At 46.8% G+C, this 63518-nt stretch overlaps 1 protein-coding gene, 1 non-coding gene and 1 pseudogene across 2 annotated transcripts; all 3 read left to right on the forward strand.

The window, feature by feature from the left end:
- Positions 1-8819: 8819 nt before the first annotated feature.
- Positions 8820-8926, forward strand: LOC126026793 (U6 spliceosomal RNA). The gene has a single exon (XR_007502012.1). It is a non-coding gene; the product is annotated as a U6 spliceosomal RNA (small nuclear RNA).
- LOC126025899 (centrosomal protein of 95 kDa-like) lies at positions 8892-13169 on the forward strand (annotated as a pseudogene).
- Positions 13170-16455: 3286 nt separating this feature from the next.
- On the forward strand, positions 16456-53769 carry MX2 (MX dynamin like GTPase 2). The gene is made up of 13 exons (XM_049785621.1): positions 16456-16533; positions 20643-20835; positions 21983-22120; positions 31974-32128; positions 32268-32406; positions 34663-34861; positions 37802-37880; positions 39420-39542; positions 39664-39805; positions 41343-41501; positions 44481-44557; positions 48150-48401; positions 53536-53769. The coding sequence occupies exons 1-13, from the start codon at positions 16456-16458 to the stop codon at positions 53767-53769; spliced, it is 1968 nt and encodes a 655-aa protein (XP_049641578.1).
- The last annotated feature ends 9749 nt before the right edge of the window (positions 53770-63518 follow it).

The raw sequence follows: 63518 nt of genomic DNA on the forward strand, positions 1-63518 counted from the left end.
ACTGCTTTAATTAATTGGTCTAACTCCTCAGTGTCAGGAAGATTCTCTGTCTTTATTATATTAAAGTAACCAGCCTATATTTAAGTCCTCATAAGATAGATAGTAACTGATATCCTAGTCTTCGTACTATTTCAACCAATTTAGCTGACATAAGTTTTAATTACAGCTTCTGTATCCCACATTGCTAGAATCAGATTACTAATTATTAGTTTTTTGGTGCTGTTATTTCTCCACTTTCTATTTAGACAACAAGGAAATTATTTAATAATAACAATAGAGAAGCCTGAGAGATAGTACAGCGACCAATATAGGACAGACCCTGGTTCAAATCCGGCATCCCATATGGTCCCCTGAGCCTGCCTGAAGTGACTTCTGAACCAGAGCCAGGAGTAACCCCTGAGCACCGCCTGGTGTGGCCCATTTTTAAAAAGGGGGGGGGGGTGTAATGCCACGGCATACATAAACTTTGGGGAACTCAGGAGACATAGCAGATGTATCCCCAGATTTTTCTGGTGTGGAGAACTGAAATAAACCCCCACAGGGTTCCTCAAAAAGCCCGCTATGGAAGCCTTTTTCCCTGCGTAGATAGTTGAGGAATTCCCAAAGAGATAAATTCATGCTTGGTATTACATTTTCTGTCATTATTTGGTTATCTCTCATTTGTAAAATCTCAGGCAAAATTGTTGTCTCTATCAAATAATTTGGCTCAGAAATTCCAGCACCAAAGATTAGTAAGAGAACCCCTTTTCTGGATAATATTTAGCACTTAAAAGCAAAGACAATTTTTTTTCTCTTTTTCATATATGTCCATGCAGCTTCAGTTTCTGGTAATCAAGCGTAGTCAGAATACAGATCCTGGTTCATTCCCGTCTCCTCCCTTCCCTTCTTTCCTCTCTTCTTTCCATCTCCTTCTCTCCCCCTTCTTCCCTCTGGTCCCAACCTCCTCTCTCTCATTTTCTCTCTTCCCTTCCCCTTCTCTCTCCCCTCCATATCCTTCCCCTTATCCCTTTTTCTTTTTCTTTCTCATTTCCTCTCTTCCTTTTCTCCCCTCCCCTCCTCATGCCCTCCCATTCCCCTCTTTCTCATTCTCCTTTCCCTTTTTCTCTCCACTCCCTCTCTGTCAATCTAAAAAAAAAAAAAAAAAAAAAAAAAGAATACAGATCCTGGGCTATTGACACTTCTCAGAAAAAGGGAACCAGACCTTAGGGGATTTGGCTCCGCCCAGCTCTGCGAAGACCACGTTCCTAGATATTTTCTACTTCCTAATACTCCCTGATTTTGCATTTGAAGTAAGCTTGCCAAGAGCTGCCTTGAGTTATAACCTTCTCTTTTGTAACTCAGAATCCTTATGGCTCACACCCATAGCTAGCTAAGTATTGCTTACTGTTACACTTTGCTTTGTGATTGTAAACTGCCTATGACTGGCTTTGCCCCATATAAAGCCCCCTGCTTAAAGATAAAATTTGCCCCACTCCTGCCAGAAGATGTGTTGACCCCACATACTCTGTGTGTGGTTTCATTATTTCATATTTGGCCACTCGTGTTACCCATTTTCCTCTTGTGAAGAATTTATTCCCCACAAGAAATGCTGAGACGCAAGACAAGATGCTGCAGCAGTCTCCTGCTACATCTCCCATGTTAACAAATCCTGAGACCTAGGAAGGCACCAAGTTTAAAAAGGCCCTAACTGCCTAAGGGAGTTTTTTTTTTTTTAAGTTGTCTGCTATTACAGGAACTTTTCCAAAGCAGTCTATACTCACAGATAGGACGTTTGAAAAGAAGTAGCCCCTGTAAGACAAGATGCTTGGAAAAATAACCTGGACTCACAGGCGTTAGGGCCCTGAAAAAACCTTGGTTGCCTGTCCAGGAGGCATTCAGGAAATAAAGAGATGTAGGATAAATATTACTTGAGACATAATTTAGCTGATATTTTAAAAATATTATTTGAGACATAATTTAGCTGGCATTTTCAAAATTACTAAGACAAACAAACACCCCCTATGAGGAACACTTGCTTAGACTTAAGTATTTTTATTTAATCTTACAGAATAATTACTCACCCTCAAATCTAACTTTGCTCTTAGCCTACATGCATCATAGTAAGGGTAAACATTTCAGGCCCCAGTTCAGTGTACATACAACCAAAATAATTCGTAACTGACCTTGCAACTGAGAAACTTCTGATAGCAAAAAGTGGCTTCAAAAGTGAAACTGTCCTATGCCAGAAATATTCCTTGAACAATTTGCCCCTGTGCCTGTTTTGGTACGATTTGTCAAGAAATTGAGTATATGTATTCCACCATTTGATTTGAATAGATGGAACAGAGCTTGAACTCAACTATTTGACTCCTTGGCCTCTGTCTCCCATTCACTGACCCCAAGCACACACCTTTTAAGAAAACCCCAAAGATCCCATAGTGTTCTGGGACAGTCTCACCACCACCACCGATGTGCTCCCCAACATCAAATTCCTGCTCCCTCTCCCTGCCCAGAGAAAAATCAGTGGGGCTTCATCTGTGTTCTATCAAAAGGGATCCAGGAGGTGGCACTGCCAGACTCAAGCTGGCACTCTCAGCTCATCTGAACCTGGATGGGCTGGAGCCCAAGAACTACCAAACAGCTCCAAACGTATTTACCTCATCCTAATAGAATGGCACAAGAACCAACTGGATCAGGACTTCACACAGGGGTGGGGCTCTCAGTAAAGGCCATAACTGAGCATCTTCACATAGAGAGGCCGGATGTTTATAATATTCTAAGTGGGCTTCTAGAAATGGTTCAGTAGCAAAGTCTCCCTGCATTTGTGAGGTCCCAAGTTGGATCCCTGACACCACCCCACCTACACCCAGCACGAACGCAGTAGTTCTGCTTCTCTGGTGTTCCCCACTGCATGGGTAGAGTCATGAGCAGTGCAATAAGCACAGCAGTGGCAAAGGGAAAGGATAACAATTCAATTTGGGTTTCTCTTTTTTTCAGAACCACACCTGGCAGTGTTCTGGGCTTACTCCTGGCAGTGCTCAAGCAACCACATTGGATGCCAGGGATCCAGCCTAGATTGGCTGCACGCAGTGCAAATGTCCTTCTTGGTGTACTATCATGCTCAGGCTTCAGGAATTAGAATTTTGTCTTGTTTTGTTTTGTTGTGGGGAGGGCCACTGTTGAATGGTAGGTTGTGCATTTCACAATTCCCAGAGGGGAAGAAAGAATACCAAGCCCCTATCTGGGTAGGACAAGAGACACAGGTCTGGCAGCAAGTCTGAAGCAGGAAATGACCTACACAGTTGGAAAGGAATAGCAGGCCGGAAACTCACACTGCAAACTGTTCACCCACAAGCCAGTCACTCCACCACGTGGAACCACAAGCCTAGATGGCAGTTCCCAGCTAAGGCCTCCTGACCAGCCTTTCTTGAGATCAAAACAAAGTCCCACCCCCAAGGGGAAGGGGGAAAAGCCAGATGAGAAGGCAATGGGGAAACAAAACCAAAGGAAACCAATTCAGACACAAATGAGGACTAATTCAAAGGCCTCTATCTACAGGCACCCTGGCAGTGATCAGAGTTATTACTTTCTGGTTTTGCACTCAGGAATCACGCCTAGCAGGCTCTAAGGATCATACGTGATGCTGTATCAGAGGTTTCCTGCCTTCCGGACTACATTTTGTGGCCCTGCCCTAGAGGAATCTTTTTTTGTTTTGTTTTGTTTTAGTTGTTTGGGTCACACCCCCCAATGTTCAGGGCTTACTACTGACTTTGCACTCAAGGATCACCCCGACTTTGCCTCCTGCGGCCCCCAGGTAAATTGAGTTTGAGAGCCCTGCCTGGGTCAGACATATGCAAGGCAAATGCCCCATCTACTGGGCTCTGGGGAATTTTTTTTTTTTTTTAAATAATGCTGTGCTCAGAGACAATGTAGTATTCAAGGACCACGCACTTAGCAACCAGGAGGGTCTCTGGGGAACATGAAATGCTGGACTGGAACTGCGGTTCCTGAATAAACAATAGATACTCAACCCTTTGAGTCACCTCCCTGGCCCCATGTTACAGGATTATTTTATTTTATCATTTAATCAGATTTTTACTTTTTTTTTTTTTTTTTTTTTTTTGGTTTTTGGGCCACACCCGGCGTTGCTCAGGGGTTACTCCTGGCTGTCTGCTCAGAAATAGCTCCTGATAGCACAGTGGCGTTTGCCTTGCAAGCAGCGATCCAGGACCAAAGGTGGTTGGTTCAAATCCCGGTGTCCCATAGGGTCCCCCGTGCCTGCCAGGAGCTATTTCTGAGCAGACAGCCAGAAGTAACCCCTGAGCAATGCCAGGTGTGGCCCAAAAACAAAAACAAAAAAAGAAAGAAAAAAAGAAATAGCTCCTGGCAGGCATGGGGGACCCTATGGGACACTGGGATTCAAACCAACCACCTTTGGTCCTGGATCGGCTGCTTGCAAGGCAAATGCCGCTGTGCTCTCTCTCCGGGCCCAGATTTTTACTTTTTTATTTTTTTTGTTGTTGTTGGTGGTGGTGGTGGTGGTGGTTTTTCATTTTGAGCCACACCCCCTGGTGCTCAGGGCTGTCTCCTGGCTCTGAGCTCCTGGATCACTCCCGGTAGAGATGCCGGGAATGGAACCTTGGCCAGACATGTGCAAGGCCAACTCCATCCCCACTGTCTTTTCTCTCCAATCCAATAGCAAAAATTGTAGAAGATATTTGAAATGATTCCTATGTATCTGAAAGTTCTGTGAGTTTGTGTGTGTGTGTGTGTCTGTGTGTGTGTGTGTGTGTGTGTGTGTCTGTGTGTGTGTTTGTGTCTTTCTCTTATAACTGGTGAAGGTGAATGGACATATTTTCTCTGACTACATTTTTCCTTTCAACTTTGATTTTTCTGAGCTTTTCCACTAAGAAATATTGTCTCCTCCTCAAATAATGGTTTCCTCGTCTCATGCTTCTCGGTGCCCAGCCTTTTCTTTATGTTGCTCGTGCCTTACTGATGTTTAAGCCCTTTTATTTCTCATGTACAACTAGGTGGTACATTCCCAAGACTCGAGAATCAAAGTGCTACATGATGAAAAGCTCCTTCCTCGAAGCTCTTCACTGCCTACACTTTCAGTCTGTCCCTGGGACCCTGTGGTCACAGGGATGCGGATGTCTGACTGATCTCTGGCTTTGATTTCTTTAACAATGTTATTAATAATGGTTTCGTGCATACTTCATCAACAGCACACCTGGCCAGCATACCTGCCTCCCTCCAAAGTCTCCCCAAAGAGAGTCACCAACTCCCCCAGTCACCAACTTCCCAAGTCAGCTCCGCCCTGAATTAGAACTCCCCAGTTCTGATGCCTTTTGACCATCTGTGGCTTCCTTTCCTATGCCTCTTCGTTTTAGTTTCCAGAGATTTTGTTTCCATGGTCTTTTTGAATTCTGAAGATCCTTTCTCATTAATTTTTTTGGGTCTCATTTCTAAATGTTTGAGTTCTTTTTTATTTCCCTTCTTTTCGGTTGTAATTAATTTCCATTTTCAAAGTTTCAGGGTCTAAGAGGAAACTTGATACTGACTTCTATCTTCCTTTTGTTGTTGTTGTTGTTGTTATTGTTGTTGTTTGGGGTCACACCCAGCAGTACTCAGGTGTTACTCCTGACTCTGCACTCAGAAATCGCTCCTGGCAGGCTCAGGGGACCATATGAGATGCCCGGGGATTGAACTCAGGTCCATCCTTGTTCGACTGTGTGCAAGGCAAATGCCTTACTGCTGTACTCTTGCTCTGGACCCTGATTTCTATCTTTCTGATTAACATCAGGAGCTCAGTGCTGGAACCCAGAGTTTGCTGTATTGTGCAGAATGCCCTCTGTGCACTAGAGAAGAATATGTACCCAGCTTTGAGGGTGAAGGGCTGCCCATATGTCTCTGTGTCCATCTCTTCCATTTTTACTTCAAGGTCAGTGCATCCTTGTTGTATGTTTGCTTTGTCAATTTGTCCAGCAGAGACAGAGAACATTGCTGTTCAGAAAGTTCCAAAATATTTCCCAACAGTCACTAGTTGATGATGAAGTTGAAGGTGGCTGTTTCCAGTTTTAGATGATGGATGTAAAGACATGATGTGACAGTGGGAAACCCCTTCCTCTTAGAGGAATAGTGTCTCTATCGGGTCATTGTTCACTCCTGGAATCCAGCCATCATACAGGGAACTGCCATCCTTCCTTACTGCAAGTTGGGCTGATTTCTGAGCAGCTTCTCCCCAGGAGGGGAACATCTGGCACCACTTGCGGTTTCCAAAACATAACAAAACAGGGGGCTGGAGCAGTGGTACAAGTGGTAAGGCGTCTGCCTTGTGTGTGCTAGCCTAGGACAGATCACGGTTCTATCTCCCTGCACCCCATATGGTCCCCCCAAGGCAGGAGCGATATCTGAGAGCAGAACCAGGAGTAAGGCCTGAGCATCACTGGGTGTGCCCCGCCCCCCCCCCAAAAAAACCCAAAACACACAAATCAAAACAAAACAAAAAAAGGCACCACACAACTGGGTGCCAAAGTGGTAACAGCAGGAAGGATGTTTGCCTTGCACATTGTCTACTGGGTTTGATCCATAGCATCCCATAGGATCCCCTGTATCTGTCAGGAGTGATTCTTTTTTTTTTTTTTTTTTTTTTGGTTTTTGGGCCACACCCGTTTGACGCTCAGGGGTTACTCCTGGCTATGTGCTCAGAAATCGCCCCTGGCTTGGGGGGACCATATGGGACGCCAGGGGATCGAACCGCGGTCCTTCCTTGGCTAGCGCTTGCAAGGCAGACACCTTACCTCCAGCGCCACCTACCCGGCCCCAGGAGTGATTCTTGAGTGTAGAGTCAGGAGTAACCCCAGGGCACCACTGGATGTGGCCCTAAAACAAACAAACAAATGAAAACAAAAACAAAAAACTGAAACAGAGCAGGTAGCGAGCAGGCTTTGCATGCAATCAACCCCAGTTCCATCCTCCCAGCATCGAACATGGTCCCCAAGTGATGCCAAGAGTGATTCCTGAGCAGGTGTGGCCCCAAAACAAAACTGAACTAAAACAGGAAGAGGTAGTCCCTGGGGACCTGAACCAGCTGGGTTCTGAGCTGGTACTTCTTTGACTCATCAGGGGGTGCCAACTCCCCACTTGGGTCACAGCAGCCGCACTCACCACCCCTGGTCCCTTGGGCACCAGGCCTGCTATTCATGCTTTCTTCCTTGGCATGTGGCCTGAGGTGCAGACATGGCTTGGGGCTCATCTGTGGAGAGGTCAGTGTAACCTGTCTCCCTCACCCCCACACACCAAGTTCTGCAGGTAATTTGAGGAAGGTGCCAGCCTTGATATTTTCCCAGCCTCCTCGAAAGTTTCAGAGGACAAAAAGGCTGATTCGATTCACCAGAGCAAATCAAAGCCCAGCCCACATGGAAAGTTGGCCTGCCACCTCTTTCAGCAGATTGATACCAATTATTGGAGAGTAGCCACATTTGAGGGCAGTCCCCAAAGAGCTCAGTACACAGACCCCAAGAGAGTGACGTCCAGTTCAGGCCTACAAGAGCCTTAGTGGTTCTGTTTCCCCTCTCTGGGGCCAAGCCAGGACCCACCTGAGAATGAGGATGAGGATAAAGATGAGGTCTTGCACTCCCCTTCGAGAGCCCTGGCTCTGGCAAGGGGCTGCCACCTCCTCCATGGGTTCTGGGAGCTTTCCTGGCTGTTTTCATGCTGTGGCTTAAACATTGCCAGCCTCTGGCAGCTCAGTGATATATTTGATTTGTCATTCTTTGCAAAATGATTGAAAAGTTGTACTGGTATAGGCAGGGCCATTGTCCATTTTTATGGATTGGAGATGGGGAACACCCATAACAGAAAAAGATTATAGAATGAAAGTTTAAATAGCTTTATCTCCTCAGAAGTCATTAGAACTCCCCATGTGAAATGTCAACATATATCTACCACTACATGGTACTGGAGTGATAGCACAGCGGTAGGATATTTGTCTTGCATGCAACTGACCCAGGACAGACTCAGGTTCGATTCCCAGAATCCCATATGGTCCCCTAATCCTGCCAGGAGCAATTTCTGAGTGCAGAGCCAAGAGTAACCCCTGAATGCTGCTGGATGTGACCCCAAAACAACAATAAAAAATATGTTTCCAACCAATGAGTAACAAAACGTATACTGAGGGAGTAACCCAACACAGGGATACATAGATGATGGGTAAATAAATGGATAGACAGATATAGAGATACATAGATTATAGATAGATGATAACCAGACTCAGAAAAATCCCCTATCCACCAAGAAGATGTGGGTGTGGTGCTCCCAGTAGCCCTGTGCAGGACCCAGGAGGAGCACAGAGCATGTATCACAGGAATTGGTGATTTGGGACAACTGCTGGGGTTGGGGTGGTCCAAGCCAGGAAACACACCATGCGTGCAAGTGGCTCCCCATGCAGCCAAGGAGAACTGAGCAGCCAGAACCTACCTTTCTACAATCGGGGGATGCTCAGATGTCCTGTAGGGCTGTGGTCCACCATGTTCTGACCTGAGAGGGCTGGCCCACACACCATCCTCCGCAGCAATTATAGCCTTTCACAACATGAGCTGCCAGGCCAAGGCCTACAGAGAGCTCTGCTGGAGCACCAGGAAGAACTGAAACCTGTCAGCACAGGATAAGGGCTTGGCAAAAGAGAAAACCTCAATTTCCCCTTGCCAGCTGCTGTGAGCAGTCCCACATGTGCCTGGCCTCACCCCACCCCCATTTTTAAATACCCTGTAATCTCCCAAAACCATAGAATTCTGGGGCTCAAGCTCACCAGGAGAGTAAGAAAGCAGTTAAATCCTGCACTCGCTTCGGCAGCACATATATTAAAATTGGAACGATACAGAGAACATTAGCATGGCCTCTGAGCAAGGATGACACGCAAATTCCTGAAGTGTCCATATTTTGTTAAGAATCTTCTAAAAATCTTTGATGGATTGCTGAAATATCTTACAGAACGTATCAGTGAAACATCTCATGAGAAAAGTGAAACTGAAGAGTATTTTAAACAATCTCAAGAAGGAGAATTTTTGTAAGCAGAAGAGTGTATTAGAAATTCCAAATCATGGGGAAAAGTTTCTTTTGGGAGGTGTTCCACAATTTCTGAGGCCTTGGGACCTTGGGAAGGAGATGAAGCAGATTCTGCTGGTGAACTCATTAGGCTGAAGGCTACTGCACATACCTTTTCTCTAAGAAGCAATGGTGTTTGAGATGCTGATGAAATGCATTCTAAAACCTCAACTGGACCACATTTTAAATTACGTAAGGAAGTCTTGGAAACTCCCTCATCCCCAATTTTGTCAAAGTCTAGTCTAGTCTTTCTGTTGAAGACACAGAAATTCCTGTGGATCTGATGCTGAGTGCTCGGAAGCTAGGGGAACCGGTCCAATCTGCTATTCCTTTACAGCCCCCTTACCAGCCCTTGGAGCAGCGAGCACCTTACCCTACAGGAAGAGACTATCTGCGTTCAAGCTGGAGAGGCCACCCCAGAAGCAGATAATAAGCAGTTTCTTAACCTCCAAGTTGCCTGAGGATAACAAACAGGAAATACATTCAATCTAAATTCAAAGCCCTATGACGAGAAACTGCCCAAAGGAACAAGACATGAAAAAAAAAAAAGCTGCAGCCTCGAACTGGGATGAACTGGGATTCATCTTTCTCTCAGAGACTAAGAAAGAGGTTGGCAGAGCATGGATTACAGTTAGTGTCAGAGAAACTCTCCCAGCAGTTCACTGAACTAGATTCGATGTTAAAAAGTGCTCTGGGTGATCGAGTTATGAAGTCTGACTCTTACGAAGAGAAAGTTCAAATGGAACACTCTATCTCAGCACAGTGACAGAATCATGGAATGTGAGCTGAAGAGGCGAAGGCCAGAACCTGCTGTGCATAGAAAGCCACACTATAGATCTCTCTCCATAGATTCACTCTCTCCATCACCAGTAAATAAAAACAAACAGTTCCTTATGGAGAGTAAGAGTCAGAAGCCTAGAGAAACTGATCATCGGAGATTCCAGGCAAAGGTAATGACTGAAGCATTTGAAAAAGAATTAAGAAGACATAAAATTCAAGAGAATACTGGGGCCAAAAAGATAGCATGGAGGTAGGGCTTTTGCCTTGCATGCAGAAAGTCAGTGGTTCGAATCCCGGTATCCCATATGGTCCCCCGAGCCTGCCAGGAGCGATTTCTGAGCGTAGAGCCAGGAGTAACCTCTGAGAGCTGCCGGGTGTGACCCAAAAACCAAAAAAAAAAAAAAAATTTTTTTTCAAGAGAATATTGTACCTCCAGGAATAAGTGACGAGGAGGAAACAGTGGAGGAAAATATACAGAGAATTTGTTCATAAAGGAACTCCAAAATGCAGTCAGCCCTGGAAGATGTATTCTAGAAGAACCACAACTCATAGCCCAAGAGATGGCTTGCCAAAGCCAAGCAAAGCAGTTCCAATTAAAATAAATGATCAGAATCTCCTGCCTTTGATGCTGGTGCAATTTCCATTTCTCTATGTTTATGGCCAAACACTGAACAAAATGTGGAAAAGCAAATCGCACAGATTGAACAACTCAAAAAAGATGTGTATAGAGAAAATCAATCAAAGAAGAAACTCCAGGACGAAATAGAAGAGGCCTTAAGGAAGCATGAACTCCTCACTGCACTTGTCAAGAAAGATTATGAACATCACAAGAAACTGACTTCAAGGACCACATTCACAGGCAGAAGTATACCCAATCAAAGATAAAAGAAAATCGACAGCAGATTGTTCTTGCCCGAAAATATTATGATGAATATAGAGTTCACGTACATTCAAAAATAATGAGAATGAGGACCCAGAAAGAAATGATATTTAAGAAACTATTTGAAGAAGGTTTACAAATTCAGAAGCAAAGATTATGAGACCTGAACTCTAGCCAGCATGGGGTCTGGGGAGACCCCAGTTTGAAGGCCTTGTCCCTAGCTTGGGGGTGCTGGGAGCCTTGGTAGGCCCACAGCCGTCCCCTCTCCTGCCCCCCCCCCCCCCCCGCCTCCAGGCCTTTCCTGGGACCCAGCCCAGGAGGCCAGAAAAAATGGGTGTTGGGTGGTCCCTCCTGGAGGGGATTCCAAGCTTTCCCCGTCCTTCTCCCAGTGAGGGGGGGAGGGCACAGGGAGGAGGGCGAGTAGATCCTGGCTTCCGGTTCTTTACCAAATCCTTTCTTGATCTAGAGGCCAGCTCTAGCCGGCATGGGGTCTGGGGAGACTCCAGTTCGAAGGCCTTGTCCCTTGCTTGGGGGTGCTGGGAGCCTTGGTAGGCCCCCAGCCATCCCCTCTCCTTCCCCCTGGCATCCAGGTCTTCCCTGGGACCCAGCACAGGCAGCCAAAAATGGTGGGTCCAAATTGGAGGGTGCTGAGAGCTGCTCATTTTTATTAAGGCAGTTCTTGGCCATTTCTTACCAGTCTACATGTTCAAAACCACGCGGGGGCTATTGCCCCCACGCACACAGTAAATATTAATAGTATATCCTATCCTTTGGTTATGTTTTGTGTATGTAGAGTATCCATCTTGTATTCTGCCCATATGCACACCCCTGTAAAGCTCATTTTCACTCCTTAACTCTATCAGCCCCAAGCATCAGTACCCCCCATTTACCCTTTTTAACTTCAGTACTTCACAGTCCCAATCACACACCAAAATGGTGCACTGGATTTAACAACCCCTACTATTTCAAAAGACTTAAGATGGACACGTATGGCTTTTGAATATTTTATGTCTATTTTCTTTGACAGCTATAACTCTTACTAAATATTCTCTTATACAGTGAAGATTTTCCCCACTTTTTATCTTTTCTTCTGTGAGCTGTTCAATTAGGAATTTTTGATGAAAGAGTCCCTCAGATTAATGCTTATGTTTAACCATGTCATGGGGATTTTTGGACTTGTTCTTGCAGCCCCATATGGGCCTATAACGCCATGTGGCATTGTTCCTTGTTTGTATAGGCACCTTAAAATGGGAAAATACTATACATACAAATAAGTTCCTATCTAATAGAGGTAGGAACACAGAAATCTTGTAGAGTAATGGGTCCTTACACCCTGAACATTGACATAATGACCTGGCACAGGCCTCAGAAGAATAGGCATTCTCCATTCACCCCTGAACCACAGAAGCTAACTACGAAACATCCAAGGTCATTTATAACATCATCTGGAAGCAATTCTCTATCAGGGAAGACCCTGCCACTGCTCTGACATTGACCTTCTCAAAAGAGACTTCCCTCAACACTAAGAAGACTCGACAACAATGACCTGCTTACAGGACAGGGCTCTCTGCATTGCCCTTTTATTGTGAGGTGAAACTAGAGGATGCTCTACACCATCCTGACTTCAATTTAAGATATGCAGATTTCAGTATCTTTAATACAGAAACATGATACCATCAACAGAGACTGTAAAAAATAAAAGTGTATTGGCACTACAGACAATGACTTGATTGGACAAACTAGTTTGCCTGGAGCCTAGAGTTGGTCTTCTGCCAGGAAACTTCAGGGGTAGTGTCTCCTCGTAATTAGGCCAAGGCTTTTCCTTTCCATGTCCCTCATATTTTGGTGGGCCTATGCAAACAATAGCTGCAACTCTAACACCGTTTATATGGTGCTCCTTTGACTCTAATCCTTAAAAAAAAAAAAAAAAACACAAACTTTTGTGATTAACTTAAACTAATATGCATGGGCAAGGAAATGTAAGAAAATACTATACCTTCAATGTTTGAGGAGTTACATAAGTTTTATGACCTTAGATTGCTTTGTGTACTGCTTAGAAATGTTATAATGTACTACAATCTGGGGACTTGAGGGACAAAGTAATTGTACATGGGTTCTATTTTATTTTTCTTAATGTTCTTTGGCTGAAAGTTCAAAAATTAAGGTATCAGCAAGGGGTTTTCTTCTAAGAATTCTGTTCATGGGTGATTGTCCTTCCACTGTAACTTTACCTTTTCCTCTTTCTTTGCATCTTTGTTCTCATAATTAAAAATAAATTTATTTAAAAAAAAAGATTATGAGACCTAAGAAACTATGCCAAAGAAAAGCGAGATGAACAAAAGAGACATCACCAGAATGAACTGGACTCAGTGGAGAACTACTATAAAGACCAGTTTGCATTGCTGGCAGAAGCTATATCACAGAAACATCAAGAACTCAAAGCCAGGGAGAAAATCCAGGCACAGACGTTATGTAAGGTGAAGAGAGTTGAGGTCTAAGATGGAGAAGGAAATTAGAAACTGCAGCACATGGTAACAGAGAATGATGACGATGCTTTCTTCTGGGAATTAGAAACCAACCACTTCAGAGCCTAGCTTCAACTGGCTTCTTTCAGTTCAGTAAAAATCCCTTATGACTTCCTAAGTGGGACTTCTGAAGGATTTCCCAGGGCAGAACCAGAATTGAGCCAGTCAACTAAACCAGAAGATGAATTTCTATGTCTAATGTACTCATTCTATAATAGTTTATGAACAATGTTTTAATTAAAATTTTCTTTAATGTTTAAAAAAGAAGATGGGCCCGGAGAGATAGCACAGCGATGTTTGCCTTGCAAGCAGCCAATCAAGGACCTAAGGTGGCTAGTTCGAATCCTGGTGTCCTATATGGTCCCCCATGCCTGCTAGGAGCTATTTCTGAGCAGACAGCCAGGAGGAACCCCTGAGCACTGCCGGGTGTGGCCCCAAAACAAACAAAAACAAAACAAAACAAAACAAACAAACAAAAAAAGGAAATAGTTAAGTCCTAACATAAATGGCCAACCCCAAAGAGTCAGCCCAGCCAGACCTCTTTGTAGGATCCTTTGCCTTCTCGGGAACATTTCTGTCCATTGATTGACACAAGATGCCTAAGAGCCTTTTGAGGCCCTGCACAAAGACCCAGTTTTCCTATAACCCGCACAAACTGAGCCATCTTCAAACTCTGCGATGTTCCTCCACTTGTTTCTCCTCAAATTTCCAAGAAACTTCCTAGAAACTTTTCTGCCTTCTCACTCTGACTGAGCATCTTAATTAATCCGTATTTTTCTATTTCTCTTTCTTCTTTCTTTTCTTTCTTTCTTTCTTTCTTTCTTTCTTTCTTTCTTTCTTTCTTTCTTTCTTTCTTTCTTTCTTTCGACTTTCTGACTTTCTTTCTTTCTCTTTCTTTTTTTCTTTCTTTTTTCTTTTTTCTTTCTTTTTATTTCCTTTCTATCCTTTCGTTCTTTCATTTTCCTTTCACTCTTCCTTCTTTCTGTTTCATTTCCATGTAAGCAATTCAGTTTTGTTTCTCAATAAGGGGAGGAGTGTTGGGTAGGTCCCTGAAGATGCATAAAAGGGAACACTGAGGGGAGCAGAGAGAGGATGTGGGGTGCGTTCCCTTCAGCAAGTGTGCAGGTAAGAGGGAACCAGGGGCGCCGCTAGCACTCAGACCAAGTTTGGACGAGACTGTCACTGCAGTTGCACCAACAGCAGGATTAGAAGTGGGAAGTGTCACCCCGTAGGGGAATGGACCAACCGGCTCCTCAGACAACTCTCCAAGAGTTGCAGAACACGGACAGTCTATCTGCCTGCCTGCCTGCCTGTCTGTCCCTCTCTATCTCTATCTCTCTCTCCCCACCTTCCCAAATCCTGGGGTTGTCTTCAGTCTGGAACCTGGACCCCTGGGAATTGGGGGTGGAAATGAGAATGTTATTGGGGGCTTTGCAGACTTCCCTGGCCCCCACCCCAATCTTCCTAAGGGAGAGCTGCGGGGTGCTTGTGGGGGAGGGATTTTCTCCTTTTGTTGCGCCTTTTGTTATTGAGACGCCCGGCCCCTTGGGAACCCCGAAGCTGCTGTCAGGGCCAGCGGGCAGAGCCAGGATTCAACCCCTCAAAAGTGAAACTTCTCCCCAAGACCTCCCCGTTCCGTTTCAAGATAGGGCCTCAGAGATAGGGAGAGAAGAAATGCTCTAACCCTAACCCCGGGCCTCTCCCTGCAGATCCTCCGGGTGCCTTCCACCCCACCCCAACTCAGGGACGAGGCATCCCTGCCCCACTCTCCTCTCTGGCCTGGGCAGGGGTGGCCACCTTGGTGTGGGGAGGAGCCAGTTCCTTGCAGAAGATGGGAATCCGGGGAGGGGGGGGGGGAGCAAATCCTTTTTATTTCTTTTCTTTCTCTTTCCTTTCGTTCTTTCTCTTTTCTTCCATTCTTCCTTTCTTCCTTCTGTTTCATTTCCCTGTAATAACTCAGTTTCATTTTTCAATAAGGGAAGGAGTGTTGAGTGGGTCCCGGAAGATGCATAAAAGGAAACACTGGGGGAGGGGCAGAGAGATTTGACTTTGCTGAGATTTGCACACACACACACACACACACACACACACACACACACACACACACACACAAAAGGAAGCCTCAAGTCCCCACCTCACCCCAGTGTTCCACCTTTCACAACTCACTGTATAGACTGGGAGCATCTCTAGGGACCTCAGGATGGGGCTGCTGCATCATCAGTAGGATGCGGATTGAAGGTTTTTTTTTTCAGGGGGTGCAGCGAGTGCCCCCTAGGGCCTGTCCTTCCTGAGGAGTTGATGTTGGTGGTCAGATACAAACTGGAGTGCCTGCCTCCCCCGGCTCCAGGCAGAGTCCCCTGGCTCCATTCAGTACACCAACGTATCCCCCCAGAGGAATGCCCCTGGACAGTATGGTGGGAGCCTAACTATGGCCCCCACCGCCCAGGCTGGGTACCCAGCACGCCCCTATCCCCGCCCAGCACCTATCGCTTGCCTGAGTTTCCCCGACTATGAACCCCCAGGAAAGAGGTAAGTCAGAATTCAGTAGAGTGTTCTCTGCCTACCAAGCGGGGAACCTGCAGCAGCAGAAGCTGAATCCAGGGGTGCCTGGGTTCTCATCCCAGGACATGGGGAGGGAGGTCCTGGGATCTTGGGGTGCTGTGTCTGGAGAGGGAGAGTAGGAAGGGGCAGGTCTCTGTCTGACTGTGACTGCCCTACCCTGCACCCCCTAGCCTAAAGTAAAAACTGTTCAGACACTGAATGAACATGGGGTGCAGGGGCTAGAGGCAAGAAGCAGAGCCTACCTGCGGGAGGACCACCTTCTTACTCCCCCCCCCCCACACACACACACACTCTGCAGAGATGCAGCCCCTGGTTACAAAGAGAAGAGCAAGAGCTTCAGCCCTTCTCCTGCGGAAAAGGAGTGGGGAGATGGTGGCCTAACCTACTGCCCGCCCTCTTCTTAGATTCAGGGCTGTCCTCAGGGTGACCTCAGTCACACAGGCTCCCAAAGTACCCAGATCCCAGGGAACCCCACGATGGCAGGGGCTAGGGGACAGCCAAGACACAGGTGTACTCTCACCCTGCAGGAAAATCGGAGACCCCAGGCCTCAGCAATATCTCAGCGTCTCAGTGGCAAGGTTCAACTCCTTCTCCTGACACCCCCAGAAAAGGACGGATACCATGAGTCAGCACCAGCAGTTAAACCCAGGACACCAGCAGTTCAACACAGGGGGGCAAAAGGGTGCCCCAGAGACCAAGGTAAGTAGGACAGAGGCCCAGGCAGGAGAGGTGACTCCCAGCTCTCCCTTCACACCAGTCCACCTCTCGTACCTTCTCTCTGCTCATCAGACACTCCCCCAGCACCCCCAAATCACTGTCAGGGAACAAAGCAAAACCTCAACGTCCCACAGCATAGCAGCCAGTCCTATAATCAGGTTTTGCTGCAACCTGTCCTGCCTCTGGTCCTCGTTTCGCTTCACTGTGTCCCCCACATAACCCTATATTGTACTTCCTCCTGCTGCTGACTTATTTCCCTCGCGTGACTTTTGTTCTGCCCACACGGTAGCAAAGGGCAGGATTTCATCTCTTCCCGGAATACAGCTGTGCACGCCTCCTTTCCGATCAGTGGATCAGCGCTTCTTGTTTTCCTGGGGAGATGCCTGATGGAATCCCTGGGGTCCTGTGGAAGTTTGATGCTGTGTTTGTGTGTGTGTGTGTGTGTGTGTGTGTGTGTGTGTGTGTGTGTGTGTGTGTGTGTGTGGCATCTCCACACCCATTGCCATAGCAGCTGCATCAAGTGACAGATGGTCCCACCGCCTTGTCCTCACACAATGTCCTGCCAACAATGAAGGTACCTGGGCTGGGTGGTTGGTAATATTGTCCTTCAGGTGCAAGAACATTCCCACTCCTGGGAACCGTGATGTCATCATAAATGTAAGTGAACAGGGGAAACAGCAACAGGATGGGCCAGGGTCTTTGGGGACCCCAAAGAATCACAATCTCGGTGATGCCAGGTTCTCTGGCCAAGCCCAACCTTCCCCTGGCCTCATCCATCCACTCAGCCATGCCTATCTCTGGCCATGCCTGTTGCATTAAATAAATGGTGATGGGATGAATGGAGGGGCCCTTCTGCTCCAGCTCGGGCCACGTGGCTTCAGCCCGCTCCAGGCTGCAGGTCTGCAGTACAGGATAGCGGCAAGGAAGGCTCACAGGCAGGTTTCAGGAGATATCATCTTTATTCATGGCCCTAGCCACTAGGCTAATCATTTAAGCATGCTTTCTTCAGCTATCCCTGCATTATACCTTGTCTCCATCCATCTCCCTTGCTGAATCTCTCACCAAATTCCTCCATCTCCAAACTCCTCCTGCAAATCTCCCTCCTGCCTTTCAGGTAATCCTATTCATACTTCCTAAAGACTCCTCCCAGAAATGGGCAGGTCTTTCTTATAGGTAAGGTTACAAAGGACGAATGGGGGATGGGGTTACAATGCCCACCCAACCCTCCTTTGACCCAACTCTCCAGCCACCCCAACTATCTGCCCACGTCTATCATATAGCCACTTCAATTCCTAACCACATCCATTAAACCAGCCTCTCCCACCAGTCACTCCCCCATCTCTGGCCATGCCCAGCTCTGACCACACCCATCCAACTCACCATGCCAATTGGTCACTCCCACCATTTAATCACACCTACATTTTTTTCTCTTTTTTAAAATTTTTTATTTAAACAACTTTATTACATACATGATTGTGTTTGGGTTTCAGTCATGTAAAGAACACCACCCATCACCAGTGCAACATTCCCATCACCAATGTCCCAAATCTCCCTCCTCCCCACCCAACCCCCGCCTGTACTCTAGACAGGCTTTCTATTTCCCTCGCACATTCTCATTATTAGGATAGTTCAAAACGTAGTTATTTCTCTAACTAAACTCATCCCTGTTTGTGGTGAGCTTCATGAGGTGAGCTGTAACTTCCAGCTCTTTTCTCTTTTGTGTCTGAAAGTTATTATTGCAAGAATGTCTTTCATTTTTCTTAAAACCCATAGATGAGTGAGACCATTCTGCATTTTTCTTTCTCTCTCTGACTTATTTCACTCAGCATAATAGATTCCGTGTACATCCATGTATAGGAAAATTTCATGACTTCATCTCTCCTGGCAGCTACATAATATTCCATTGTGTATATGTACCACAGTTTCTTTAGCCATTCATCTGTTGAAGGGTATCTTGGCTGTTTCCAGAGTCTTGCTATGGTAAATAGTGCAGCAATGAATAGAGGTGTAAGGAAGGGATTTTTGTATTGTATTTTTGTGTTCCTCGGGTATATTCCTAGGAGTGGTATAGCTGGGTCGTATGGGAGCTCGATTTCCAGTTTTTGGAGGAATCTCCATAGTGCTTTCCATAAAGGTTGAACTAGATGGCATTCCCACCAGCAGTAGATAAGAGTTCCTTTTTCTCCACATCCCTGCCAACACTGCTTGTTGTGCCAATCTCTTGAGTGTGAGGTGGTACCTCATAGTTGTTTTGATTTGCATCTCCCTGATGATTAGTGATGTGGAGCATTTTTTCATGTGTCTTTTGGCCATTTGTATTTCTTCTTTGTCAAAGTGTCTGTCCATTTCTTCTCCCCATTTTTTGATGGGATTAGATTTTTTTTCTTGTAAATTTCTGTCAGTGCCTTGTATATTTTGGAGATTAGCCCCTTATCTAATGGGTATTGGGTGAATAGTTTCTCCCACTCAGTGGGGGGCTCTTGTATCCTGGGCACTATTTCCTTTGAGGTGCAGAAGCTTCTCAGTTTAATATATTCCCATCTGTTAATCTCTGCTTTCACTTGCTTGGAGAGTGCAGTTTCCTCCTTGAAGATGCCTGTAGTCTCAATGTCCTGGAGTGTTTTGCCTATGTGTTGTTCTATATATCTTATGGTTTTGGGTCTGATATCGAGCTCTTTCATCCATTTGAATTTAACCTTCGTACATGTTGTTAGCTGGGGGTCTAAGTTCAATATTTTGCAAGTGGCTAGCCAGTTGTGCCAACACCACTTGTTGAAGAGGCTTTCTTTGCTCCATTTAGGATTTCTTTTTTTTTTTTTTTTTTTTTTTGGTTTTTGGGCCACACCCGGTAACGCTCAGGGGTCACTCCTGGCTATGCGCTCAGAAGTCGCTCCTGGCTTGGGGGACCATATGGGACGCCGGGGGATCGAACCGCGGTCCGTCTCCTAGGCTAGCGCAGGTAAGGCAGGCACCTTACCTCCAGCGCCACCGCCCGGCCATTTAGGATTTCTTGCTCCTTTATCAAAAATTAGGTGATTGTATGTCTGGGGAACATTCTTTGAGTATTCAAGCCTATTCCACTGATCTGAGGGCCTGTCTTTATTCCAATACCATGCTGTTTTGATAACTATTGCTTTGTAGTACAGTTTAAAGTTGGGGAAAGTAAAAAAAAGTAAAAAAAAAAGGGGGGGCCGGGTGGTGGCGCTAGAGGTAAGGTGCCTGCCTTGCCTGCGCTAGCCTAGGACGGACCACGGTTCGATCCCCTGGCGTCCCATATGGTCCCCCAAGCCAGGAGCAACTTCTGAGCGCATAGCCAGGAGTAACCCCTGAGCGTCACAGGGTGTGGCCCAAAAACCAAAAAAAAAAAAAAAAAAAAAGTTGGGGAAAGTAATTGCTCTTATATTCTTTTTCCCAATGATTGCTTTAGCTATTCTAGGGTGTTTATTGTTCCAAATGAATTTCAAAAGTGCCTGATCCACTTCTTTGAAGAATGTCATGGGTATCTTTAGAGGGAACGCATTAAATCTGTACAATACTTTGGGGAGTATTGCCATTTTAATGATGTTAATCCTGCCAATCCATGAGCAGGGTATGTGCTTCCATTTCCACGTGTCCTCTCATTTCTTGGAGCAGAGTTTTATAGTTTTCTTTGTATAGGTCCTTCACATTTTTAGTTAAGTTGATTCCAAGATATTTGAGTTTGTGTGGCACTATTGTGAATGGGGTTGTTTTCTTAATGTCCATTTCTTTCTTATTACTATTGGTCACACCTACATTTTAGTCATGCTGTCTGACCATGCCCATTTATTTAGTCACATCTCTAACCACGCCCATCATTTAGTCATGCCCAATCTTTGGCCACTCCCACCTCTCTGACACACCCATCCAGTTAGCCACACCCAGCTCTCTGGCCATGCCCAGCTCTCTGGCATGCCCATCCAATTAGGCATATCCATCTCTGGCCACGCCCATCAACCCAGCCCACCCCACCCTTTCCTCCACCCATGTGTCCTTCCAGACCCCACATTCCTGCTCACAGTGGGGCCAGAGGGCAGGGCACTGAGACTAGGGGTCTATGCTGCCTCCTGCAGGATCCCAAGAACACCCTGTTCAGCCAGTATGAGGAGAAGATGCGTCCCTGCATCGACCTCATCGACTCCCTGCGGGCTCTGGGTGTGGAACAGGACCTGGCCCTGCCCTCCATTGCTGTCATCGGGGACCAGAGCTCGGGAAAGAGCTCGGTGCTGGAGGCCCTGTCAGGGGTAGCCTTGCCCAGGGGCAGTGGTAAGTATGGGGACATGCAGACGACTCATGGAAATCAGATAGGACAGCTTAATCCAAATAAAGGGAGCAGGCCCAGTGCACTCCAAGTGTCCCTTAGACCCTGGCCAGCTATGGTCCAAAGCTGAATGCAGCCCCCCTCGGTGGGGGTGTGCCTCTGCCCTCTAACTACTTGATGCCAGACCTGGCCCTGACCATAAGTTCTGAGAATCTCCTGGCTTCTCTCCCATAATCTTTGTGAGCAGGGTGCAAGGTGGTTCTGAAAAAGAGCAATTGCCCAGCTCGTGTGAGGTCCTGGGTGCAGGCCCCAGCACCATCACTGGACACACAGAATAGGGGAGGAGGGATTGTACAGTGGATGATGCACTTCAGGATCAAGTTCAATCCCCAACACCATATATGGTCCACAAGAGTGAACTCAGCATAACTGGGTGTTATGGGCCCAAACACACACACACACACACACACACACACACACACATACAGCAAATTGCTATAATGATGGTGTGAAAGCTCACATTATCCTTAAAAAAATGAATCTCAGGGGCCGGAGAAATAGCATGGAGGCAAAATGTTTGCCTTGCATGCAGAAGGTCATTGGTTCGAATCCCAGCATCTCATATGCTGGTACCCCAAGCCTGCCAGGAGCTATTTCTGAGCATGAAGCCAGGAGTAACCTCTGAGCGCTGCCGGGTGTGACCCAAAAACCAAAATAAATAAATAAATCTCAGATGGAATGAGCAATAGTGCAGAGAGATAGTACAGGAGTTAAAACATATCTTGCACCCAGTTGATCCAGGTTCAATCCCCTGCTCCCCATAGGGTCTGCTGAGCCCTGTCAGAGATATATGGTCCTGTTTCTTGGCACCCATTGCCTCCTCAGGACGCCCAGAACTCCAAGGGTGGGATCTCCTCCAAACCTCATGGGTTCACTTGAGCCTTCCCTGGGAAGAATCTATCCAGTCCCTGGGTAGTCCCATCTGAACCTTGTCTCTTTCATGTACCCCAGAGGGAGGCCATATAAAAGTTTTTATTCCAAGCACTCAATCCTCTGTCCAGGCTATGGGCATGAGGCCCTGGACAGGCCCTGGGGAGGGAAAACCGGTGTGATTCACCAAGAAAGCTTAGGGCTCATGGCTCTGTCACTCAGGAATTGTGACCAGGTGCCCGCTGGTGCTGAAGCTGAAGAAGGTGCCAGCTGGGGGCACATGGAGCGGGCAAGTGAGCTACCGGGACACCCACCTGAAGCTAGACCATCCTTCCCAGGTGGAGAGGGAGATCTGTAGAGGTATGTGTTCCTCCCAGTGCCTTGGGAAACTGACAATGGGAGACAAGCAGAAACAGAAGGAAAGGAAAGGGATAAACAGGCTGATGGTACATTGCAACTTTTGTGGGAGTCCCCCGACCCGCGGGGGTGTGGAAATGAAAGTTGCTAGTTATTAGTGGGTTCACTCAAGCAGAACCGACCTGTAAAGAAGAACTAGAGAAATTAGTAACAGAAGCCTTCAAGACAACGCATGCTGTTCAAAAAGGGAAGTTTATTGTTGGGGGATCAGCTTTTAAGGGCTGAAACACGTCAGGGGTGTTACAAATTTTACACCAATCACAGTTACAAGCATTCATTAGCATAAATTGGGGCAGGTAATAGGGAGGGGCAAAGAGGTAGACCTGAGCACGTTTTACTAAAAGGCATAAGATTCAAACAGAGTTCTTAATAATGTTTGCTAACACAAAGGCAAACTCTATATTTTTCTTTCTGGCTGGATATATTGGGCTGCTCTGAATTACTTTATTTTTGTCTATTTCCTTTGTTCTCAAGGCATGGGCCTTTTGGTCACGTGGGTGACCAGATTAGGAATTACTGAGGTGTCCTATGTCCCAGGTTTCATCAGCTAGGCTCCCCACAGTTCCCCCTTTCCTGTAAATAATAAAAGAAGAAGAGCAAAGTGGGTGGAGTCACCTGTCTTAGGTTATTTGGTGGGCTTCCAGTTCTGGACATGGCAACAAGAGACCAAATTAAAAGTTTTTGCGCGCAAAATATTAGGAATGCCATGTTTGCACCCAGACACTGGCACCAAACTATCCCCGTCATGGGCATCTCCACAGCCAGGAGCAGAGCAAGCAGGGGCGTTTAGCCAGATACTCAAAACTCTTTAAAGCTCAGAGGTATATCCATGGCTTCAAGTCCTTCGGGGTGCATTTAGGAGAGCCACTGATATTGGACCTATACTGAACATTAGGGCAATCTCAGTAACCGGATTTTTAACAAACTTGTGAGGCGACAGAATGCCTTGGGGCCAAAGGAAAAAATAGCAAAAAGCCAATGAAAGGACCGAATTAGGTAGCAGCTTAGACAGCCAGGATGAGGTAGAGGACCAATTTTTATATCAGGACTCATCTAAATCCTTCTGTCAATTTCTATCCTCTAGACTTTCCTCCACAAGTCTAATGCTATCTCTAGCTAAGCCAAGTTTATTTTAAAAAGCAACATTTTTCTCTAAGTATGACACAAATTTCCCCCTCCCTCAAAAAAAGTCAAATTTAAACCACGGCAGTTTTTCTGCTCTAATACTGCTAGGGATTCAACAGTTAAGTAGTGTAAACTTCTTCTAAGTTTGTAAACATTTTTAACAACAGTTATGAGGCATTAACAGATTCTAGAGTATGAACCAATGAATAAATTTTTTGTGCTTACACCAGTAACACCCAGGCCTTCCAATAAGGCTGGGGTGGAGGCAATGTTTGTTTTTATACTGCAGCGGGAGAGAGACAAGGTTATTTTTAAGAGGTAATAAGGCAATTTTTGATTTAACAGTCAATTTAGGCATTAAAACAACCAAAACACAGTAGTTCTAGGACTAAAGAAACAAATGTAAAACAATGGGGGAGATAAACCAGTGAAACAGGCAAAAAACGTTAAATTGGGGGCAATTATGAACTGAAAGGAGAAATCAACGACAAGAATTTGATTACAATTTTTAATAGGGGGAATTATATTGGGTACCAAGGGGCAAAGTTCAAGTCCCACCACTAGTTTTAAAGTTAAGCCACGTTGTTGAAGCTTCATACCGCATCGCAGAAGGTTGGTGTCGTAGGTGAAGTAAGGCAGGTCAAGGCAGCAATTTAGGCCGGTGAGGTGGGTGAATAGCAGGTACCGAAGGCGTCTGGGCGGAGGCGTTGATCATGACAAGGATGAGCTGAGAAGAGGAGGGGGGTCCGGAGGACAGCATGGGCTGGAAGGGTGGGGAAGCAGGCAGAGTTCTGAAGAGCTCGTGGCGTGGGAGAGGTTGAGCTGACATTCACGGATGCCAGAAGATCGCCGGATGCCCAAGGTTCTTTGTAGGATCCAATTTTATGAGACACTGTAATCCGTGTTGGCAGTGGTTGCACAACTCCAAAATTTTCAAACAAAAATACTAGAGCGATTGCCGCACTTGGAATGAAGTGCGGTTACGGTGGTGGCCGGGACAAGCATAAAGGGGATAGTGAAAAAAAAATTCTCTAAAGGTAGGCAGGTCACAGCGGGGGGCGCTGGCTCTCTCGTCAAGGTGGTTGTCGCCAGTGTGTCCTGGGGAATGGGTGAACGGGCCAGGTCGTGGCAAAATTGATTGGGGGTGGCTCACTGTTCCTCAGCACCCATGGTGAGGGCACAAAGGGTTACTTAAGGATGGGTCAGGGGATGGGTGGGAGGGGAGTTGGCTATGTCTCCGGCACCATTGTAGAACTAAAAGTCAAAAGGGGAGGGGAAGGAACCAGGGGTGTTGTCATCGTCTTGCAAGGGAGATTCAAGAGGAGCTCGGAGAGGGAGAGTTTTTGAGGTGCTGCGGCAAGGATTGTCAGCCAGTGGTGTCCTTGGGGAAGTGTCAGGAGCGGCACCTGAAAGGGAAACAGAAGAATTCTCAGGGGCGTTACCCCTGGGAGGGTTATGGAGTTTGACCAGCCTATCAGGAAGCCAGCGCGTTTCAGAGGTGATTGGGTTGTGAACACAGGCGTGACCTTTGCCCCATATGAGAACAGGGTGTTGGCCAAGCCATTGTCCTGTACGAACATCTTTCCAAAGCACTTGCTGAAAATTCTCACGAGTGGAGGGGTGCCAGAGTCGATCAGCCGCTGAACGGCCGCTGGAATCCAAGGAGAGAAAATTGAGCACGAAGAGTGCATGATTCAAAAGCAGGCGGTGTTTGCCTTTGCGAGAGTACAAATTCTCGCTTTCTGAAGTGAGTTTAAAAAGTGTATTTTTCAAAGTTTGATTAGCTCTTTCAACAATGCCTTGGCCTTGAGGGTTTAGGGGAATTCCTGTTTTAAGGGTGATACCAAATTTTGCACAAAAATTCTTGAATTTGGAACTAATATATCCTGGACCGTTATCAGTCTTAATGACCGTAGGGACAGGAACAATAGTAAAGCAATGTAAAAGATGAGCAATGACATCCTTGGTGGCTTCTCCTGTTTGGAGAGAGGCACAAATAAAACCACTATACGTATCTACTGTAACATGAATATACTTTTTTTTTTTTTTTTTTTTTTTTGGTTTTTGGGCCACACCCGGTAACGCTCAGGGGTTACTCCTGGCTATGCGCTCAGAAGTCGCTCCTGGCTTGGGGGACCATATGGGACGCTGGGGGATCGAACCGCGGTCCGTCTCCTAGGCTAGCGCAGGTAAGGCAGGCACCTTACCTCCAGCGCCACCGCCCGGCCCCAACATGAATATACTTAAGATTGCCAAAGGCAGAATAATGAGTAACATCCATTTGCCAGAGTTCTCCAGGTGTAAGGCCACGAGGATTAACTCCGGTGTGAGGTTCAGGCAAGAGGGAAAGGCAAGCTTTACATGACTTAACAATTTCTCGAGCCTGTTCCCAGGTGACAGAATATTTTAACCTAAGCGTTTGCGCATTAAGGTGATGTAGCTTATGGGCTTGTTGCGCCAACTGTAAAGAGTCAGGCTGATTAAAGACAGGTAAAAGACGGGTAGCCTGGTCAACTGAGTCATTGCCCTCAGCCAAAGGGCCAGGGAGGCCAGTGTGAGCTCTAATGTGGGCAACAAAAAATGGATTGGTGCGCAGCAAAAGGAGTTCTTGAATTTTAGAAAAAAGAACAGTTGCAGGGGTGGAAGGTTTTATATAAGGAACTGTTTCTAACAGGGGAAGGGAGGCTGCAATATAGCAGCTATCAGTGTACAAGTTAAAGGGCTCTGGGACAACCTGAAAAACCCTGAGGACAGCAGCAAGTTCTACAAGCTGGGCCGAAGTGTACTGGGTGGGGACCTGGTGAATGATGCCATTGACCTTAAATGCGGCCATGGTGTTAGAACTGCCGTCTGTGAATACTAGTGAGGCATTAGAAATAGGTTGAAATTTAGTAAGTTTAGGAAAAACTACTGGGTGAAGGCGCAAAAATTGAAGCAATTTATTAGGTGGATAGTGATTATCTAGAGTTCCTGAAAAACCTGTCACAAAAATAACCCAATCTTGTTGATTTTCCATAAGCCATTGCAATTCAGATTTCGTATAGGGAATAATCGCCTTGGTGGGTTGGCGGCCAAAAAGTTTCAGAGAGGCTGTGCAGCCTTGCATCAAAAGCCGCACCACTAGGTGGGGGTAGGTGGCTAAAACTTTATCGGGGGAGGAAGGCAAATGGATCCAGTAAAGTGGGGCGAACTGCCACAAAACAGCTGTGGGTGCAATGGCAGTAGGGCAAATAATGAGGAAAAGGGGGTGAGAGGACTCATAATAAGTAATAAACTGGTTTTGAATGGCGGTGTTAACAATGGCAAGGGCTTTGGAAGCCTCAGGGGTTAGTTGGCGTGAGCTGGTGGGATTAGAATTGCCCTGAAGGATGTCAAAAAGTGGCTTCAGGTCACCCGTGGAGACCTGTAGGTAAGGTCTCAGCCATGTGATGTCACCTAAGAGGCGTTGGAAATCATTAAGGGTTTTTAGGTGGTGGGTACGAAGTTGTACTTTCTGGGTGTGAACCTGATTGGGAAGCAGTTCAAATCCAAGAAAAAGTTGAGGGGGGTGAATTTGGACCTTGTCCTCAGAAATTTTAAATCCGCGATGTTGCAGAGCAAAAACGAGTTCTTTTGCAGTGTGTAGGACAAGTGAGTCATCAGCACAAGCTAACAGAATATCATCCATAAAATGAATGATATAAACTGAGGGGTAAAGGATTCGAAATGGGTCTATAATGGATGCTACATATTTTTGACAGAGCATAGGGCTGTTAGTCATCCCTTGGGGGAGGACCTTCCACTGGAATCTAGGGTTGGGGCCCACGCAATTAGTTAAAGGTACCGAAAAGGCAAAACGCTTACAGTCTTCGGGGTGCAGGGGGATGGAAAAAAAACAGTCTTTGAGATCCAAAACAATTTTATAGCTTCCTTTGGGTACAGCTGAGGGGCAAGGAAGTCCAGGCTGAGTAGCCCCCATAGGCACCATGGTTTTATTAATTTCTCTAAGATTATGTAAAAGTCTCCATTTGCCTGATTTTTTTCTAATAACAAAGATAGGGGTGTTCCACGGGGAGGTGGAAGATTCTATGTGGCCAGCATTAAGTTGCTCCTGCACAAGTTGCTGAGCCACAGCCAATTTTTCTTTGGTTAGGGGCCACTGCCCAACCCAGACAGGTTTATCATCAAGCCAAGTTATTTTATCTGCCGGGGGTGCAGGAGAGGCGGTGACCTCTACTGAAAATTTTGAGCAGGGGGCGAAAAACCTAATCCAGCCCTATCTAATTTTTGCGAAAGGGTAATGGGTTGAGTGATACCTTGTAAATTTTTTCCCAGTCCTTTGGAGGGTGTGTAGCCCTGTTGTAACATTTGCTGTAATACAACAGGATTTTTACACTTTATAACATAAACACCCATTTGTCCCATAATGTCCCGACCCCAAAGATTAATGGGTAAGTCGGGAATAATGTAAGGACGGACGAGACCTGTGTCACCATCCTCATCCTGCCAAACTAGTTTGTTGGCACTGACAAGAACTCTTTTGACGGAGCCAGCTATCCCTGAAACATTGTCAAAGATGGAAGCAGTGGGCCACTCAGGAGGCCAGTCTAGGGGAGAAAAGCACGTGGTGTCCACACCGGTATCTAGGAGGCCTGTGAATTGTTTACCCGAGATGGTAAGGGTTAAAGGCGGGCGAATGCGGCACATGGCGCGCACCCAAAAAATGTCAGAGGAGCCAGGGGAGGTAGACCCGAGACCGTGGGAGAGGGCGGGAAACTGCACATTCATAGGGAGAGGTAAGGCCTGAGCAATGCGCTGGCCAGGAACAATTTGAACTGGGTGGTAGGGGGCGACAGCCAATAGCATAATTTCTCCAGTGTAGTCATTGTCCACCAGAGAGGGTTGTACTATGAGGCCTTTCACTGTGGCAGAGGCTCTGCCAATAATCATAAAAAAGGTGTTTGGAGGTGGGGGTCCAAAAATACCTGTTGGAATAATCTGAACACCATCCTCAGGGGTTAATAACTTTGGGGCTGCTGCACTGAGATCGAGGCCGGCACTCCCTGGGGAGGCCCTGACAAGGGAGGTTGCTGGGGGGGCAACATACCGTTTGGCACCAGCGGTTGGACCTCGGAAGCTGAAGTCTGAGAGAGTGCCGCAAACTGGGGCTGCTGTGAGAAGGCTGGCTGCGGTGGATTGTGCCGGCTGATCCCCGTGGCCGGCTGGAATGCAATGTGTTTCAGGGCCCGGGGCTGGCCCCGTGGCCCGTTTCCCTGTACCTGTGGTAGTGGATTCCCTTCTAAATCAATTACTGAGCGGCAAGCTGAAACCCAATGCCTGCCGCGGCAGCAGCGGGGACAAAGAGAAGGGCGGGGATTAGTGTTACCTGCTTGTAACACCGGTGTCTGCCGCTGAGGACAGCGGGAGGCAAAATGGCCCGGAGCACCACATTGAAAGCAGGTTTTTCCTTTGTTCTGGCCTTGAAAGGCAACAAGGGCTTTGGCGATCTTATGAACAAAGGGGTCTGCCTCGCGGCAGAGATTTATCATATCATGCAAGGACTTTCCTTTCAGGTTGTTCCTAAGGATACTCTTACAGGTATCATTAGCATTTTCAAAGGCTAATTGTTTCACCAGAGTACTATCAGCATCTGTGGCGGTGACGCCCAGGACACGCTCCACAGCCTCTGAAAGGCGGGCAATGAAAGAATTGTATGGTTCGTCTGGGCCCTGCACTATCTGAGAGAGCGGGGCAGTAGAGGTACCAGCCCGGGGAAGGGACTTCCAAGCTCGTAGGGCAGCGAGAGCCGTGTTTGCAAGCAAGCTTCTAGGGAGTTTACACTGTTCTTTAAGAATGTGATATGGGGGTATTCCTGCTATGCGGGCATAAAGGTCATCATTTCCTGCAGCAATACCCTGACATCTTAATAGGAAATCAGCTTCCCAAGAAACATAAACATCATTTTTCAAAGCAGTTCTAACAATATCTCGCCACTCGGCTGGCAGAACAGCGCCGCCGCCACCGATGGATTCAAGGCAAGACAAGGTGTATGGAGCATGTAGGCCATAGGAGGTGACTGCAGTAAAAAGTTCTTTGAGGTCTTTTCTGTCGAGGGCCTTGTATTGCCGCAGTGGCCGTCTGATAGGGACTTCAGGAATGTCAGGGGGTTCTGCTTGATCGGGACTATGGTCTAGGGAGCCATTGTCCGGCTGGGCTGGGTGTTGGGGGGCTCTGGCAGCTGGAATTGGAGCTGCTGAAGTGGCAGCAGCAGCAGCAGCTGCGGCTGCTTCTTGCCTGGCCTGCGCCCTCGTGCGGGATCTGCCAAGGGGTAAAGAGGGGAGTTCACCCTCCTCCTCCCAGTCCTCCCCGTCCGGACCATGGACGGGGAACAAAAAATGTGGAGATGATGGATCTGTAGCTTGAAGCTGGGCAATTTGCTGTCTGAGCTGTCGAATCTCTATCAATAAAGGATTATCGGGTTCTGGAAGAGGCATTTTTATGGGTGCGGGCAAATCATACAGGGGGGGCTGTGAGGGAAGAGAGGTTGCATTCCCATGGTAGGGATCAGTTTTATCCTGTAACTCAGTTTCTTCCTCTGAGTCCTGCTTCTCCTCAGGGGGCTCTGAGGCTGCCGCTCGGAGAGAGGGATAAAGAGTTTTCTGCATAAGAGAAGAAGGCTCCTCGGGGGGGGGGGGGGGGAGAAAGGGAATCAATATGCAAAAATGAGCTGGAGCGGGAACTGGGGTGTGAGCATTGTTTGGAGGCATGCTCCAAATGCTCCTGGGCATCTTTCACAATTTGCAAGCTCTTAGGGTCAAAAGCAGATTTTACTATGATGCTTTTGAGGAGATCCCAATATTGTTGTATAATCTCTTTCTCAGACTCACTGCCATGTGTGTTAAAATGATTAGTGAGTTCTGCCCCAACTAGATCCCAAGTACTGGAAACTATTTTTGGGCAAGTAATAGCAAACCAAGGACAAATTTTATTAACAAACATTAAGAATTTCAACAAATCTTTCTCTTCAATTACTATATTTCTACTTCTAAGTACTTCTTGTATACCTTTAATAAATTTTGCTCCTTTGCTCAGACTGGTCCCCATTTTTACTCTGGGACTGTAATGGGGTGGCGGTTTTTCACCTAGGTATTAGACTACTAAATTACGTTGCTTTAATTTATTTTACCTGACGTAATTCAGCTCCGGACTTGTCGCACTCTGCCACCCGATCAGATTCTGTAACTCGAGCTCCCACGTGGGCGCAACCTGCAACTTTTGTGGGAGTCCCCCGACCCGCGGGGGTGTGGAAATGAAAGTTGCTAGTTATTAGTGGGTTCACTCAAGCAGAACCGACCTGTAAAGAAGAACTAGAGAAATTAGTAACAGAAGCCTTCAAGACAACGCATGCTGTTCAAAAAGGGAAGTTTATTGTTGGGGGATCAGCTTTTAAGGGCTGAAACACGTCAGGGGTGTTACAAATTTTACACCAATCACAGTTACAAGCATTCATTAGCATAAATTGGGGCAGGTAATAGGGAGGGGCAAAGAGGTAGACCTGAGCACGTTTTACTAAAAGGCATAAGATTCAAACAGAGTTCTTAATAATGTTTGCTAACACAAAGGCAAACTCTATATTTTTCTTTCTGGCTGGATATATTGGGCTGCTCTGAATTACTTTATTTTTGTCTATTTCCTTTGTTCTCAAGGCATGGGCCTTTTGGTCACGTGGGTGACCAGATTAGGAATTACTGAGGTGTCCTATGTCCCAGGTTTCATCAGCTAGGCTCCCCACAGTACATGGAGGGTTAACAGGCAGCTGAGAGCAAGCAACGGGCAAACAAAAAGGTTAGATGGGAGAGATGGCCAGTCACTTCTTTATTCAGGCACCTACGACAGCAGGAACGGGACATTCTTGGGCATGAGCATTGCATCCACACTCTCTGCAGGTGTGGGGGACACTATTCCTGACTGATGGTCCTGGTCAGGCCTCTGTAGAGGCCTCAGGGTGAGACGGTGCACATTTTGAAATCATTTGAAGATTTGCCCAGGGCCTGCCATCAGCTTCTCCCCGAAGTCCTTGGGCAGGAGGGTCTCAGTCCTCGAGGTGACCCCTCTCCCAAGCCACCTATGACCCTGTCCCTGGCTTGAGCCTTCTACTCAGGGATCTGTCCCCTCTGCCGGACTTGGGGAAAGGCAAGTCCCTGTGTCCAGCCCTCTAGAGGCTCCCACTTTTTTTGTTTGTTTGTTTTTTATTTTTGGGTCACATTCGGCAGCGCTCAGGGGTTACTCCTGGCTCTATCCTCAGAAATTGCTCCTGGCAGGCTCGGGGGACCATATGGGATGCTGGGATTCCAACTACCATCTTTCTGCATGCAAGGCAAAAGCCTTACCTCCATGCTATCTCTCCTATCCCGAGGCTCCCACTTTTAAAGAGAGTTATTTAGGAGTCAGGTGCATGGATTAACCCAGCACCTCATTGGGGAGCTGGAAAGGAGTCGGGAAGAAGCACAGACCACCCTTGGGTCCAATTGACCCTATTCTCCCTGCTGCTTCCTGCTTCCATCTCAGATCGCCTCCTGTTGCGCCCAGAGAGTACTGCAGTCCTCAGGCAATTCAAAGGTCCTGGGAAAGACTCTGGCTTGTTCCTGCATGGAGTGAGTTTATTGGCATTTCTCCCTCTCCTCTGCCATAGCCCAGGACATCATCGCTGGGAAAGGAGTTGGCATCAGCCACGAGCTCATTAGCCTGTATGTCAACTCTCCCCGTGTTCCAGATCTTACTATCATTGATCTTCCGGGCATCGCAAGAATACCCGTGGGGAACCAGCCCGCAGACATCGCAACTCAGGTGAGACCGTAACTGTGATAGGGGTAGGGGAGTACCAGAGGGACAGGAGCTCCCAGGCATGCCCGTCCCCGTGAGGACCAGTTATGCATGTTCCTTGGAACATGGATCCCAGGCATGGCTCTTCCACTCTGACCCCCAGATCAAAGGTCTCATCCAGAAGTACATCCAGAGTGAGCAGACCATCAACCTGGTGGTGATCCCTTGCAATGTGGACATCGCCACCACTGAGGCGCTGAGCATGGCCCATATGGTGGACCCTGAGGGAGACAGGACCATTGGTGAGAGGGGATGGGCCCTGGAAGAGTGGGGAGCCGGGGTGGTTGACCCCAAATTGTGAGGTCTTGGGGTTATGCTAGTGCTGTGAGATGGTGAGTCTTCGCCTACAATTCCGGGAATGGCAGCAAAGGTGCAAGGGGGTCTCTTATCCTTCCTCTCTCACCCCGTCTCGGACTCAGATCACTGCTGGTGACAGGCCACAATCCCTCATCTCATGATCAGTGGAGGAGGGTGCCCAGTGCCGGCGACCAGCTCCAGGTGAATGGAACTGAAGCAGGAATGCCGCAAAGGATTAAGGAAACGAGACAGGCAGAAGAGAGAAAAGCTAATCGAGCCTAAGTGGGTCTTGATACCTCAAAAAGGGAAGAGAAAATTAGGACAAAATCTCTCTGGATTGTCTCTCTATGAGAGAGGAAAGGGGGCAGGACAAAGGGGTGAATACAGGATCCCCACCAACAGAGTGTTCAATGCAAGATGCCGGTGTTCTGGTAATTTAGAAATTAATAACTCAAATCACCTTTTATGACCTGAACTTATTTATTTCTTAGATGTCTTCCTATTTGACAGACAAGGGCCAGGCAGACTGACTGGGGGAGTGGGGGGCTAGACTGGCTCGATCCCTATAAGATGGGGGCCTACCGGCTGTACCACCCAAACAGCCTACTTGGACTCCTGACATCTTGGCCCCCGGACATGCAGACTAGCCCTCCATTGTTCTCCCTGGCCCTCGCATTATGTAAATAAGCTGGACTACAGAGCACTCCAGGCAGAGCTCTTTCTCCTCAGCTGGGGTTAGGCAGAGTTGCAAATGTCCTTTCTCGCCTTCTCTCTGCTTACCTCAGAAACAGTTATAGAGGGCTGGAGAGATAGCATGGAGGTAGTGCATTTGCCTTGCATGCAGAAGGATGGTGGTTCGAATCCCGGCATCCGATATAGTCCCGGGTAGCCTGTCAAGAGCTATTTCTGAGCATAAAGCCAGGAGTAACCCCTGAGTGCTGCCGGGTGTGACCCCCCCTCAAAAAAAAAAAAAAAAAAAAGAACAGTTATAGGTGGAATAAGTGAATGCTGTCCAACATGGTGAAACAGCTGTTAGGCAGCCAGAAGGAAGTTTCTTTTCATCGGCTGCCTCCCACCCCAGCTGTTCATTTCCTGTTTAGACTGGAGACCTTTTTGGTGGAGGTTTAAAGTGACCAACTAACTAGTTCCCCTGGAGCCTCCCTTCCATGCCACTTCTCCCACTTCCAAAGAAGGGTTTACTAGGCAGCTCCCCCGCATCCATCATGGCTCAAGTGCACACTTTCACCAAGAGATGGCGCTGCCATACATCCAGTCCTGGAAGGCCTGTTAGAGGAAACAAAGCTTCTTTTTTTTTTTTTTTTTTTTTTTTTTTTGGTTTTTGGGGGGCCACACCCAGCGGTGCTCAGGGGTTCCTCCTGGCTGTCTGCTCAGAAATAGCTCCTGGCAGGCACGGGGGACCCTATGGGACACCGGGATTCGAACCGACCACCTTTGGTCCTGGATCGGCTGCTTGCAAGGCCAACGCCACTGTGCTATCTCTCCGGGCCCGAAACAAAGCTTCTGGTCACAGGAAAAGGTCAAAGAGTCAAAGGGGACTTCTCTGGCGCCTACACAGTTGCTGCCAGAAAACTCCCCAGTAATGGAAGGCCAGATGACCAGACCAAACCACTCACTGAAGATAGGGACAATGGGCTCGCATGCTGCACGCTCAGATTCAATCTCTGGCACCCCATAGAGTCCCCCCAGCCCTACCAGGAGTGATCCCTGAGTGCAACAGAGCCAGGAGTAACCCCTGAGTACCCCGGGTGTAGCTCAAAGACTAAAATCCATAAAGATAAAGAACGCAAGAACAAAAATATAAGAGGCCTTTTTTTTTTTCTGTTTTCTACCATAAACATGCAAAAATGGCAAACTTTCAGTGCCCTGCACAGGGAAAGAGGGGGTCAAGACATATGCCCAGCATCAGGAGACAGAGGTGCCATCAGCTATACACAGCAGGACAGGAAGTAGCCAGCAATGACAGAAATGACAGGTGGAACAAGTGAGTGCTTGAACGGTTGTCAGGTACCAGGTGATCAGGGTGACAGACAACGCAAATAAAGACTGGTGAGGTGAATGAAGGCTTTCAGGCACTGGGTGATCAGGATGACAGACTGCTAGTCCTGGATGCTGTAGGAGGACAATGTGGCCTTCCAAGACTCAGATGCAAGGGAGATCTGACCTTCACATGACCCTCACAGGGATCCTCACCAAGCCTGATCTCGTGGACAAGGGGACCGAAGCTAATATCCTGAATGTGGCCAAGAACCTCACATATCGTCTCAAGAAAGGCTTCATGATGGTGCGGTGTCGGGGCCAGCAGGAGATCATGAATAGGCTGAGCTTGACAGAGGCAACCAAGAACGAGACCGAGTTCTTCCAAACCCACCCATATTTCAGGTCGGTCCCACACAGCCTCAAAGTAAGGCATGTCTACACCTGGACCTGACCAGGTGACAGGCCAGTTGTCCCATAGACCTTAAGCCTGGGCACAGCCTGTCTTTGTCTCTATTTCAGAGTCAAATATAGGGATGCCCTTGGACGAACCCTTTCTTCTGGGGCTTTGAAGACAGAGTTGAGGGCCTCTAGATTGAAAACCAAAAGGTTTTTGATTGTTTTCACCTCTGAGTCTTGGAAAATTGTGTGTGATCATAGTAGGTGAGGTTTCTCTTCCTATTATTGTTGTTGGGTATTTTTTGGGGTTGGAGAAACAGAGTATAGTTTGAGTCACACCCAGCTGAGCTCAGGGGGGGGGGGTCAGTATAACTCTGTAATAACTGGTAGTGCTCAGGGAGTCCTATGGGGTGTCAAGGATTGAGCCAGGGTCAGCCACCAGGAAGTTGAAGAGTCTCAAGAGAGTGAGGGGATTGGAATGAAGCAGAGAGATGAGGGAGTTGGACAGATAGAGGATGATGGAGTTGGGGAGTCAAAAATGGATGAGGCCCATGTGGAGATGCAGAAGGTTGAAAGTGCCCCCCAAACCGCTTTGCACTTGCTGTGTTCTTCCAGAAAGCTGGGTCTCCCTGCAAACAACTAAAGTTTGCACCCTCTCATTTGCTAAGATGCAAAGTGACTGACTGGGTCAAGTTATGGGCCATGCAGCCACGTTGGACACCTCGATTACCAACGTTCCACCAAGGCAGGCACTGCTCTCTCTCTCTCTCTCTCTCTCTCTGTCTCTCTCTGTCTCTCTCTCTCTGTCTGTCTGTCTCTCTGACTGTCTCTCTCTGTCTCACTCTCTCTGTCTGTCTGTCTCTCTGTCTGTCTCTCTCTGTCTCTCTCTCTGTCTTTCTCTCTCACTCACTCTCTCTCTCTCTCTCTCTCTCTCTCTCTCTCTCTCTCTCTCTCTCTGGGCTCCTGCCTGGAAGGTTGTTTTGGGGCGACACAGAAATCCCAAGAAAAGAGAGACAGTCCTTCCTGCAGAGAGCAGAGCTGGTGGTAATCTCCCTCCTAGCTCTCTTCCCTATCCACAGTTTCTGCTCGCCAAGACTTTTGGGGATTTTTCCAAGAACTTCTGATATTGGGACCCTGAGCCCAGGCTACATCAAAACACTTGTGGTGCTCAACAGTGGAGACCCAAGTACCTGTATGCTGGGGTGCCTTCCAGACAGAAGGGTGCTGTCTCAGAGCCCCATTGGAGAAGAGCTCCAGGAAGAGGGTCATTCCCAATCCCTCTGTCTAATACAAACATGAGGCTGACTCAGGTTCAATCCCCAGCACGCTAGATGGCCCCATGGTGATCACCATGAGTGATCCCTAAACACAGAGCTAGGAGCTAGAACTAAGTATCACTAAGTGTGATCCAAATTAAAAAAAAAAAAAAGAAAAAGAAAAACATTTATATCGTTGTATCTTCTTTGAAGAATTTCCTATTTAGGTCTTTAGTCATTTTGCTTGTTCTTATTTTAGGACCACACCTGGCTGCTCTTAGGCTTGCTTTTGTCTCTGCACTCAGGAATCATTCCTGGTGGGCTCGGGCAGGATGCCTGAGATGGGACCTGGGTCAGCAGCGTGCAAGGCAAATGCCCTCTCAGCTGTGCTATTGCTCTGGCCCCCTCTTGAGTCATTTTATAAAGTGACGTTTTTCATGTCTTTTGGTAATTTTTGCTATTGTTGTTTGGGCCAAGCCTGACTAATGCTCATGGTTTACTTCTGGTTCTGTGCTCAGCAGTTACTATTGATGGGCTGTGTGTCAGACATGCCCCCATTCACTGTGCTCTCTCTGATGCATTTCTGCTATTAAACTGCAGAAATTCCTTGTTTGTTTTGGAGGTCAGACCATCATCAGAGTCATGGCTTATGCATGTTCCCTCTGTTCCTGAATTTCCTTTGCTGCACAGAAATTCAACTGTTTGAGGCCTCCTCTTTAGTTTTATTTTGTCTTTGGTTTTTGGTTTTTGGGTCATACCCAGCAGCGCTTAGGGGTTTCTCTTGGCTCCATGCTCAGAAATTTCTTTAAAGGCTGGAGAGATAGCATAGTGGTGTTTGCCTTGCAAGCAGCCGACCCAGAACCTAAGGTGGTTGGTTCGAATCTTGGCATCCCATATGACCCCCTGTGCCTGCCAGGAGCTATTTCTGAGCAGATAGCCAGGAGTAACCCCTGAGCACCACCAGGTATGGCCCAAAAACCAAAAAAAAAAAAAAAAAAAAATTCTTTAGTTATTTTTACACCCTGTGCTTTCTTTACTGCATTTCTGGCATCATATACATAATCTCAGATACGAAACTAATGTCAATAAAAATATGCCCATTTTCTTCTGAGAGTTTGTGGTTTTAAGTCTTACATGTATGCTTCCACTCACTTATTAGAGTGGAGCTTTTGTCTGGTCTAATTTCATTCTTCCCCCTCTGAGTTTCCGCCATCATTTGTTGAAGTCTCTCCTTTCCCTCTGTACTAGTTGACATCCTGTCCAGGATCAGTTGGTCCAACAGACCTGGATTTATTTCAAAGCCCAGAGGATCTGGTCTAGAGACCTCCAGCTTTGTGATATATTTTTTCTTTTTCTTTTTCTTTTTTTTTTTTTTTTTTTTGGCAGGGGGGAGCCACATCCAGTGGTACTCAGAGGTTACTCCTGAGTAACCATCACTCTTTTGGCAGTGGAGCAAAGTTAGGTCAACCTAGAGAGGAAAAGGCGACTACACACGAGGAGTAAGTTTGTCCAGGATGATGAGAAGAGAAGGTGGATGGATGTAGCTTCTGCAGTCCCTGCTCACTGAGGATAGGCTCACTGAGGAATGAGCAGCCTTCTCATGCACTGGCACCTCTGTGTTGCCTCACGGAGCTGAGTTCACTGTCACACTGCACGAGTGCTCAGACTCACGTGTGTTGTCTGCTTTCAGAACGCTCCTGGACGAAGGCCTGGCCACCATGCCCTGCCTGGCCAAGAAACTTACCTCTGAGCTCATCCTTCATATCAACGTGAGTTCCAAAGTTATTTGGAGAGTTCTGCAATTTCCTCCTAACTATGGCACTGGGGCAGGGGGACCTGGCAAGTTGGCAGACACTGAACTGAACAAAACAGCCCGAGAAACAGTCAGGCAAGCTGTCCTGAGCTCCCAGGATACACCTGGTGATAACTGTTGTGACCCTGTCAAACTGTAACAGTCCACTTATGTTCCTCCAGTGTGTTTGGGGACTGATAATATTTCCCCAGTTAGTGATCAGGAAGGAAAGGTCTGAGGCTGATGATTTGAGAATTTATTCTCTTCCAACAATGCTTCTATATATAGGACCAAAAGAGAATTGGGATATCTGAAGGGTAACACGAAAAAGCCAGGGGTTAGGTAAGCACTGGGGAGAAGATAAGCATGAATGGGGGGGGGGGTGGCTTAGGAGTGCTCTGACCCACAGAGAGAAAGACTGATACCCACATGGTGGGGTACTTGTAGAAATGCACATATGGTCCCCCAGACCCTTGGGAGTGATCCCTGAGTGTAGAGCCAGGAGTAAAGTCAGTGTGACTTCAAAACAAAACAAAAAAAGGGGTAGAGACTGAAGGAACCCACCTGCCAGTTCCAGAACAGTGCCCCTCTGCGATCCCTCTGTGTCCCTGTCCCTCCTCACCTTCCATAGGAACTTGGGCATGGAAGGCTTCGAACATATACATGCGGCCAGAGTATTTCATCACATCTAATTATCGATCATGGGGCATTTTACTAGAGAAAGCTCAGTTTCTACTCAAGTTTCTAGTGAAAATACATACATAGTTAAACCAAAAACAATAAACAGCCATGGCCATTCCTCCCTCTATGTTCCACAGACCAGCCAGCTCCATCTTTGAGACAACACTCTGCCACACCCAGGAGGAACTCTACCCAGGAGTTCCTCCTGGCTCTGGGCTCAGGGATCACTCCTGGTGGGGCTCAGGGAACTCTGTGGGATGCTGGGGATCAAACTGAGGTTGGCCTTCCCCTACTGTCACTCCATCTCCTTTTATTCCAAGGCACCTGCTGCAGGAATTTAGTTAAGGTTTGATTCCCACCGAGTTCCCAGACAGGAAAGGCAGTTCCCATTCCCCTGTCCAATTAGGCCAGGGGGAACAGTTCCAGTTGTTGAGATCCACAGAAAATCATTCACACAGTGAAAAAGTACAAGAATGGGTTCAGGAAATCCAGTGCTCAAGCAAGGAATTCAAACCACAAAAGCTTTCTGCTCCTAAGATGGAGTGCAGCTCAGTGGAAGAAGACCGAAGAATGAGCCCCAGCCTTCCTCAGACCCTTGCTTTTATTGACAAGAATCAGGTACCGCCTAGGGTGGAAGCAGAACACCAACTAAGGAATAATCCAGTATACTATCACCAGGTCACAAGCTAGGGTGGGGTACAATAATTGATTAGGGTAGAATCAGTAACACAACAGGGTCTCATGGAATACTCCCTTCCATGGACTCCTATCATCTCTCCCCAGAGATTTCCCCAATCATTGCCACTCATTCCTGCACCCTTGTTTTCCCATCCAGAAATCACTCCCGTACTTGGAGAATCAGATTCGGGAGAGCCACCAGCAGGCAACCAATGAGCTGTCTCTGTGCGGGACCAATGTGCCCAACAATAGCACCGAGAGAATGATGTTTCTCATAGATGTAAGAGCAACCCTTGACCTCAGACATCTTGGACATGGCCACCCCAACACCCCTACGCCCACCCACCCCCACTTCCCACTCAGGAGCACCACTCAGCTCAGGATATTGACATCATTTTCAGAAAGTCAAGAAATTTCAATGTTGCATCCAGAGACTGGTGGATGGTGAGGAGGTTCTACGCAAGAAGGAAATACGTCTGTGCAATCTGGTCAGAGAGACCTTTGCCGACTGGGATAAAGTTCTCCACCGCAACATGGAGAATGGTGAGGCCAGGCAACTCGAGAGCCAACTCAGGCTCCCAGTCTTTGAGATGTACCTGGTATGGAAGGAGCCACTGCCCTGGGTGCCCCTGATTGCTCTAGCTTTCCACTCCCCAGGATCCAGCTTGGGGATCCCACCCTTCCCACACCCCACCTCTGCCAGCATCTCTGTTGTTTAGGTGGCATTTCCTTGGGTGCCTATGATGTGGCAATTCTGAGCCAGCCAAGCCCAGATTCTTTACGAGGAGCCAAGGCTGCAGTTCTGACCTGGTTACTCTACTATGAGGGTACCGGGCTACTCCAGATCTGCTCAAAGATCATTTAGTCCCTGGGAAGGAACTGATGTGAACTAGTCACGTGCCCTCAGTGCTGTATTATTTTTCAAATCTCACCTCCTTGTTTGGAGGTGGGACAATTCCACATGCTCTGTTCCCCCTTCCTGTCACCCCCAACCAAAGCCTGATAGATAGAAAGGCAGCTCTGGTACCAGACCTTCTCCCCTCTGTCTGGCCATATTCCCACTTCCTTTCTGCTGGAATCAGAAGCCAGCAGGGAGTGTGTATGTGTGTGCAAATACATCTACCCAGCCATGTGATTGGAACAGAGGTGGGAATTGTGTTAGTCTCTATGTAAGTGAGCATGTAGGCATGCCTTGGGAAAGTGTAGACATCCATTTCTATGCAGAATCAGGAGTAACCCCTGCACACTGCCTGGTGTGGCCTAAAAACATAAAAAAAAATTTAGTGGGGGGCCAGAGTGATAGTGCAGTTGGGAGGGCTTTTGCCTTGCACACAGCTGACCTGGATTTGATCCCTGTCATCCAGTGTGGTTCCCCAAAGTCTGCCAGTAGTAATTTCTGAGCACAGAGCCAGGAGGAACCTCTGAGCATCACCAAGTGTAGCCCAAAAAACAAAAAAAGGGGGTAAAAGAATGTTTAAATTGGAATCTGGAGAGATAAGGCAAGGGTGAAGGCTCCTACCTTAGACATGACCAACCTGGGCTTAACCTCTAACACTGTATATACACCCCCAACCCCTCTTTGCCAAGATGCCAGGAGTGATTCCTGAACAGAGAGCCAAAATTGCTTTACTGGGTGTGCCCTCCCCCAACATGTTTTTATTTGTTTGTTTGGTTTTTGGACCACACTCAGCAGTGCTCAGGAATTACTACTCCTAGCTCGGTGCTCAGAATCACTCTTGGCAGTGCTTGGGGGACCCTGTGGGTTGCCAGAGATAGAATGTGGGTCAGCTGCATGCAAAGCAAATTCCCTTTCTTCTATGCTGTCATTCAACCCCTAAAAAGAATGTCAGCACTTTTTGTTTCCATTAAACTAATCATTAAAATTTTCTGCCTCTAGGGTGGTGACTCTCAATTGAGACATAATCTAGATTCAAAGAGTCAAGTGTCCATTTCTCAAAAGTCAGGGTTCACTCTCATCGGCTTCCAACCACAAACTTTTCTCTTGGCGACTGTGGTAGACATGAGGCTGCCATTAACATGCCTCTGGCCTTCAACATGCTGCATTTGTTTTCTGCCACAGTTAAAGGTGTAATGCATGATGAAGTCTCCAAATATGAAAAGCGGTATCGTGGCAATGAGCTTCCAGGATTTATCAACTACAAGACATTTGAATTCATTGTGCAAGAGTATATTGACCAGCTGGTCCAACCAGCAGTGGATATGCTTCAAAAAGCTATTGGTGAGAAAGCTCTGTGTGTGTATGTGTGTGTGTGTGTGTGTGTGTGTGTGTGTATTTACATACAGAGAGGCACATTTGTCTGGGTGCATGGAGTATCCCTCCTTCGTCTGGGTTCTTCTAGAACTGAATTAACAAATTGCTATCATCCAGATTAAAGGAGCAAAATGCCAAATGAGGGGTCAGAAAGACAGCAATCACATCAATAGCAAACTTGCCTTGCATATGACTGACCTGGGTTTATCAATCTCTGGTACTCCATATGTTCTGGTGCCCTGAACCTCACCAGGAATAACCCTGAATGCAGGCAGGTAAGGCCCCAAAACCAGAACAAAAAAATAGACCAAATTAAATTAGATACATATGGAAAATCACAGGACAGTAAGTTCTTGAGTAAACAGGACAGACTTCATGGTGTGGATTCAAATTTAGGGGCCTTGCACATCTGAAACCTTCCCTCTATGGACCAAATCTCATTTCTAGACCTCTGAATGTTTTCCCTGCTCTGAGCGGCATCTCTAGGAAAAGATTTTTTCTGGAAATGCCCCACATTGAGCTTGGCTTCATTCTTTGAGGTCACCATACCAGTATCTTTTTAAAAGTTTACTTTTATTTAAAGAACATGCATCACATAGTTGACATAGTTGACTATTGAATAAAGTCCTCAGGTTCAAACACCAGAACACTGGAGATACAAGGGTCTGAAATTCAATGGTGGTCGGAAATATAATTCACACGCACCCATGGAGAGAAAAAAGATTTTCAGTTCTTCCTCCATGTTTGCCTTGAGCTCCTAAGAAGCAGCCAGCTCCGGGGAAGTCCAAAAATGCAAGAGGGTGACTTCCTCCCAACCCGAGTATTTAATCTGAGGAAAAATGACCACCCTAAAGGGTGGGACCAGCTGGTCTCAACACTAGTCCAAGGTGCTACAGTCAAAGCTGATTCCAATCAATGAGTAACAAGGCCTATACTGAATGAGGTAGAAGCAGATCAATCCTAGCAATCCCATAGATGACCATGATAACTGATAAGTGATAAGTGAGATATTATTCCAGATAAGTGAGAGCAAATATTTATTTTTTGGGTTTAATAATGTCTTTATTTGAGCACCGTGGTGGCAGAAATGCTTGTAGTTGGGTTTCAGTCCTCAAATTCACATCACTCTTTACCAGTGTAACTTTCCCACCCTTTTCCCTCCTCCCCCAACCCCTGCCTGTCTTCAGAACAGGCATTCTACAACTCAGTGAAATCAAAATTATTTGTAAGGGCTGGAAAGATAGCACAGTGGTAGGCCATTTGCCTTCCATGCAGCTGATCCAGGTTGGATGGTGGTTCAAATCCCAGCAACCCATATGGTTCCCTGAGCCTGCCAGGTACGATTTCTGAGCTTAGAGCCAGGAGTAACCTCTGAGCACTGCCAGGTATGGCCAAAAAAAAAAAACCAAAACAAAAAAATTATTAAAAAAAATAGAAAGGGGGCCTGGAGAGATAGCACAGCGGCGTTTGCCTTGCAAGCAGCCGATCCAGGACCTAAGGTGGTTGGTTCGAATCCCGGTGTCCCATATGGTCCCCCGTGCCTGTCAGGAGCTATTTCTGAGAAGACAGTCAGGAGTAACCCCTGAGCAATGCCAGGTGTGGCCCAAAAACCAAAAAAAAAAAAAAAATAGAAAGGAGGGTCAGGCGCGCAAAGATGGCACAGTGGTAGGGCATTTGCTTTGCATGAGGCTGACCTAGGATGGACTGCAGTTCAATCCCCCAGCATCCCATATGGTCCCCCAAAGCCAGGGGCGATTTTTGAGTGCATAGCCAAGAGTAACCCCTGAGCATCACTGGGTGTGGCCCAAAAACAAACAAAAAAAGAATAGAAAAGAAAGGAAGAAAGAGGAAGAGAGGAAGGAAAACAAAAGAAGTACAGCCACAAACAAATTGGTGAAAATTATTGTATCTCCAATGAGGTCATTAAGTCATTGTCAAAGTTAGTAAGTTCTTGTTACTAGCTGACTGTCATGTTTCTTTCATTTGATTCTGAACATTAATTACCTCAGCTACACATTGGCATCAAAATTGCTGTGTTCCTATGGGGATAACCGCATAAAACAAATGAAGTTGTTCGATTCATGGCTGCACGGTCCAGGAATCCAAAGCACTATTACTTTTGTGGGGTGTGTTCTCAGATGCCAGGTCTCCCAGAAGTAGGAAAAGGCAGGGGGAAGTACCTGCACTCACTTCCAAAAAGCCCGACTCATATCAGCCCAAATATTGGCATACCTTGTGCCTGGTCAGCGAGTGTCTCTGCAGAGAATGTAGAGCAGTAGTCAGGCCAGACCAGAGGCAAAGCAGCGATTGTGGGTGATGGACGCAGCAGGCGTGGCTTTGGTACTCCCGCTCCTTCTGAGATTCCCAGCTTTCAGCTGCATGGCCTGTGTTCCAATGATTTTTCACGCTTTGTAGTGCCAATATCTTGAATGTCTCTGCTAAACTGGGTTCATTATGCCAAGATGAGACATTGGGAAAAGCTCTGGGAGCAATTTGAGGCATCAGTTCTATGGATATGTCCTCAATCCCTCTGCTTTTCCCATGGGTGTAATAAGAAGGGATGAGATGACCCGCAGAAAGTGCAGGCTTTCTGGACTTGATGTAGCTTCACCCCTCTGACGCCTGCAGGTCTGGGGGATCAACCTTAGAATGGGGCCAGCTTGGGCCCAGAGAGATAGCACAGTGGCATTTGCCTTGCAAGCAGCCGATCCAAGACCAAAGGTGGTTGGTTCGAATCCCGGTGTCCCATATGGTCCCCCGTGCCTGCCAGGAGCTATTTCTGAGCAGACAGCCAGGAGTAACCCCTGAGCACGACTGGGTGTGGCCCAAAAACAAAAACAAAACAAAACAAATAAGAATGGGGCCAGCTCTTTCTGACTCTTTGACCCATTGATTCCTGCTCATGTTTTATCCCCTTTCTGTTATTTTTTTTCCCCCTCTGAGCAGGGATCATCTATCAGTCATTTGCTGACGCAGCCAACAGTGAATTTGGAGAGTTTATCAACCTGAATCAAATCGTCCAGGTAAGCACCCCTCACCTCTCTCCTGTGTGACTTCCTGAGCACTGCCCTGCCCTCCTGACTGACTTTGGCCAGGTTTAGAGCTAGTGATGGTGGGTGTGTTTTAGCACTTGCTCGCATTAGCTGGGCGCTATCTCCCAGGACATCTGTTCGGGGCTCTGTCACACACCAAACCCTGCATCATATACCTGGTTGCCTGTTCTGGATCAGCTGCGTGCAAGGCAAATACCCTACCATTGTGCTATCTCTCCAGCTCCTGGTTGCCTGTTCTAAGCTCTTCTGGGATTTGCGGGATTGATGGCAATAGCTGGAACATGGCACTGCCTCATAGCTGCTCTGCATTTTGAACATTCAGGACCCAGCATGAGTCCATCTCTAAAATGTTTTGTGTTTGACTTTTTGTGGGTTTTTTTTGTTTGTTTGTGTGTTTGTTTTTGGGCCACACCCGGCAGTGCTCAGGGGTTACTCCTGGCTATCTGCTCAGAAATAGCTCCTGGCAGGCACGGGGGACCATATGGGATGCCAAGATTCGAACCAACCACCTTAGGTTCTGGGTCGGCTGCTGCAAGGCAAACGCCGCTGTGCTATCTCTCTGACCCCAGGTGTTTGACTTTTAAAGACAGTTCCCTGCTGGTGGGGGAGATGGTATAATGGGAAGGGCTCTTGCCTTGCATGTAGCCAACCCAGGTTTGACCCTATGCACCTCATAGGTGACCCCCAAACACTGTCAGTTTTGATCTCTGAACACAGAGGCAGGAGTGGGCACTGAGCATCATCAGGTGTGGTCCCCAAATCAAACCAAACCAAACAGACAGCTCTGTGAGCTACCTCAGAGCCATGCGGAGCTCTGCCCTCTCAGAGTCCACACTGAGCAGAGGAGGAAAAGGGTTGCTCTGACTCTCCACCAGGCCGGGGAGCACCCCTTACATGCCAGTGAGAACAGAGCACTTTCAGCATGGAGGCAGAAATTTAAAAAACATCGCTTCTGACCGCTTTTGTGGATTTCCTTTGAAATCTCCTGCTAGTTAAATTCAAAATAAATAGAAACTGAACTGTGGACATGACATATTAATAGTATATAGTAGGAGTGGCGAACACGCGGTTCCCGGCCAAAATAAAATATGGCTCTTTGCCTCTTCTCATTATTTTGTTTATTGTGGCTCTTTGCCAAGTTTGGATTTTGTTCTGCTGCTTCTGAGGAGGAACCTCTGAAGAGAGATCTCCGAGCGCAGAGTCCCTTCTCCCATCCCTCGGAAACAACTGCACGGGCCAGCGAGCGGGCTAGGGGTGGGGGTGAGACATGTGTCACATGTTGGGTCACATCTTGCCGTTAGTTCTGAGTGTGGAGAACGCAGCACACCCTCACCATCACTGCAGGATTTTGACCCTCACTCAAAATGGCAAAATGCAATATGTGTTTAATAGATTATTGTTAAAATTATATGCTTTTGTGTGAGTGTCTGTTTTGGCAGGTCTCTCACAGTTTAAAATTTTGGCACTTTGTGTCGAACTTGTTCGCCACCCTGGTATATAGAATGTCTTAAAAGCAATTTTTTAATTGGGGCTGGAGTGGTAGCTTAGCGGTAGGGCGTTTGCCTTGCACACAGCCAACCCAGGATGGACCTCGGTTCCATCCCCCAGCATCCCATATGGTTCCCCAAGCCAGGAGCAATTTCTGAGCCCAGAGCCAGGAGTAACCCCTGAGCATAACTGGATATGACCCCTCCCGTCAAAAAAAGGGCAATTTTTTAATAAAATAAAAGCATGAGAATGCTTTAGGCTACACCCTGCAATAGGACCTAATTTTGGCTCTTTCTTGGGAGGGACCCCCGATGGTACTCTGAATACCTCGAATTGGAACCTAGGTTGACAGAATACAAGGCAAGTGCCTCAACTCCAACACTGTTTCTCTGAGCCCTCCAGAACAATTTACTTCTAAGTCAGCACAAAGTATCAAAGTCATGGAACCCCATGACTGCAGGATTATTTCAGACACCCCAACCCCATTCCCACCCCTAACTCTTTTTTCTCATCTCTGGCACAACTAATGGGGAAGGGGTGAGCACTTGTTCCCCAACCAGTAAGAAGTTTCTACTCTTTGGTTCAGGTCTGAGGACACATGGTTTAAAAACACTGATCTATGCGGCCAGAGTGACAGCACAGCAGGGAGACATTTGCCTTGCATGTGGCCAATCCAGTTTTGATCCCCAGCATTCTATCTGGTCCCTTGAGCCTGCCAGGATTGATTACTGAATACATAGCAGTAGTAACTTCTGAGCACTGCTGGGTGTGGTCCCCCAATCAAAAATATATAATTAAATTTAAAACACTGGTCTAGAGCAAAAGCACAGTGGGAAGGGTGATGCCTTGCACACAGCTCACCTGGGTTAGATCCCCAGCATCCCATATGATCCCCCAAGTTACTAGGGCATTCCTGAGTCCATACCAGGAGTAACCCCTGAGCACTTCTGAGTATGACCCTAAAACAATACACACACACACACACACACACACACACACACACACACAAGATAAAAACATTATGTGGCTGCTGGAGTGGTAGCACCGTGTTAAGGCATTTTGCCTTGCACAAGGCTGACCCAGGACAAGCATGGGTTCAATCCCATATGGTCCCCTGAGCCATGAGTGATTTCCGAGCGTAGAACCAGGAGCAACTCCTGAGCACCACTGGGTGTGGCCCCCCAAAATCAAACAAGCAAAAAAAAAGATTAAAAAAAAAAGATTAAAAAAAAAAAACTCTGGTCTAGAGCAAAAATTTCCATTGTGCATGAGCCTGGATCAGTCATTTAGCATTCCAGTGGTGCAGAACAGGAAGTTTCTCCCCTGAAGTGACTCATGTGGTCCTTCCTCTCCTTTGCTAAAACAAACCTCGGGTCTAACCCTTGCCAACTTCTCCCGGGAGCTGTGTGTGATCCCAGAGAATTTGTCCCCTTCCAGAGTGACTGACCTACCAGGAAGACACTGTTAACCCTGAAATAAAAAGGGTGGCCAGTCACTGAACAGCAGTTTACTGAGAAATGGCCCAGGATGGTACCAGATCACCAGAAGGGCAGTGGGGGAGAAATACTCGCTTTTATATAGGGAGGGGCAGGTGGGGCCCTTGGAATAGAGATTTCTCATAGTCCAAACTCTGGCTCCGGAAGAGTAAGTTCTCCTCCCACCAGAACCACTTCCTGCCCAGAAGCACAAAAGTAGTTACTGCTTTCTGCAGGGGCAATTCCTGTAGACAAAGGGCCTGGAAAAGGCCTCCAAAGTCCCTTTCTATGGAATCCAGAGCCATAGCACAGTAGAGAGAGCATTTGCCTTGCACGCAGCCAACCCAGATCCAATCTCCGACATTCCACCTGAGTCCCCAAATACCACCAGGAGTGATTTCTGAGTACAGATCCAGGAGTAACTCCCGAGCACTGCAAGGTGTGGCCCCAACACAAACAAATAAAATCCCCTTTGAGGCATCTCAGGACTTCTGTCTATACCCAACATAACAGCTTCCCCTCAGCTTCAGGACAGTAGGTGGACATGGAAGGAGCATGTCTGTCTCACACGTGTCTGTCTGTCTTTCTTGCCCTCCCAGAAACTGATCGAAGACATCAAAGTCAAGCAGGCAGACATCGCCGAGGACCAGATCCGGCTGCAATTCCGGATGGAGCGTCATGTCTTCTGCCAGGATCATATCTACAGCAGCATCCTCAGCAAAGTTCGGGAGGAGATGTTTCTCCCTACGGCGAACCCCTTACAGAGGCCACTGAAAACCCCTTCCTTGAACAATTCGTCGAAGATTTCCACCATCGCTGAAATTGGAGTACACCTGAACGCATACTTCCTGGTGAGCAGTGCAAGGTGCAGGGCATAGGGGCTCAACTCTGTCCCTCTAGCCAGAGCCGAGTCTGAACTATTGATTTTTCTTTTTTAAGACAATTGATTGCAACATATTTAATACTTTATGTTTGACAACAGAAAAGAGATTGCATCAGTAACTGCAGGAAAAGGAAGCTGGTCTGTGATTGGGGGGGGGGGAATCTTGGGCTCTTTAAAAATGACAAAATCTTGGGGCCGTAGAGATAGCACAGCGGTAAGGCGTTTGCCTTAGACACAGAAGGACGGTGGTTCGAATCCCAGCATCCCATATGGTCCCCTGAGCCTGCCAGGAGCGATTTCTGAGCATAAAGCCAGGAGTAACCCCTGAGCGCTGCTGGGTGTGACCCCCCCCCCAAAAAAAAGACAAAATCTTGATCTTGCCTGAAATAACTAATCAAAAAGTGTATTCTTAGAAATGTAGGGCTTCAAAAAAAACAAGGGGGGGTGGTTTGGGGCGGAGAGATAGCATGGAGGTAAGGCGTTTGCCATTCATGCAGAAGGTCATTGGTTCAAATCCCGGCATCCCATATGGTCCCCCGTGCCTGCCAAGAGCGATTTCTGAGCATGGAGCCAGGAGTAACCCCTGAGCACTGCCGGGTGTAAACCCCCCCCAAATAAATAAAAAGAAAAAAGAAACTTCGGGTATAGCATGTTAAGTCATGTTATGGTCTGGTATCCAAAAGACCACACAAATCAATGAACTCAAAGAACGTATCAAAGAATTTTATTTGGCACAAGGTCCAGCAAAGGATCTGGAAGCTGACTGGTCAGAGACGTCTCCACAGAAAGAGAGAGACTCCATCTTTGTTTTGTTTTGTTTTTCATTTTGGGGTACACCCGGTGGCGCTCAGGGATTACTCCTGGCTCTGTGCTCAGAAATTACTCTTGGCAGACTTGGGGGACTATATGGGATACTGGGGATAGAACCGAGTCAGTCCTGGGTCGGCCACATGCAAGGCAAATGCCCTACCACTCTGCTATCATTCCAGCCCCCCAAAAGTCTATGCACTCAGAAATTGCTCCTGGCTTGGGGGACCATATGGGACACCAGGGGATTGAACCATGGTCTGTCCTAGGCAGACGCCTTACTGCTTGCTCCACCCCTCTGGCCCTCCCAAAAGTCTTTTTATACTTAGAAACTTTAGTGTCCACCAGTCATGGACAAACACTGGTTGTTTTGTTAGCTCATTGGTTATTCCCATTTAAAAATATGATTTCCTGTATTTGAGGACCATTGTCCCCAACATGGCATTCTTCACAGAATTAAGGTACTTTTGATTAACAAGTAGGCTGACTTAGCAGAGAGGCAAGCAACACAAGCAATTCCTTGGGCAGATAAGGCAATCGCATTACTACTTGGTCTAGGGGTGTGCTCTACTGAATTCATCAAGATGAGCCATCAACATGGCTGTCCTTGTTTTAATAGAATGGCTGTACTATAGGTGGCTTTTTTTTTTCTTTTGGTTTTTGGGTCACACCCGGCTGTGCTCAGGGGTTTCTCCTGGCTCCATGCTCAGAAATCGCTCCTGGCAGGCTCGGGTGACCATATGGGACGCCGGGATTCGAACCAATGAACTTCTGCATGAAAGGCAAACGCCTTACCTCCATGCTATCTCTCCAGCCCCTATAGGTGGCTTCTTATGCTTGGTTATCTTCCTTGGTGCATCTCAAGCTTGCCACCTTTGGTACAAACCTGTAACACTGTGGGAAAATCCCAGAGGATAGTTTTATATATCTTTTATATATATCTTTTTATTTATATATACAATATATAAATATATATTTACATATAATTATTTATAACGATATGTAATATATTTTATATATATATATATATATATTTTATATCTTGAACAAGGCCAGCCAAGGTTTTAAACTGTTAGCCTCTTGATCAGTCAGACAATGGTGGCCAGGAGTTCTGCTCTTGAATTTCAAGAGCTGATCTACTTTGTTTTTCATTTCTTGTAAAAATAAAAACCCATGGAGCTGTAGAGATAACACAGCTGTAAGACGTTTGCCTTGCATGCAGCTGACCCGGTTTGATTCCTGGCATCCCATATGATCCCCTGAACCTGCCAGTAGTGAGTTCTGAGTACAGAGCCAGGAGTAACCCCTGAATGCAGCCAAGTTTGGCCCCAAAATCAATCGTATCAATCAATAATATTTTTAAATAATATTTTATTTAAACACCTTGTACAAACATGATTGTGCTTGGGTTTCAGTCATAAGAGGACAGCCCCCCATCACCAGTGCAACATTCTCATCGCCAATGTCCCAAATACCCCTGCTCCCCACTCCTCCCCCACCTGTACTCTAGACAGGCTATAAAATGTTAAAAATATAAAAAAATTAAAATCCACCAGTGGTGAGATCACACTGATGCCGTGTTTCTGAGCCCGCATAGCTGGGTTTGAGGAACTAAAGTAGAGGTGAAGAAATAATACCAAGCCAGTCAGGAGAGTCACTGGAGTCGGTCTGCTTTTTACCTCATGGCCTCTCTCTACCATGTGCTCTCTCTGCAGAGCCCAAAGCATAACTCTTTCCTTTATTCAAAGCAACTCCCAATTCCCAGCAGGTGAAAAATCAAGTTAAATACAAAAGTAGCTATCCAGTGGGCTTTTACATATCTAAGAAAGAAGTTACCAGGAAGAGGAAGTTGGGGGAACACCTTTGTTTAGGGTTGTAGCTATTTTCACCTTATATTTCCACTCTTTCTGTTTAAAACAAAACAAAACAAATGATAAAAGTTATGAAAGTTTTGTTCTACTTTTCTCTGGAACTCCAGATCAAAAGTTAAAGCACCAAAGCTTAAATTGTATACACCATTCTCAAAACAATCCGCTTTTTTCTATATCTTATACATATCACAAAATGTTTCCATAGACTCTCTGAATATAAACATTGGAACCTTTCTGCAAATACACTTAATTTAAAATTTCTTTTTTATTGCATGATGCCTTACAGTTATCAATAACATTTTTTATATATATAAAATAAGTAAGACAAGCTAAAAAAAATTTCTTTTTTGTTTGTTTTGTCATTTGGGGCCATACCTGGTGATGCTCAGGGATTACTCCTGGCTCAGCGCTCAGAAATCGCTCCTGGCTCAGAGGACCAGATGGGATGCTGAGGATTGGACTATAGAGCTCTCTGGGTTAGCCACGTGCAACGCAAATACCCTACCACTGTGCTATAGCTTCAGCCCCAATTTAAAATTCTTAAACATTCTTACACCAAACATTGTGACTTGAGTCTAGACCATCCGAGTTCCTTTTCATAAACTTCCTTAAACAAAATTACCAGTCTCACCTCACAACCCTGATTGAAAAAAGTTCATGCTGGTGCTGCATCACACAGCATGGTTTATTTGTTTTGGTTTGTTGTGGGTGGTTTTTTTTTTTTTTTTTTGGCATATGGCTCTTATATGACAGCTTGAACAACCATTGTTTGGGCAAACAATGCTGGAGGTTTGTGTGTTCTTTTGCTTCCAGTTCAAATTGACATTGTTGCAGCTGGTTCCTTCAGTTAAAAACTGTGGTCCAAGAGCACCAAACTGATGATGTACAGTGAATTTGGGAGAAGCAACAAGCATTACTGAACACCCTCTGGGTTTCCTCTAACTCTCTTTGCATCACCATGTCCCAATCTTGCCCACAGCATGTGTCGTGTCATCGCATCTAGTGACTCATGTTTTGAGCTCATGTTCACAATCAAGCCCATAACAAAATAAGTCAGATGCTAAAGCCCCAACAACCCCTCAGTGAAAGAATCCAGTGCTGGGGCCGGGCGGTGGCGCTAGAGGTAAGGTGCCTGCCTTGCCTGTGCTAGCCTAGGACGGACCGAGGTTCGATCCCCCGGCATCCCATATGGTCCCCCAAGCCAGGAGCGACTTCTGAGCGCATAGCCAGAAGCAACCCCTGAGCGTCAAATGGGTGTGGCCCAAAAACCAAAAAAAAAAAAAAAAAAAAAAAAAAAGAATCCAGTGCTATGGGGCCGAAGCAATAGCACAGTAGTAGGGCGTTTGCCTTGCACACAGCCAACCCGGGGCAGACCTGAGATCAATCCCCGGCATCCCATATGGTCCCCTAAGCCTGCCAAGAGCAACTTGAGTGCAGAGTCAAAAGAACCCCTGAGTGTGGCCCAAAATCAAAAACAGAAAACAAACATAAAAGGATCCAGTGCTAGAACAGCAGTTGCGCTGTCTGAGATAGGAGTAAACTTTTACAAGACAAATTTCAAGTAATATTTCTGGCACACTCCCGCTTTGTTAGTTAAAGCAGCCTCCAGATTTTTATATAAAGTAGTTTTAAAAAAGTGAAGAAATAGGACATGGTTGAACTAACCCTTTTTGCCTGTGTTCAACTAGTCATGTGTTAAAAATTCCTAGTATAGAGTTATATTGTTTTGGGGTTTTACTTGGGGAGTCTCCACACCCAATGTTACTTAGAGGTTACTCATGGCCCTGCACTCAAATCATTCATGGATCAGAACAATAGCACAACAATAGTGTATTCGTCTTGCAAACGACCAAACCAGGACAGAGCCGAGTTTGATTCCTGACATCTTATATAGTCCCCCATGCTTGCCGGGAGCTATTTCTGAGTGCAGAGGCAGGAGTAACTCCTGAGCACCACCAGGTGTGTGGCCCAAAAACAAAAGCAAAAAGCAATCACCCCTGGCGGTGCTCAGAGGACCATATGGGATGCTAGGCATTGAACCAGGTCAGCCAGATGCTATGGCACCAGTACTAGGGTCCTTTTGTTTGTTTGTTTGTTTTGTTTTTGAGCCACACTTGGCAATGGTTAGGTGTTACTCCTGATTCTGTGCTCAGAAATCACTCCTGGCGGTATTCAGGGGACCAGATAGGATGTGGAGAATGGAATCTGGGTCGGCCTCATGCAAGGCAAATGCCCTCCCCATGTATTATTGATTTGGTCCCAAAGGGAAAACAACTATAGCGACATGTGACCAGAGGCTCTGGGTGTGCCTGAAGGGGAGGCCAGGAGGCATCAAAGCCAATGCCTAGCTGTGCCCACGAAGAAGCCAAGGAAATCATGGTGTGCCTCCTACCTAGCTGACCCTCCCTACTCCCTCTCTTCCAGGAAACCAGCCAGCGTCTGGCCAACCAGATCCCCATACAGATTCGCCACTTCATGCTTTATGAGTATGGAGATTGTCTGCAGAAGTCCATGATGCAGATCCTGCAGGACAAAAACAGCTTCTCCTGGCTACTTCAGGAACAGAACGAGACCATGGCCAAGAGGGAATTCCTCAAGGAGAAGATTCACCGGCTGACAAAGGCACGGGAAGCACTCTTTAATTTTTCCTGCTCATAAAGCAGGCAGTGGGGTTTTGGGGTGGGGTGGAGAGTCCCGAAGGATGAGGCTTTGGGTGGCATCTTCCATGTGTCAGAGTGAGGGTTGGTGTTTCTATCTTCACTGCACGTTGCTTCGCATCAATCTCTTCTCAGTTCATACTTGCTCTGGCCTGTCACTGCCTCCACAGGGACTGTCCCCAGCCTCCACGAGGAGGTGGGTCTCCAGGCTTTGGGGCCTGAGTGCCTCATTCTCATGATCCTGAGTCCTGGTATTTTATGTACAGACTCCTCGCTGAAGGGTATTAGGTGATACTTTATTTTACCTAAAAGCGAAGATCATCTCTGGTTCTTTGGTATCTATTTGTTTACAACTTGGTTTCACTCAAAACAAAGATTGTCTTCTATGTCAACCTGGGTGGGACTGGCTCAGGATAGCCTGAGCTATCTGTCCTGACTTTATCCTTACTGCCCCACGCAGGGGTGGTCTCTGGACTCAATAAAAATGGGCAATTCTTGCAGGCAGTGGGCTGGAGATACAGGCAGACGTGTTTCACCTCTGTCTGGTTTGTATTATTTCATGTGTGATCCTGATTCAGACTCCTTCATCTAGGGCTGGAAATACAGCATGTAGGGTGATTTTTACAGAAGGTCCACATGTGTAGACATCCAGTTCTCACGTGTGTTCAGAGACCCTAACAGTGGTCCTCAAACTATGGCCCATGGGCCACATATTGTATTTGTATCTGTTTTGTTTCTTCATTGCAAAATAAGATAGATGCAGTGTGCATAAGAATTCGTTCATGAGTTTTGTTTTCACTAGAGTCAGACCCTCCAACGGTCTGAGGGACAGTGAACTGGCCCCCTGTTGAAAAAGTTTGAGGACCCCTGCCTAGGACATGAGGGAAATAAGGATTCCAGTGCATGTAGGAGTTGGGGACCTGGAATCCAGGGCTAGGGGCTGTGGAATCAGGCCCCCCTCTCTGGCCTCACTTGATGACAAAGTCCATATGCCCTCATCTCACTGTATGCCAGGCCTGGACTTCCTCATCAGCCTGGGAAAAATTTTGCCCATGAAATCTGGTTTCTTTCTGCTAAATTCCTGTGGCCTGGGAGGCCTCAAGAGAAACCATTTTTCTGCTAGGTTTGGTTTTGGTTGCTGTTTCTGTTTGGAAAGACACTTCCAGCAGAATTTACTCTGGGCAGGACTGTGGTGATCCTATGCAGTCTGGGGGATCAAACCCATGTCAGCCATGTGTAAGGCAAGTGCCTCCACTGCCCTTTCTCTGTGATCCATTGTTGTTATTGTTTTTAATTGATTGCTTTATTTAAACATCATGGTTACAGAGTTGTTCAGAATGGTTTTTTTTTTCAACATCACAAAGTTGCTTATGATTTTCATTCATACAATGTCGAACACCCTTCAACAGGATACATTTCCCATTACCAATGTCCTCAGTCCTCAGTTTCCCTCCCACTCTCCTCCTGCCTGCTTCTATGGCAGCTAGCTTTCTTTTTCTCTCTCTTTCTCTCTCTTCTCTCTCTTCTCTCTCTGTCTCTGTCTCTCTCTGCCTCTGTCTCTGTCTCTCTCTGTCTCTCTCTCTCTGTCTCTCTGTCTCTCTGTCTCTGTCTCTCTGTCTCTCTCTGTCTCTGTCTGTCTGTCTGTCTGTTTTTGTTTTTGTTTTTGTTTTTGGGCCACACCCGGTAACGCTCAGGGGTTACTCCTGGCTATGCGCTCAGAAGTTGCTCCTGGCTTGGGGGACCATATGGGACGCCGGGGGATCGAACTGTGGTCCGTCCAAGGCTAGCGCAGGCAAGGCAGGCACCTTACCTCTTGCGCCACCGCCCGGCCCCTGTCTGTCTGTCTGTCTGTCTGTCTGTCTGTCTGTCTGTCTGTCTGTCTCTCTCTCTCTCTCTCTCCTTTAAGGCTCTGGTTTGTAATATAGTTGCTGAAGGGGTATCATGCCTATAGCTTTCCCTCCTTTCCGAATCCAGTTCTTGCACAGAGTGGTCATTTTTTACCATCGTGTCTTAGTATTCCTTATCTGCCCTCATTGCACTCCCTATTCTTTGTTGGCCCATTGTTTTTGTTTGTATTGTTCTGGCTTTGTTTTAGGGTCACACTCAGTGGTATACAGAAGTTACTCCTGGCTTTGTGCCCAGAAATCATTCCTGGAAGGCTCAGAGGACCATATGGGATGACAGAGATCAAACCTGGATTGACTGCATCCAAGGCAAACGTCCTCCTCTCTGTGCTATGGCTCTGGCCCTAGGCTCACTGTTTTTAGTGTAGGATCTCATGCCCTGGTCATATCTACGTTAGAGGAAGACGGTCATGTTCTATTTTTTGCTTCAAGGCAAAGTAAGCTATACTTCACAGAAACTTCAGGAAAATTTGAGGAAACTATTTCTATAAACTCTCCAGCCCCAAGCAAAGGTTCAAAGATGCCAGTCAATTCCTTCCATTCAAGGCATCAATTTTGGGGGGGAGAGGGCACACTCGGTGATGTTCAGGAATTACTCCTGACTCTGAGCTCAGGGTTCATTCCTGGTGGGGCCCAGGGAACCATATGGGATACCAGGAATTGAACCCAGGTCAGCCACATGCAAGGCAAGCACCCTCCCTGCTGAGTTATGGCTCTTGCTCCATCATCTAAGGTGTGTTTTCATCCTGGTCCCCCACATCCAGCCAAGATTCTGTGGGGTCATAGCAGAGTTCTTCAATCAGCTTTTATACATAGTCCAGCATGCATTTCTCTGCACAGAGAGGTCCAGTTTTTCCAGCACTGTCTTTTTAACAAGACAGCTTGCCTCTCTGTACTACATGTCAAGAATCCTTGACGTGTGGCATGAATTTTATTTCCAGCGCAGTGTTCTGATTCATTGCTCTGGACACCTACCTGCCTGGTAGGACATGATGACATAAAATCTGAAAATGTGAGGCCGAAGAGATAGCATGGAGGTAAGGCGTTTGCCTTTCATGCAGGAGGTCATCGGTTCGAATCTCGGCGCCCCATATGGTCCCCCGTGCCTGCCAGGAGCAATTTCTGAGCCTGAAGCCAGGAATAACCCCTGAGCACTGCTGGGTGTGACCCAAAAACCACAAAAAAATAAATAAATATCTGAAAATGTGAACTGGAGTGAGAGCCCAGCAGTAGGGTGTTTGCCTTGTACATTGCTGATCTGAGACAAACCTGGGTTTGATCCCTGACATCCCCTATGGTTTCTCAAGCCTGCCAGGAACATTTGAGTGCAGAATCAGGAGTAACCCCTGAGTGCCACTAGTTGTGGCCAAAAATAAAAATCTGAAAGTGTGAGTCCTCTGGCCTTCTTGTTTCCATTCCTTTTTACAAAGAAGATATGTTTTTAGAGGGCGCTCTCTGAGCCCCTTGAGGTTGCCATGAGAATTGTGGGGTGGGTGTTTCTATCTCTGCCAAACCTCCCTTATTGGCAATAAGAATTGCCTCATGCTGAGGATGGTGTGGGGGAGAGGCTGTATCTGGGAATGTGGAATGCCTTTCCACTTAGTCATGTTATTGTTTTTATATCCTGAAGCCATATTTTATCATCTTCAAGGGACAAGTTTTTCAATTCCCCAGTTTATTGCAGTTTCACCCCCCTCAGTCTGTGCCTTGTTACTCCTTGGTTGGAAACATCTTTGAATATAGCACCTTGGAGTGGTGTTTAGTCCATTTGTCCTCTACCCAAGGGTGTAGTCTGGTTCTTTCTAATAAAAATCCCAGGTGTCAAAAAAAAAAAAAACCTCAAAACACTCTCTCTTGTATTTCCAGCTTTCCTCCACTGAGCTATCTGCTTCTTAGGAGCAGAAGGCTTATATGTTGAAATTCCTGAACCATTTCACCTCTTTTCAGTGTGTGTGGGTTATTTCCTGGGTTGGGCATTTGATTCCAGACCTGTGTCTCTCCAATGTCCTAGTTTTGCCTCAGCCTGGTTTGAAGTATTACATGAGTGACCCTACTTCCAACCTGTTCACTCAGAGGTGGAAATAAGAAGGTGCGTAGGGTGATTTTACAGTTGCTGAGTTTATCTTTTTTAATGCTATTATCAAAGAAAATATTTTTATAATTTCTCCTTTAGACTTTTTTCTTTTACAGAAATTTAAGTGACTTTTAGGGATGGATTTTTGTATCTTATAACTCACTTGCAATAGTTTTCTGATGTGATTGTTAGAAACTAGGAGAGAATGTTAAAATCTAAGTTCAGAACCAAGTTTGATTTAAAATTAACTACTAATTAATTGCTAGTTCTGCTTCTGTAACTTAGCTTTGCTTAACCTAAGTGCAGCCATATTACAAGACCAACTTAGAGTGTATGAAGTGGAACAAGGCCTAAAATGACAAATGACAATCTCTGGAACCTGAACCTGCGAGCGCATACCAAGTCCTGATGGCCGACCACAAAGTTCAGAATGGCCTCAAATAGATAGCAGAAAACACACAAACTGAAAATTGTGCCTGTAAAGATCTAAATTTACAGATTTTAAAATCTATAAAGATAAGATTTTCTTTTTACTAAATGTACAGTTTAACCTATGCATTTGTTTGATGCATTACTTAGAACCAATAGTTTTACAGGTCTACTGTGATGATTTGAAACCTCTATAATCCTATAAAAGATGTTTGGGAAATTTTCCTGGTGGTCGTTGCCTACAAGGGGTGACCCAACATATGGGTAATAAATTCCCTTGCATTTTGCAGCACTGATCATCTCCTTGGTAGTCTCTGTGAAATGGAGTTCAAATTCGGAGCTCACACAATCTTTGCATTGTTCTCTGCATGAAATCCTAGCAGCTCCAAAGACTGGTCATTGTACTGCTTCTTTCTCCTTTCTTGCCCATTGTTGTGTATGTAAATCCCATTTTATGGGATTATTATGTTACTGACCTACCCTGATTGGTGATTGTGCCCTACCCTAGGGTGTGACCTGGCATTCTGCCCCACCCTAGGGTGGTAACTGATTCTGCTTCCACCATTGGGTGGCATCTGCTCCCACCATGGGGTGGTACCTGATTCTGGGGGATAAAAACAAGGGTCTGTGGAAGGCGGGGGGCTTTTGGCTGGAACTGATGCTGAGGCTATGGGCTTCAGTCTTGTCCTCCGAATAAAGCTGAATTTTCACAAGCCTGACTGTCTGCTAGCCTTTTACCCGCCGCTTCACCTTTGGACCACCAGCTGAACAGGTTGGCAAATGCGTGCTCCGAGCTGGAGGGGAAAGACCTCATCCTCCATGCTTCCATCAGTCAACCCCATCAAGGGCTGACTTGCAACAGCCCATGTGCTCAGACTAGCTCTTTTTGTATTTATGCTGAGAAGCAGCAAAACTTGGAACCCTTATCTGACATTACCTGTGACTTGTTTTCTCTGGAAATAAAACAATAGTTGCCCTGATCTTTGAGGGTCCTTGTGACACAAAAGCTAAAGATGATAAAGTGGAAATTGTAAAACTTAGCATTTGGTTTTTATTTCAGCACCATTCAGACTTTTTGCTTCCCTCATTACAACAATGGGATTGCAGGTACAAATAATAATAGAGCCAAAAAGAGGCCACATGCATGCTGCCCTCCCGCATTCTACCTATTCTATCAAGTGGGAGAAAAAAGTGGGAGCTGATCTTTGACTTTCATTCCATAACCTTTCTACTCAAAGCTCATTCAATCAATTTCTTCTTGGTTATCCCTCAAACTCCACACATATGAATACCATCATGCATCAGAGTGTCTCTCGATGCACCTCGGCATTGAGCCCAGGAACAAGTGTGTGTGGCTGTAGGAGGCAGGGCCAGGGGGATGCATGGTGCCAGGGTCAGCATCTGCCAGCTGGAAGAAATCAAAGGACTTTCAACAGAACTCTGCTCTCCTTTGATTGTGGTTTTGGTTTTTAGTTGGGTTGTACTTTCTGGTTTGGTGTTGGTGGTGGTTTTTTTCTTTCTTTGTTTTGGGCTTTGATTTTGGTTTCTGAGTCACAGCTGATGGTTCTCAGGGCTTACTCCTGGCTCTACATTTATGCACTGGTGGGCTCAGGAGAAAACATATAGGATGCTGGACCCGGAGAGATAGCACAGCGGCGTTTGCCTTGCAAGCAGCCAAACCAGGACCAAAGGTGGTTGGTTCGAATTCCGGTGTCCCATATGGTCCCCCATGCCTGCCAGGAGCTATTTCTGAGCTGACAGCCAGGAGTAACCCCTGAGCACTGCTGAGTGTGGACCAAAAACCAAAAAAAAAAAAAAAACATATAGGATGCTGAGAATCAAGCTGTTAAGTCCAGGAGAATGATGCGCCGTTCAAAGACACAAAGACCACAGTCTCACGCAAAAGCAGGGGGTTTCTTTTCTTACAAGCATATGCAGGGGCTGTGCTAGAGTCCAGCATAAGCCAGAAACTGCCAGCTCCAAGCCATGAGCTTACAAGCTGTATATAGCATTTCAAATAATAGAAAGTTACAGTAGATTGATTTGCTTTAGGAAGTATCTGGCATTTGCTCAATCACATTTTTGCAAGGTTCAGGTGCAAGCTTACAGGGTTAACATGACCAGGTTGGGACCATGTCAGAACAAAAAGGAAGCTAAACTGTAACTGGGTCTACAAGTTCCCACAATTGTGAAGGGGGGTAGGTGATCAGGGCAGTCAGGGAACTCAGGGGAAATTTTTCCTTTACAAAGCCACTTGGAAACCATTGTATATCTATCTTTCTGGCCCTTGCTCTTACTCTTTGAAGATCCAGTCATGTGAAACCAGCTGTGGGCAAGACTTTTTTTTTTTCCTAGAGCCCTGGGCAAGAATAAAGGCAAGGAACTGATCCAGCTGGTCTTGGGATTCTTGGGGATGTCTTTGCTCCTAAAATCAGTGGCATCTTCTGTATACAGTGTCCTTCTCTGTCCCCTCTACTCCCTCTTCCTCTTTTCTCTCTATTAAAAACCCCATCTGGGTCCATCTCCTAAATCCATACTTATCTCAAGGTCTCTTATAGTTCCTGCAAAGTCCCTGTTCCCAAGAGTGGCTTTCACAGGATCTGGGCAGGAAGCATTGGGCACATCTTTTGGAAAGACTCAGTCCAGGACTGATCTCACTTCCTGTTCAAATTTTCAATCTTCCAGCCACATTTTCTTTCCTGAGAATAAAATCTGCTGAAAAGGAAAAGAAAAACAAAACCTACCTTTAGTCAGGCCAGGGAACTAGCCACATTCTCACCCTCATCTGCAATCTGTCTAGTTGGAGATTCATTTTTTTTTCTTTTTTATATGGGGGTAGTTTTTGAACCACACCCAGTGGCATTCAGAGGTTAGTCATTGTTCTGCACTCAAAAATCACCCCTGGCAGGCTCGGAGAACCATGTGCAATGCCAGAATCAAGCCTAGTCAATCCAGGTCAACATGTGCAAGGCAAACACGCTACCACTGTGCTACCACTCAGGCCCTTAAGAGTTAGAGGTTCCTCTGTGAGAGCTCCAGCTCTGGCCATGTGTTCCGACTCCATGTACAGCAGAAACTCTGGCACAGACTGAACCAGAGGATCCAGAGAGACCCAGACAAAGTCTGGGGGATGCCCCCACTCGTGCATATGAATAAATGAGCCCTACACTGCAGTGAGGGGTGCTCCTTCCAGCATCAAGGCCCAGTACAGGCAGTCCCTGCATCATGCTGAGCATTTGAGAAGGGCCTCATCTATGGAGAGGGCATGCACCCTGCCAGCTGGCCCCAGGGCTCAAGTAAATGCACCTTGTAGGCAGCAGGACCAAGGACGACCCTGTCCACCTGCTTCCAGTGACTGCTGATTTCTGATGGAGAAGGCTGAGCCACGCTGGTGCTCCTGAGTCCCCAGACTGGCTCCTGCTCCCTGGTCAACTCAGCCCAGTGGACAGAGCTCTATGAAGTGACAGCCTGGAAGGATGCAAGTGGTTTGGTAAACTCACACGGAAGCAAACAGGCCAAAGAAAAAGTACAGGTAATTGCCTGAGTCTGATCCCCAGCACCACATGGGTTCCCTGAGCACCACCAAGAGTGACCCCTGAGTGCAGAACCATGAATGAACCTTGAACACTGCTGGCTGCGACCCAAATATACAAAGGTAAACAAACAACAGTATGGAGTGGGTGATAGCACGCAGTGGATAGGACATTTGCCTCGCCTTGTACCTTCAGGATAGAGGCAACGTCCTTCCATCTTTTCGAATCAGCTGCGTGCAAGACAAATGCCCTACCGCTGCACTATCTCTCCAGCCCCTGACATACCATCTTTCCACCAGTCATCAAACCCTCGCCTCATTGAGTCTGGTTTCTTCCAGCCATTTTCTGACCCAGGACTGGGGGCTGGGGCAAGTTCTGGCTCTTTGAGGTAGGGGTTGCAAGCAAAGAGGAGTTTCGGGGTGCTGTTGGGGATTCTAAGAGAACAATGGAGAATAGAGAGGTGGGGTACCAGGCTCCTCCAGATGAAAACATTCTATCCACAATGCTCCCTGCTTACTGCAACCCAGCACACCAACTTTTGTTTGTTTATTTTGGGGCCACACCCAGTGGGGCTCCAACTTACTCCAGGCTCTGCACTCAGAACTTACTCCTGGGACTTACTCAGGGGACCATATATGTGCCGGGAATCACATGCAAGGCAAATGCCCTTCTGCTGCGCTATTGCTCCAACTTTTTTTAAAATCATAAACCTATATTTTTAAATTAATTTATATAAACACCATGGCTATAAGATTGTTCATAATACAGCTTCTTTTTGCCACAGCATCCAAATTTTTGATGATTTTCAGTTATAAAATGTCCAATACCCTTTACCAGGGCACATTTCCTGCCACCAGTTACCCTACCACTCTCCTTCCTGCCAGCTTCCCCTGCTTGCTCTGGGGCAGACATTTTTCTTCTCACTCCTCCCTCTCTTTCTCTTCCTCTCTCTCCCTCTCTTTTTCCTTCTTCCTCTCTCTCTCTCTCTCCCTCTCTTTCTCCCTCTTCCTCTCTTTTCCCCCCTATTCTCTCCCTCTCCCTCCCTCCTTCTTTCTCTCTGTCTTTCTCTCTCTCTCTCCCCCTCTGTCTCTCTTCTTTTTTGATACTTGGTTTGCACTATTGTTCCTGAACTGAGGGGTACCATGACTATCATTTTCCCTCCTTCCAGCACCCAGTTTTTATCTAGAGTGCCCACTCCCAACTCTCATTGTCACAGTGCTCCCTGCTCTGCCCCCACAGAATTCCCAGATCTTTGTGACAAGCTTCCTCCCATGGATATGATGACCTATTACTATAAGGATTTACTATTACTGATTATTTAAGGATCCTTATGAGGGAGTGGGTGCCCTGCTGGGATGAATCCCAAAAGCCTCTAGTCAGAACTGAATACCTCATTTGCAGGGGGCCTGCTCAGAGCACCAGGCAGTCAGAGAGTTCCATGTTCCAGCCTAGGGCAGCCAGCAGGCCCAGTGGAGCCCAGACCAGAAACTCTGGCCTGACGCCCCGCCCCAGCCCCCCCTTCCTGGATTTTATTTCCTGAGCTCAGTTTCCTTTCTCAGGATACTGGGGTGGCTGGGACCGCTGTTTTATAAACTGTGCCAAGCTGGAAGGCCCTCAGTGGTCAGCGCTGGACCCTGAGAGAGGTAAACAGCTCACAGATAATCAGGCTTGTGAAAATATTAACTTCATTCAGAGGACAAGACTGAAGCCCAAAGTCTCAGCATCAGTTCCAGCCAAAAGCCCCTTGCCTTCCACAGAACTTTGTTTTTATCTCCCAGAATCAGGTACCACACAATGGTGGAAGCAGAAT

The sequence above is a fragment of the Suncus etruscus genome, chromosome 13 (assembly GCF_024139225.1).
Source record: "Suncus etruscus isolate mSunEtr1 chromosome 13, mSunEtr1.pri.cur, whole genome shotgun sequence".
Taxonomy (NCBI): domain Eukaryota; kingdom Metazoa; phylum Chordata; class Mammalia; order Eulipotyphla; family Soricidae; genus Suncus; species Suncus etruscus.

Bases quoted from the DNA above. Each gene is read 5' to 3' on its own strand.
- MX2 (XM_049785621.1), top strand. From the start codon at position 16,456: ATGAGTCAGCACCAGCAGTTAAACCCAGGACACCAGCAGTTCAACACA. The intron at 34,862-37,801 runs GTCGGTCCCACA...GTCTGCTTTCAG, and splicing joins CAAACCCACCCATATTTCAG to AACGCTCCTGGACGAAGGCC. The intron at 44,558-48,149 runs GTAAGCACCCCT...TTGCCCTCCCAG, and splicing joins ACCTGAATCAAATCGTCCAG to AAACTGATCGAAGACATCAA.